The sequence below is a fragment of the Seriola dumerili genome, unplaced genomic scaffold (genome assembly GCF_002260705.1).
Source record: "Seriola dumerili isolate Sdu_G_001 unplaced genomic scaffold, Sdu_1.0 BDQW01000025.1, whole genome shotgun sequence".
In the NCBI taxonomy this organism is placed as follows: domain Eukaryota; kingdom Metazoa; phylum Chordata; class Actinopteri; order Carangiformes; family Carangidae; genus Seriola; species Seriola dumerili.
Window position 1 is genome coordinate 18,612,635 of NW_019174280.1, and position 71,212 is coordinate 18,683,846.

The following is a 71,212-nucleotide window of genomic DNA, read 5'->3' on the forward strand; positions in this document are numbered from 1 at the left end:
TAAGCACATTTTGCTGTTATTACTGAATTTCTTACTTAGGTATGATTTTGAATGCAGGACTTTTGCTTGTCATGCAGTATCTTTACAGTGGTGTTACTTTTCCTTATGTAAAGGATTTGGATACTTGTATGTGTCACATTTTGTGGTTCGCACTCCGTGTTCATTCAGTGACAGACTCATGTCGAGAAGATTACAATAATAAGTCTCAATCCTCATTGAGCCTACCCGTCTGTGTGTTCATGCGCTCCCCTCAGTAGCTACCTGACAGTTTTGAAGAGATTAGTGGCCGTGACCTTTACCTGATAAGCCAATAGGAATCATTCGAATTTCCAGTGACAGCGGTGATTGGATGGACGCTCCTGCCTGTCACTTCTGTGGGCGGGCTGTTTCCTGTCACCTGAACGTAGCTGAGAGAACAACAGAACAGTGACCTGCTGCTGCTGGTGCTGCTGCTGCTTGGTGGGATGCGACTGTGGCAAGTGAGTCAATGTTTAAAATCCATGTGCTTCTATTGTTCTTTCTTGCACGTGCCAAATTCTCCAAAGAATTTGCATATTCATTTTAAAAACATTGCTGATGATGTAAGAGATTTTTTTCGAGGCATTTGAAGAAGTTAGTAAAAACAAGCTTTGTGAACATTTGTGGATGGACTATGTTGTTCATCTGATCTGGACTTGCAGAACAGCTTTTCATGTGTTTCCAGTGAACTGATTATTCCATGAAATTACCTTTTTTGCATGTTATCCTTGCACAAACATGTTTGTGATGCAGTAGTGCAGGGCTGCAGCTGACAGTCATTTTCAAATAATCTCAGAAGGCTCAAGCTGATGTATTCAAAGTCTTGCTGTGTTTGAGCAAGAGTTCAAAACAAACACATTTAGTTTGACGTCACAGAGGACTAAGAAAAACAGCAAACATTTACACTGGCGGAGCTACAACCAGGGAATCTTTGGCATTATTTATTTCTTTTTTTTAATGACTTAAATAATCAGTGATTAATTTTGTATTAGTCCATTAATTGTTTCATCTCCGCATTAGTGCTTGGTGCCTAAAGTGTTGTCTTCAGATGTCTTGTTTTGTTTGATCAAGAGACTAAAAGATTCTCAGTTCATTATCACACAAGAAGAAGAAAAGCAGCCGGTATTCACATCTGAGAAGCTGGGACCATGTTGGGCTTTTTCTCCTTTTTGCTTGAAAAAGGAAACCTAAATTAGATTATCAAAATTATCCCAGATAATTTTTCTTTGGAATCACTAATACTCAGTACTTAGGTTTTTACTCTTATGCACCCGAGCAGTGTTTATGGTTTTTATACATTGTTTACTTAACTTACACCCTGAGAGAAATGACATCTTATTTTGCCTGATGTATGTTTTCTATGGTTGTAGTGAAAAATAAACTTAAGATTGAGCTATCTGCAAATGGATACAAGCACATATGCTCATTTAAAACAAGTTTTTTTTTTCTTTTCTGTGAGATTTCAGAGGTTTTAAACACTCCAAAGAATCCATTCATGCTGCAAAAGAACCATCATCTGCTTTATCTCTGGTAATCACATAAGATCATGGAGAGCACCCACACCACCTTATGCCTCTACACCACTATCAGCGAGAGGAGCTGTGTGAGTCCAGCCCTCTCTCTCTGCAGGGGCCCATCTTCCCCCTTTAAAGCCCCTCTCAGTTTCCAACTAACCTCTAACTGTGAGGAGGAGGGTCCAGCTGAAACAGTGAAGCGGGGTCAAGCAGACAAATTCGGCCTTACAGACTTTAAAGAAACCCTCAACGCGTTGGATGACTCCTCTGAGATCCGCTGGCTGACAGAGTTGTTACCGTTGTGTTTGGAGTGCCAGGCTTTCATGAGCATGGGAAACCAACAGGGCTCGAAACTTAAGGCGAACTTTCATAGTTATGCAGAGAGTCGGGATACTTTACCAAAATCCCCCAGAATCCCTCGGAAGAGAAGAAGAAGAGCAGATGGGCTAGTTTACTGCGGCACCCTTCACCATAACCTCAAGATGACTCCTGGGACTCCTCGGGTGCCTCCGAAAGCAAGGAGGCTGACAAAGCTTCAGATGACGAGCTCTCCTACTTTTGAAGAGTGGGACTTCGAGGAAGACAGGCTGATCATCTGCACCCCTGCAGCCAGGAGAAAGAGAATTACAGGGAAAGAAAGGGAGGATGAAAGTGCTTCAACACAGGAGTTGAAGCCTGTGTGGAGAGTGAAGCTGCCTGATGCTTCGTCTGAAAACGTTCCAGGATCTTACAGCAAAAGATTCCATTTCTCTCACGGAAAGGATTTTTCCGTAAAGGGTGAATATGCTTTTGCTGACTCAGACACTGACCTTTCCGAATATGACAATGAGATGTACTCAATGTATATCTCTCGGTCTAGTCTTGACCTGACCAGGGAGACGGAAGAGAGTACCAGGAATCCTGCAAAATCTCCGATCACCCAATCAGCAAGCCAGAAACATGAGGAAAAGGGAGCAGAAGTTGGGGAGGTGAGTTCCCCTCCGTGGTGGTTTGAAGAGTTGGGGAAGAGGGCGGCAGCACAGCGAGTAATGGGCAAAATTGAGGAAGTTGAAGGAATCATACGAAGGGTGAGTCTCACCAGTTCAGACTGGATCAAAGAAGGTAGTGAAGGCAGCGATGAACCTCAGTTTTTCCCAGATGGATATGTTGGTGAAGATCGGCTCCAAATCCTGCAAAAGAGATTTAGGCCTGAGTTCAGCACTGATTCCCTAATGGAGACCCGTAACAACGGAGACAAGCCTTTACTGGTTGAAGAACTTCGTGTCCTGGGTGAAGCTCTGAGCCAGAGCCTCCATCAGGCCCTGATGATGGAGGGAGCAAAAGCAGAGATTGAAGTCTTCGAAGAGGATAAACAGACTTTTTGTGAGCAGAGCCCAGTAGGATCAAAAAGGAGTCTACCATCACATCCTTACCACTTCATCTTTAACTCTTCAACGCTGTCAAACAATTCGTCACCCTCTCTCTCAGCTGGTGGAGACACCTCCTCCGTACCCTCGCCGTCTCTGTCTGCAATCCTGGATGCTTCTCCGAGAACATCTAGCAGCTTTGAAGGCATGTCCCCGATTCTGTCGCCTTTATTCACGTCCACGCTGTCCAGCCCCAGGCCCAGCCAGCACTCTCTGCCTCTGAACATGACTGATCAGTATGAAGAAGATGTCTCTGGGAGTCACAAAGAGTGGACAGGCTCAGCGGAAGACAGTTTATTCTCTTGGGGGGCCGGAGGCTGCGGGAGTGCCATCACAGTCACTGGTGTGACAGAAAAGGATCAGTGGAGTCCAAAAAGGAAGTTGGCGTGGGCGAACTCCGGGCTTAGTGAGCAGAATCAGATGCAGACGTACAGATGCACCAATGTGACAGAGGCTGGCCAAGATTATCTGCTCTCTTCAGGTAAAAAAACAAAACAATTATGTTGTTCCAAAAGCAGTTGCTAGCAAGTCATATAGGCTCAACTTTCAGTGATATCATATTGTGAATGTTTCTAATAAACCAAAGTTATTGAGATTTGTCTGAGTTAATGCATATCCATACGCATGTGATAGCAGGTATGTTTTCCACACATTTGCCATATTGTGGTAGATATTCTGTTGAAATAATATGACATAAAAATATGGCAATCATTTCAGTCTTGTAGCTCAGCCCTCTGTTATAAGTCAAGTTGATTTACAACTCCAAACAAGGGTTAGGTATTGTTTGAAATGTACAGATACTACAGTAGTGTCAATACAACGCTTGAATTTCAGTACCGGAAGCAAAATGGTACGCTTTATGATTTCCCTAAAGTGAAAAAATATTAACTTTATTCTGTACAAATCATGTTTTATTTCTAAATATTACATGTTGTCTAAGCACAAGAACTTTGCCTAAACAAAATAACTACAGAATTAACAGAATGATCACATACTGTCGATCAGGAACAGTTTGATCAAAGAATATGTAAAGAGTACAGAGTTTGTGAAAGTTGGCACAATGGACACATTTTGGTTAAAAGATATTGAGCTACTTGAAACCAGGTAGTGTCAACAGTTATGAAAAGGGTAAATAACAGTAAACATACAGAAAAAAGTTACAGCAATATTGTTATTATATCTTATACCAACAGGATGTTGCAAAAGATCTATTTATGTCCAGAATTCACTGTATCACTTCATGTCACATTCTGTCCACCGTCATGGAGGAGCATGTGAGATATTTTAAAGGATTTCGTAGCATAGCTGAGACACTGATCAGCAATCTCTCAGCATTGCTTTACAGATGCAGACATGCCTCCACCTTCTTCATCATGCAACACGTGCGTCATAGCCATTTAGCATATGGCGGATTGAAGATGGTGGCGTTAAAATGCCTGTAGAGTTCTCAGAGGAGCGGGGGGGAATGTATGTGTGTGTGCATAACAGCGTGACATTGACTTTTAGCGGTTGGTTAGTGAAGTGAGCAGAGGAGGACGAGCAGACGGCTTCAGAGCTGGTACTGGCTGAGTCCAGACTGTCAGACTGTAGTCTCCCCCGGGTCGATGAACACAGACACACGCTCTCTCTCTCTCTCTCTCTCTCTCTCTCTCTCTCTCTCTCTCTCTCACCCACAACAGCAGCTGAATCAGATGCGAAGGATGTGTGGTAGTCTGTAAATAATGGCCCCCTGCTGGTTTGACATACCACTATGTCTCTGTGTGTGTGTGTGTGTGTGTGCATGTGCGTGTGTGTGGGCGTGTGCGTGTGTTCGCTCAGGCATGAAGTACTAGGAGCACCTGATGTGGATACCCTTGTAGTCCTGGATTGGCACTCATCTGAGACAAACAGTTTCCCTTTAAGCAACAGAAAAAAAGGATGTGTGTGTGTGTGTGTGTGTGTGTGTGTGTGTGTGTGTGTGTGTGTGTGTGTGTGTGTGTGTGTGTGTGTGTGTATGTTTGTAGATGATTGCAAACATAAAACACCACTCTGGCTCAATTAATTCTGTAGTGTTAAAAAGAAAATAAAACGTCTCCTGTGTGTGCTGCAGTTGCACATAACTTGCTATGCCTCTTATTTAATGGTTATGTGAATGGCTTTATAGAGCCCAGCCAATAAATCCTCCAGGTTGATGTATTGGTCGATATCAGATCCTTTCAGATATATTGGTATCCATCTAAATGACAAAAAACTGAAATGCAGAAAAGATATGTTTTGAAACGGTGTCACCATTCTTCATTTATGCTGATGTAAAAAATGTTATGGAAGAAAATCTTTTTGCTTGGATTTACTTTTAGAAAAAACGTTTCCTGTAATCCTTCAGTGACCTGCCGGTGGTTCAGTCATTACAAACTCTTGCTGTGCAGCCAAACTTTGATGAAACCCACGGAATATTTTATTTATTAGAGATCACAGAATATTGAAACAATTATTTAACACTGGATTTATTTTTTATATTTTTTTTAAATTATACATAAGGTTGCACAACATTTCATAGAGTCTTGGGCTGGAATAGTTTGTTCTGTTCAAACATCATCTAGTTTATATCAAGAGCTGGAAGATGATATCCAATCTGCTGTATATGAGACTGTCAGACAGTGTAGAATAAGCAGCTGCGTCAGGGGAAATAAAAAGGGAAAACTATATATGAAATATTTCAACTATGGCTGTATTTCCTGATAAATCATTTTGAAGCAGCAGAATCTGGCTTTCACTTGGATCAGTAGTCTGATGACTCTTCCTGCCTCTCAGTCTGTGCAGCCGGACGCCCGGCTGTCCAAACCGGATAAATGCTCTGAGCTTTGTGATATACAACAAATCATTAGAGGATGATGATTAGGGTGAGAGGAAGAAAGACATTCAGAGCCTTCTGAGGGTTATTCTCAAAATCCAGTGCTCTGTTCAGTGTGGTCAAACTGAGGACAGATAACACATTTCCATAAGCTCTTTAATCTGGCTTTGAGAGCGGTTATGTGTCCACTGGAAGTTACACAACTGGCATCTCTGCTGGCGCCCCTATCTGAAATGATACTGACAGATTTACTGTAGAGCAGCTCACGAAAGCAGACACACACTTCTCCCCTCAAGGTTGAGCTGCCTTTTTCACCCCATCTGGTGTTAGCTAGATGTTTTTATTTATTTATTTATTTTAAGCAAAGTTTACCCACTTAATTATACATCCAGACACATTTTCAATCACATCTATTAGTTTTTCAATTAGCACATTTGGCAGTAGGTGTCACCGTTGCAACAGCGTGCATTAATCAATCACCCTTCATCACATATGGGTTGAACAATATATGTAATAAGCATGATAATGATTAAAAATATTATTTTGTTTTATGATTTACTATATGATCTTTGTGTTGTGTCCTTGATGAACTTCAGTAGCAGCATATCAATCACACCAGGACTCCGACCGAACGTTATCATGCATCAGTATCATGGCTAATAACAGCAGAACAGAGCATGTCGGTTACCCATAACCCTTCTGGGGCGCTCCTACTACAGGAGTCATGTAAGCCCAAAATACACAGCACTTTAGATTGTGATATGTATGTTTTTACTTTAGAGTTAATTGGAATATTTTAAAAAAAAATCAAATTATTGCAGGATCTCATTCCTGATCATTTGCTCAACCACACGTGATTGAGAATCATTTAGAAGTTGAATAATTTTGGATACTGGAAAACTAATGGCGGCTTGAGAAGGAGTATGATTAAAAGAAAAAGGAAGGCACATCCAAAAAACTGCTCAACGGGTGCTAGTAGCAGAATGCACTGTGTTTTATTTTGGCTTACATACGCATTAAAAACTCATCACAACAAGCAACAGGTGCCCATTTACTATGACCCAAGACAACTGAGTATTTGTATTCAGAGGACAGGGAAGTAATCATCACCCACAAGTGAAACAATATGACAAAACTAAAAAACGGTCAAATAAATCAACATATGACAAGCAGGATGCTGGAGGTTGTTTTTCTTTTCTTCTTGAACTGAAAAAGCTTAATGGAGAGCTTTAGCTTTTGTTTTTGTTTGTTTGTAGCTAATGTTGTGTCTTATATCCTCACAGCGGCCGTAAAGTGTAACACACAAGATTTACTATGGGGATAAACAGTCAGTCAGCCATTTAAAGAACTCTGTGTTGATTAATTTGGCACTCAGTCTGTTTAAAGGCAAGTTTACAGACACAGCTTTGAGCAGCTCCCTCAGAGGCAGCGTGCACCTGATGCTGCGACACTGCGACATTGAAATGCACTTGCATTTCGCAGTGTTTGATGCCATGGTGACGACGATTCTGCTCTAATTGTGTTTGGACTCTCCTTTTCTCCCAGATGAAGCTCTCCGGAGACAGGAGGAGATCTGGCAGCAGGAGGTCGAAGAGTCTCTCTCCTTCTGTGGGTCACTCTCTCATCCGTCCAGACCGAAGCACGTCGACTTCTTACGCATCACTGCTCTGGAGGATGACATCACTGATACGCCTCCGCTCACACCCCTCCCCCCGGAGTTTAGGGTGAGTAGCATGGAAGACTTGAAGTGAAGGAGAGTGTCTCACTGTCTCATACTGTCTAGACTAGTGGGTTTAAAATATTTACTACCATGGCCTTAAAAGTCTGTGGTTTTCATTTCATCTCCTGCTGAGCATGATACCTAACCTTTATCTGCCAAACACAGGGCCAACACTAGGAGGAGTGTCATGGCGGCATGATGGGTAGCACTGTCAAATCCAGATGAAAATCTGAATTTAAAAATTATATTTGCATCACAGAAACCTTATATTTTAACCATTCATTGATTTTTAGAATGACTTTTTTCTGAGGATCATTTGCCTTTCCAAAACTACATGCCATTATCTGAATGTCAACACAACTTTTAAAATCATTTAAAATGAACCTGGAATTTTTATGTGGTAAAATTAGCAACAAAAATAACAAGATGACATATCTTTGCATCTGTCCTTTAGTTATAACTTTTCTTTTGCATGTGTGATAATGGAAAAGTTTGAAAGCAGGAAATCGAATGCACTTTTCCTGTGGGAAGACAAACTTCTCCATGTTTCTAATGACAATAACAATACAACAATATTCTTTTAATGGCTGCTGTATATAATCAGCACTGGAAACCATATTGAAGTATCTGAACCTCCTCTGCATTTCCAATAATGCTGCATTATCATCATCATCATCATCATCATCATCACGTTGACTTTCATGTATTTTACATCACAGTGGAGTCTGGTCTCTCGGGACCTTTGCGCCACAGTCCTGTAGGAGCAGGTTCAAACAGTGGCCTCATGGCACCGGTGCTGGGCAACAAAGAGCGCTGTGTTCCCTGTGGTTACATAATGGAAAGGATTTAATGCAACTCTGTAGGTGCATTGTATGAGGAATGGTATCTGTATAAGCATGAATTAGTGCTTTATTACTGTTTTTTTATAGTCCTTTTCCCCTCTGTCTCTTTGTGCCTGCATGAATGTAGCTGCTCAAACAAATGACACAAATCAGAGCATTTTATGAGCGTTTTGTTTGACACCAAGGCAGCGCAATGCATGAATAATATAGGAGGATAATATAAATGGAAAGAAATAGTGTGATAATAATAATAAAATTATATTTAAAAAAAAAAAATCTTTCGTGCATCACACAACATGATTTAAAAAGGAAAGCAAAGCAGTGTTTCATAACGATAAGAAAACCCCTATGACCAGGACAGAGTTTAAAGTTTAGATATAACAAACAATAAAAAGAGGAAAGCTGAGGATTCATTATGAGCCCTAATTAAAAGATGAATAAAAAGATACTTTTCTTTTTTCTTTTTTAATTTCTTTAAAAGAAATACTAATTTAATTTTTAGGTCAATATTTTAGGGCCCTTAAAATAGAAAGTTGCTTCACCAGATTTCCAAGGTTCAGTTTCAGAGTTTAATCGTAATTTCAACAGAATTTATCAACTTTCACAGCTTAATATGATGGAGAATCAGTTCCAAATCAGTTCGATCAATACAAGTTAACATCTTATGGATAGATAAGATAGATACATTAAATACAGGCCATTTTTAATACAGTCACAGTGAATTATAGCCTTGTAATCTTTAAATTCAGCACATGTTGTATTTCTGCTGCCTGGTGCTGGATACAGTCCAGCGTGTTTGTTCAGGAGTGTGTGTGCGCTCTGAGTCTAATGCTATTTCATGGGATTATCTGGATTCATTCTTATTACATAAACACAGCTCGCATAAAGGCCACAGTGTCCCTCCCTGGGAATGCAAAAGCACTTTATTAGTATTCATAAGATTTAAGTGTCGCCAGTTAAGACGCAGCGACAGGGTGCAGGCATGTCTCAGAGGACAAGAATTATCAGAGAAAGTTACACAATGTAATGCCACACAGTAAAAAATGTTATCTGTCACTTACCTGCTGGCTGTGATAACGTTAGAGCAAACAAGGGTGGAACCTGAGAACTAAGAATAACACATATCTGAAGCAGTGAAGGAGGAAGTTTACGCTAGAGTATCATTTAGATGGTTTTTTTAATTTTTTTATTCTGAAATCCATAAAAAAACACAGTGAACAAAGCCTCTGATTCTGGGTCAGTAATACACTTTGAAGTTTGGAGCTGCTCCTCAGGCAGCAGCTTGAAACAGAGCAGAGGAGCTTTCAGTCCAAGCCTTTGTCTGTCTTCTGTCTTCTACCTCTGCATCAAGGAAATGATTTATTTTGCTTATGTTAGAACTTATTTTGTGTGTTTATTTTTATATAATTGTGTATTTCTGATTTTATACGTATTTTGATTCTGATTTTGTTTTTTTTAAGACAAAATTCTTCCTGTTTTCATGTTGATCAGTGTCACCAGCTTGACAATGATCCTATTGGTACCTTTTACTTTGAAAAAAACAATTTACTTAACAGATTTGTGTATTTATTTTGAAATTATTTTCACATTATTCATCAGATTTTATTGCCAGAATTTTCTTTCTTTTGGATTGATCTACATCTTGAACCTGGCTTTTTCTTGGCCAGTAGTTGTTATTTTTTTGTTTCACTGTTACCTTTTCTTACCTTTTTTTGTCCAGCATTTCGTACCATATTTTCCCTTCTTTTTTATTGATCTTTGTCACCAACTCAGATGTGATGTAATTTCGAACTTTATACTCAAAAGTTATTTATTTATTTATTCATTTGTTTGTTTGTTTGTTTATATTAAGCACAAAAACAAAGGAAAGCATGCCACGTTTATTTACAGAGCAGGTTTCACACACAAAGGCAATTCAAAGTGCTTTACATGTTACATTAAAAACATTAAAATACAAATTAATTAAGCTAATAACATTGTCACTAAACCAAGTACTTTTATTTTGACAACCCATGATCAGACAGAGCTTCTCTGTGTATCAGGAGTGTATGTTAGATTGAATGTGAGCTGGTCAACAGTGTGGTGTAGGTGGGGTTAGACCTAAGACGCCCAGATTAGCCGGGTGTTGCTCAGTACCTTCAGGGGAGCTGAGTCCTCTGTGTCACTGTGGATTTACAGGCCAAAACGTTTAACAAGTGATCCTTGGCAGGCCTATTTACCCTCCTTCAGCTCTGGGTGTGGTGCCCCTCCATCTGCTCTGGGTGGCTTCCTTTGCCTTATGGCTCACGGATCTGTCAGGGTGTTGTCACAAACAGTGGCTGAAGACACCATCTGCTTCCAATTACACTCTGGCAATCTGCAGGGACGACATCCAAGGTGTCGTTCCGTAAACTGTAACAGCAGGTTTAGCGGAGCTAGAAGGAAAAGGAGGCAGAATTTGGAAGCTGCAGCCTGGACTTGGATCTGACTTTACTGAGGTTGAGCTGAGTCACTGCAGCCAGCAGCGCCGTGGAGCCAGCCTTGGATTCCTCCACTTTTCCATTACTTTGTGGATTTCTCTCCTGTCATTGGCTGCTCGGAGTGCATAACAGCAGCTTCCAGTTTTAGGTTTGGAAAATTAGTTCTCTGGTAAGACATGAGGGAGCAGTTGAAACAGTGAAAGGACATTTATTTCTTTTCAACAAACTGGAGCGGAAACAGGTTGGATTTTCAGAAATAATGATATGACTTTTTTTTTTTTAACTTGCATGCATTTATCGATCGTAAGCAGAAGCTGCATTATCCAAATTAGTGCATGCCATACAGATGCCAAAACACCACTTACACCTTTTTACACTGCATTTTTCTGATGCAAGATAACACAATGTTGCACTGAAGTCTCAGATATGAGCAGTATAAACAGCAGCAACAATGCTGACGTTGTGGGAAAAGCCTCTCAAAAACTTTCTGCTCCCTCTAATCTGGATGATTTTACCACTTTCTTCATGAGCAACTGTGACTCGTGGAAAATGGAGGAGCAAAAAGCCATTCTAAGATTTTTCAGGACCTTGTCAGACGAGCAAAATGAGGATATGATGCAGGAAGAGCTGAGTTTTAATCTGAAGAAAAATGGGGATGTGAACTTTAAAGATGCTCTTGAGCATTCTACAGATTCCCTTTTTTATGTTATATTGCCTCATGAAGGTGAGAAGACGACCTCTAACTCCATGGCACTCGTAACTGTGAGAGAAGAAGGAAATGACTCAGAGAAAACAGAGCATGAGAGGAATAATTTTAGCCCAACAGAGCTGCAAAGCAAGGCTGTAAACACTGACGATGTCTCCGAGAAACAGACCTCCGCAACAAATCAAGACCAGAATAAGATGTCAGACAAAAACTGTGACAAAGATAATGGTTGTCACATACTAGAGAAGTCACTGGATGAATGTGCCTTGAACACATCTCTGCAATCAAAATGTCAACACATTTCAACTGACTGCACAAACACAGACTGTGACAGTGTCAAGCAGGATGACGATGAAGAAGCCAACCAGGATGTAAAAACAGCCCATGAAAATGGTCAAATTGCAGATTTCCAGGAAGATTTTGTCACGAACACCGACAATTCATACGTGCATTTCGGCCCTGAGGAGTCGGAAAAAAACGAACGTGAACTGATAACAGTGAGTCGGACAGAACCAGATGTTGAGGAAGAGGCTGAACCAACACTGGAGGAAGCTGAAGAGCAAACTGGTGAGCAATGCTCTAAAACTGATGATGATGAAGAGGAGGTTAAAGGTGCAGAGGAAGATGAAGGAGAAGAAGAGAAAGGAGATTTATTTCCTGACTTCTCCACTGAGCTTCACCAACACCCTCTAAGCCCAAAAAGTAAGTTTGGGCCAAACATTTCCATAACATCAGCAGCCCCAGCCAACAACCCTCCACCTGGATCCACCTTCACCAGAGCCACCTTCTCCCCGGGCTCCCCCGCGGACAAGCAGATCCAGCTGCCGGCCCTCTTCAGCGGCCTGAAGGTCCTGAGGAAGACGGTGGTCGGACCCGAGCATGACGCCGCGGCCCAGATCAAACCTCCCTCTCAGGGAGCAAAGAGGGACATTTTCCCAGAGAAGCACGGGGACGCTAAGGTTCATGGGGGTTTCCTGGACCAGCTCTCTCAGTTTCTGAGTCGGGAAAAGAAAGAAGATGAGAAAGAGGAGAAGAAGGAGATGGAGGGTGAAGGAGATCAAAATGAAACGGGGGGGATGAATGAAAACTATGAAAGTCAAGAGAGTCCTGAGAAGGAAGACGTTGAGGAGGATGTAGAAGCTTCAGGGTCATTTGACTCTACAAGACCTCCGGTGTCCAGTGCAGAGGCAGCGTTTGATGCCTTCAAGGCTTTTTTCACCCCAAAGCCTTTGAAGAAGGACCCCTCAGATAAGGTGGACCTGGAGGCAGTGAGGAAGAAGATAAGAAGTGAAAAAGATGTGTTGAGAGCCCTTTTTGAGAGAACTTCCAATAAGACGCCCGAGAAGAAAGACTCATCTGATGGCAAAGTATGCACCGTATGCAAGTTATACTGACTGCTGATCTGTGTGAAGCATTTTCGGAGAAAAGGCAAAACAACTTACATTTTGATAATGTTTGTGTCTCTGTGAGTTACTTTTTAAAGGAGATCTGGGTTACAACTGTAATCAAACGGGGTGAAGAACAGTTACCTTTTTATTTTGGGTAAATTACTTGGAGACTTGTGGACAATAATGTGGGTGTATAGAAAAAGGTTAAGTAAATCAAACAAAAGGTGTCTTTAGGTAAACAGTAATTATTGGTGTGATGTAAATATCTAGAAATGTACAAGCTGTATTTTGGAAGTCAAAAATCTCTGTTGTACACCTTCTCTCCCTCCAGTCTGAAGCTTCCACGCCAGGGGAGGGAGAGGAACGAACTCCTGGTCGTTTACAAGCCGTCTGGCCGCCACTCAAGGAGGAAAAAGTTGGGCTCAAGTATACAGAAGCAGGTACTGGTTCATTCATGCATGTTGATATTTTGTCAGAAGACATTGGCTTTTCTAACCTCGTAGTTTGGTGCCCCACAGACCCCGCCGCTACATGTGTAAAACAATACAAGTAATAATTGCAAAAATTAACCAGTTTTCCGCTTCAAATATGATTTTTATTTGCTTCTGATCTTATTGAAATCCAATGTCAGGACAGGAAAGTAAACAAAGACCAAAGTATTGAAGTTGTAACCATTTCCTTTGTTACAAACTCAAACTCCAGTGATGTTACTCACATTATTTGGGATTTGGGAGTGGAAATACTACTACATACTACAGATAAAAAATCATGTGAAAATCCATTGCATTTTACATCGTTTCAAAACGTCTTTGAGACCCAAACAGAAGTAACATTTCATTTACTGCAGCAGACTACTGACACATGTCATCAGGTAGTCTTAATAAGCTGCAGTGGGTTGATAAAGTGGGGCTGGGGTCTCCAGGATGAGAGGAAGTTGTTCTAAAATAAATGCAGTCTATGACTTACAGTAGATGTCACCACCCTACTCATTATGTCTGAATATTCATGTTAGACAGGAGGAGAGTTTGCTCTGTGATATCATGCGGTGGATGTTAAATAGAAGCTCCACTGCTAAAGCAAACACAACTCCACCCTGTGTGTGTCCACAGGCCGTAAGACTCCGCCTGCAGCGTGTTAAAGCATGTACTGCAGGCACACTCGTTTTACATGTGACACTGCCTCTTGTTCATCTGTTCTTTTGAGAAAGTGATTTTGAGACTTTTATGGTTGAAACCACTTTGTTTATGATTTAAAATCTTTCAGCTTTGGTGCCACCTAGTGGTAAAAAAAAGTAATGCAAGTGATACAAAAAAATCTGAACAGGATAGTGTATGTAAGTCAAGGTTATATGAAAACACAAGCATATTTAAGTCATTTTTTTACTTATATAGCCCAATATCATAAATCACAAATTTGCGTCAAGAGGCTTCAAAGCATACAACACAATCTATCTGCACGCCTTCAATTCGGAAAGGAAAAACTCCTCAAAGCACCAGTTATCCTGCTTCTAGCTACTTTTTCCTGCATTAGCAAGAAGGTCAGACAGATGCCGAAAAGGTTTAAAGGGCCAGTTTCTCAAAGACAGAATTTGACTGTGGCTTAGATCAAACTAAAAGTCAGTCTTCAGGTCTATGTCTAAATTAGTCTTTCCATTGCATGAGGCATGAGGTCTTGACTATCTTAACTAAGACTAATTTTCCATGAATTTTGGGGAAATTAAGAATTTTTGCAACCTGAAACACATGACTGACTGAGTCAACATCTTGAACCACTCAGTTTGTTGTAAACACTGCAGCAGAACATTTTTGTCATTTGGTGCTACTGCTCAGCATTTATTTATTCTTACCATATGTTTGTTACCATGACAACATCGGTCTCAGAACAGAGTTCATCTGAGAGTAGAGCGGCAAATGTTTTAGGCTTAAAATAAGTCTTTATATTTTGTGAAATTGCTTAATTAGTGTTAGACTAATCAAAGAGCAAAGTTGAGACAGATATAACACATTTTGAATTGTGGTCTGTGCTTATTCTGACTTGCATAAAACTACTTTTTAAAAAGAAACACATGGTCAAATACTCGGTGAGTCATAGCTAATAACACGTTGTTCATCGCACTTTACTCGTAACTTTTTAAAGCCATGAAAGTGGTTCTGCTTCCTTTGGCATTTAAATGGATGAGTGCTCAAAAATAAAAATAATTACGCCTCACTTGTAAAACATTTCCTGCTGTTCATCACCAGGATTGTCAAAGGTTGGACTGTTTGAACATGGATTAAAACTGTGCTCCATGTGTACACACCTACTTCCCTGACAACACAGCTCTTGTAAATACTGTCGAGAAGGTGACCGTAAATACACTTTGTGCTGGACCATTCAAAACATTCAGGCATCCATTAGTCATATATTTCTTTTTTTATTTCCATAGGACATTTCATACACAGGATGAAACAACGTGCTTTACATAAGAAATTAACATTAACATCAACAAGATGCAAAAGAAATACAAACAAGAAATCACATACACACAAATATATAAAATAAATACATAAAATGGACAAGATGTACAACACAAGCACTAAAACAACCCTACATAAATGTTTGCTTAAATAGTTTGTTCAAGATGGCACCTGCAGGCAGTGCGCTGTCAGTCAGGGTGTGTGTGTTTTTGGGACATGTGAGGCTCTACTGCCTTCACCTGATGGCGTTTTACACTGTTTTTGACCCAGTCTGTCCCACAACATATCCTCAAACACCCCTCACCCTCAGCCACAGTGGCAAAACATTTGATTTGTTCTGCAAAATTAGTTCCAGCTCTCACGTGTCTCACTGTTGTAATTTGTTTGTCTGCGGCTTGCACCCAGCCACATCATTAACGTGTCCATCGAGGTAAAAGAAAGCACTCCCTGGCACCACAGCTGTAGTAATGAACATCTGTTGTGGTGCAGGAAAGAACACAAAGCCATTGTTTTTTCTGCTCTGTTTCCTCTCAGAGCATCAGGCCGCGCTGCTGCAGCTGAAGAGAGAATGCAAAGAGGAGCTGGAGAAGTTACAGGTCAGTATGACGGATCGAGATGAAGTGTTGAACCAAGTGTTGTCAAATTCATATATGTATGATTATTTAAAAATTAGCATCTTTTAAGCAGGGCGTAATCCAAAAACGTGAACAGGCAAGCATACAATTCAGCACAGAGAATACATTTTCCAATAATACACTGTAAATTAATCATGACTGAACATTTACATATTTAATTTGAGCTTTTCTCCTGAGAACATGCCTATTTCCCTATAATTACTACCAATGTACATAATAACTCATCTGACATTAATCTAACATTACACACACACATTATATTACTTTTTTCCTGAATAACAGAAGAGCCCTCGAGGATTCTTGAAATATCTTAAAAACTGCTTATTAGTGATGTTAAATGATTTTCTGGGTTTTTGAAAGATGATCAAGGATGATTTTTTTTCAGATAAACAGATACTTTTTAGCTCTATGGTTTTAAAGTAAGGCATTATTTTCAGGAGGACTACTGTCAGCAACTCTCCAGACTGCGGGTGGAAAACGAGGACAATGTCGCCCGTCTGGAGTTCACTCTGACTGAGCTGCAGGCCAAACTCTCCCAGGTTGGGACCCACCGCCGAGGGGAACTCCGAGATGTCGCTGTATCCACCGGAGATGACTCTTTGCAAAAATATTTCCGCAATGTCTGCATCCAGACGGACAGAGAGACCTTTGTCAAATCTCCGGAGGATGGCGAGGGGACAGGGAGGACATGCATGAGTCCCCAGCAGCAGAGGGTGACCCCCAAAAAGCTGGACCTGGCTTCTATCAGCCTCAGCCTGGCCGGTCAGAGGGATGATACAGTGTCCTCCTCTTCATCGCTTGCCCCCCCATCCCAAACAACTCCTCTTGGAGCCTCACTACCTCTAACAGAACAACCACCAGCTCCTCTTCAGGCACTTCCAAGCAAAACAGACAATCTCCCTCCTCCACCACCACCTCCGCCCTGTTTGCCATTATCCACAAATCACATGCAGACATCAAATGGCCCTCCGCCACCTCCACCACCACCGCCTCCACCTCCCCCATCCATGCCAGGCTTAGCTCCCCCACCTCCCCCTCCTCCAGGTGGGGGTTTCTTGTTGGATAAACCTCCCAGGAAATCGGCAGTAGAACCTTCCCAACCCATGAAGCCTCTTTACTGGACCAGAATCCAGATCCAGGACAACAAGTAGGTTCACATCTAAAGGACAACTACTCACTAACTCACAACCTCAACAAGTAGATCTTTTTATGCAAAATCTAATATTGCTTTCGCACAGGATGATGCCATTTTCTTTTGAAGTTTCATTATCGAAAAATGTCTGTGACTATTAATTTTATGGATCGCCGAAATGGCCATTAAATCGTACATGTACTCACTTGAAAAAATGTTGAAAAAACAAGTTTATACAAGTCAAAATGTCATAAAATGTGAAACGTTTGAGGCATTGAATGAGAATGTCATTGAAGAGCCAAAAGCGTTTAAAAGTTTAAAATATAATTAATAATATTTCGATTACATTTACATTATGAAATGAATTATCATATATTTGTAAACAAAACAATTAGGAAATTGTTAGTTTATTGAAGCAAACACTTGAAAAAAGGAATTTAAAATGAAAAGTAAAATAATAATAAAAAGAAATGTTATAAAAATAAATTTGAATTAATTCCACTGAAACTCAATTATGTTACAAATATGAACAATATTTAATAATGAATAACATTGTAAAGTAATTAGCTGAGTTGAAATAATGTATTAAATGATTTTATTTATTAATTTCATAATCTTTTTTATCACTATATCAGTGAGGGTAGGCTGAATAACAGTAACACCTCTCTGTATAACACAACTGAACCGATGAGGGTAGAATTTATTATTATTTGATAAACTTGCAACTGTGTGTATCGATTCAAACAAACAGCAATTACATTGAAAGATGGTTCAATATCCAGTTTTTGTTCAGTTATATTAATCGGCCTCCTATCAAAATGATGCATATTTAAAACCCCTACTGTTACTGTTTTGAATTGTTCTGAATTGAAACAGAGGCTGAGACAAACTGATGCTTTTCTCTCCCTCAGCAACAACACACTGTGGAACATTTTAGAGGAACCAAATATAATAAATGCCTGCGAGTTTGAGGATCTCTTCGCCAAAACCACCACACAGACCAAGAGGAAGCCGCTGTCAGAGGCTTATGAGAAGAGAGCCAAAGTCAAGAGGGTAACATGGAAAATGAACTATAGCGTCAATCAAAACTCTCCTCAGACTTTGGGAATATTTTTCTGAAGCAGCAGATTATTATTTATTGAAGAGGATGGAGGTAGTGACAGTTTGTAGTGCAGGAGATTGCAATATGAGAGTTGTCCACTTGAGGGCGTGGAAGCCATTGCGTTTACAGATGCCAGGTCATTGCAGACCTGTTTCAGCTTATGTCTTCCTCTTCGTTTACAGTTCGGTTCATATGTCTTTGCCCTCCTATCTCTTTGAGTTAGAAGTATATTTTTCCTCTGTTCTGTTTCTGATCACTCATTTTCTCCCAAATCCAGAATTGCTGATGGACTCTAGTCCCTCACCTAGAATATGATTTATGTTTGCTGCTTTTTCCTGCAGTAAGAACACAAATGCCACAAGATTATTCCTTTAACATCTCTAAATCACAAAGGAAATTCTAAGTACAATACATAACACATTAGGATGCATTAAAACATTAAAGAGACACTGAGTAGAAACAGAAAATACAATGCAATGAAACAAAAAGACAAAGACAACCTTATTTATTCAAACATGAGTAGATCATTTACAGTAACTTAGTGTCTTTTCTCAGTAATGTGAGTGGTGTAGATAAATCAGTCCTTCATTCCTGACAACTCTGGTCACTAATGCATGAAGTCCTAATGCATCACGGTGAAGCCTATTATGACCTTGGTTTGTTTTGCTCCATCTTTGCACAATAGACTCTCTACTAATGACCCAGTAATGGTTTCCAGGGGCAAGGTGGCCATGGTAACTGTGTGTGTGTGTGTGTGTGTGTGTGTGTGTGTGTGTGTGTGTGTGTGTGTGTGTGTGTGTGTGTGTGTTTTAGATCATTAAACTACTGGACGGTAAGCGCTCCCAGGCCGTGGGCATCCTCATATCGAGCCTCCACCTGGAGATGAAAGATATACAGCAAGGTGAGTTTCATTCATTCAGCTGTGTTGCATAGAAACCACTTGGGTCAAAGTTCATTTCCTTTCAGCTACTGATATTAGGAATGACTGCAACTGGACCCAAACGTGGACTCACTCAAAATGTCCATGTACACGGACTATAGGATACAATACGATAATGCAGGACCTCAGATTTTATATATATATATATATATAGACTGTAATTGTCATTTGAACCAAAAAAAAACGTTGAATGAAATATGTTTTTCTCAGGTACATGGCATAAACAACCCAACACATGTAAAGTGTATGAGTACAGTTGTCAAAATAAAAGTCTTTTGTAGTCCAATGTTTTGGAGCACAATAGCCTTCAAATATAGGTAACCCGTTTCCATCCTCAAAATATACAAAACTTATAACTTATAACCTATAACTATAATTTTCTTAATTAATTGATTAATCATTTGGTCAAATAGTGAAAAATGCCCCTTACAATTCCCTAAAGCCCAAGGTGCAGTCTTCAGATTCAGAAGTAGCAGTGCAATATATTTAGTTTACTTTCACCATTTACTGTCTGACATAAAATTTAAGGATGGCAGCTGCTCAAGCTATTGCTAGACATGAAGCTATATTCATTTTTTCCATTTCAAACCCCACTTTTTTTCCCCCATATTTACTTTCAACACTTGGACTATCATGAGAATGACCGTTGAAACCTCAGTGTGTTTGTAATCAAACATACATCATCTAAACTAGCTGTATCCCCAGCCAGTCTGGGGGTTTGAACCTGCAGCCTTCATCTGTAAACGTTCAGGTAACCGCGGCTCCCTGAACATCACCCTTGTTTAACCTTAACCCCGACACCACACTGAACTTACCCTGTATTTCACTCTGAATATGAGCTGCTGGTGAATTTAAAGTAGGATTAAAGGCTAAAACACTCACCACAATGTCAGCAAGACCGTTACAGAGAGGCAATCTGCATTGCTAATCCCAAACACAGAAATCTTTGTAGCTAACGGTGGACCGTGATCCCCAGTGAGAGGACTGCGTTGGTGCTCTATGGTCATGCTTCTCTGGGACCTGCAGTTTTCTGTTTGGCCTCTTTACTTTTTATTTGTTTTTTGCCATTAAACCAGAACCAGGAACATCAGAGAGCCGTTACAGGCCTTCTCCCCCTGTTAGCGTGGTCCCACAAATTCCCATTAAATCCCATTGTTCATTGCTTTGGTTCCATTTATCTGTCTGCTCATAAGAGTACAATGTGACATTATTCTAAAACTGTAATGTAGCTATAGCAATCATATTTTAATGGGCCTGTGGATAGAAGCATGTACATTTGATAAACTACAGCCCGACCAGACTGTTTTTTCCAGGAGAAAGCCAACAAACATTCATATTTAGAACCAGTTGAAAGGTTCTGGTGAACATGTAGCATGTAGGCTAAATCGCTCCTGTGTTGTGTTGTTTAGAGCACACAATAAAATAGAAACTTACAGTATCTAAAAAAATCTTGTGGATTAGTGCCTGGAGGCCTAATGTGTGATCTGTTTCCATCCCACTTCAAGCTGTACTGACTGTGGACCACACCGTGGTGGACCTGGAGACCATTGAGGCACTGTATGAAAACGTACGTATTACAGCACACTTTATTGCGCTTTAACACACAACTTTCTTTTGTGAACGAACCCCTTATTGACATTTTGTCGTCAATGTGTCAGAGAGCGCAGCCCGAGGAGCTGGAGAGGATTAAGAAACACTACGAGACGTCAGAGGAGGAGGAAGTTAAACTCCTGGACAAACCCGAACAGTCAGTATCTCCTCTGCTAATGGAAAAGAGAGTGCATCCTTTCTAGACTTGTGTGCTTGTGTGTGTAGACTTCGCCTCTGTTAGCAGCTCTAAGAGATGATGTATGCTTACTGTTTATGTGGTTGCGCTCCAGGTTTCTGTATGAACTGTCTCAGATCCCGGACTTCGCAGGAAGAGCCCACTGCATCATCTTCCAGTCAGCGTTCATCGATGGCATCGCGTCCATCCAACGCAAGCTCAACACGGTCTCTTCTGTCTGTAAGGTAGGAAGAGCAGCTGACAGCTAACCCACTCATTACCTCATTAACGCCCTTTATATAGGATGATATCAGGGCGATATTAGATTTGAGAAGTTGAATATGAAGCATGTTGGAGTGAGCAACCAGCTGTCTGTTTGCAACCTGAAAAAAGCAGATTACCCTGCATTTGTGTTCTGTTCTGAGGCTCTGCTGGAGAGCGACGGTGTGAGGGAGGTGATGGGACTGGTGTTGGCTCTGGGGAACCACATGAACGGAGGCAACAGGACCAGAGGTCAGGCCGACGGCTTTGGCCTGGAGATTCTCCCTAAACTCAAGGACGTCAAGAGCAGGGTAAGGACTCGATCACTGTGGTAGCTCACTGAGAAGTTCTTTTTTCTTTTCCCTGCCTTTCATCATGCTTTAGTTCTGCAAAGTTGACTTTTCTTAGGGACTGCCCATGAGTCTAATGTGATGGTTGACTGGTTAAGATGTGCAAAGGAGAAAGCCGTGCCAGGTAAATAAAAAAACTTACAGTAGTTGGAGGCAGAGGAGAAAGGTCTGGTTTGAATATCCAGAAAGGAAGGATGCGTTCATGTGGGAAAAGCGATTTAGCAGCTCTCTCTCTCTCCATGAGTAAAGAAGAGTAGAAGACTGTGTTTGTACCAGTCAGCTCTCAGGCGGGAATCTGTGACACAGTTCAGTCGTGCGAGCACTCACCGGTCTGAGTGCTCTCGTACTTATTTGTGAATGCAGCGGTGTCTTTGATTGGGGCTGATTGCACCTTAAATAAGTTCAGAAAATGTACTACAAAGGCAGGTAGCAGCTCTCGTTCCTTACTTTGTTAAAAAAAGGTGATTTAATTTACACTGTGCATATAATCTGTGTCTTTTTTTTCAGGACAATCGTATCAGCCTGGTGGACTATGTGGTGTCATATTACCTGCACAATGTGGACAAGGTATTGAAAAAAAAAAATGTGAAAGCTCATTGTTGACTTTGGAAATAGCAGTTTAACAAAAATGATCTTAATTCAAGATTCACTTACTAGCTTTTTAACTGCATTTCATGGTCTCAAACAGCAGATGGAGTTTGCTCAGTTATACTGATGAAGACCGAGAGACGCAGTTGAAATCTGCGGGAAAAGCAAGAAAGTCCTGTTACTGACATAATACTCTTATTGTTTGCTTCATGTACAGGAAGTTGATCCGTTATATTGTTTTCTCATGAATTTAAAAGACAGGTTTTTCAAGTCTTAACTTGACTTAAAATAGTAGTCAAAACAACATCAACACACAAAACATTTTATTTGAGTCTAATATGAAGTTTCAGCAATCTGAGTTAGACAAATAAAATGAGTATCATCCAAAGTTACAGTGTTTTTAATTTTCCCTTGTAGTGTTACCGCAGTCCAACAGGGAAACACTGTCCGAGGAAACACAAAACAAGCACTGTGTAGGAATGGATCCCAGTATAAAGAAGAGGAATGATTATGGATTTAAAGTCCATATGTGAACCTGACCACAAAATTAGGACAGACTTGAAAATTTGCTATCTATCTTTTAATATTGGAAAGCGCTCTAGTTAACTCTATAATAGTTGCAACATAAAATGAGTTTTAATCTTTCTTCACTCTACCTGCGTCCAAAGACACAGTACGTATCTTAGTGATTGCTTATCTCCCTGGTTTAACTGTGATGTTTTGTTGTTGTGCCGCGACTGTATCCCACCAGGACGCCGGCACAGAGAAGAGTATGTTCCCCCTTCCTGAACCTCAGGACGTCTTCCTGGCAGCGCAGGTCAAGTTTGATGACCTCAGCAGAGACCTGAGACAGCTGGGACGAGATCTAACAAGTACGTGACGTCTACACTGAAACCTTTATCTATTCCGGCTCTCTGAAGCCTCGCAAAAAAAAAAAACCCTCCAGAGAAATTAATACCAATACCCTGGGCCCACTGTTGCTGCAGATGGTTACACACACATTCCCCAAACCATTAGCTGCGCTCTGAGCAGACCGACATCCATGTGACTGGGTGACCGGAATAGCCTCGCCTTGTGGTCAGTTTGTTGTGTGTTTCTGTTTGAAAACCTCAGCCATGCCTGTGTAACTCTAGCACTGTGATTTTGTGTTGCTCTCGAGAGGCACCCACAGACCAGACCAAAACCCCGGCCCAGTCTGGCATCGTTTTTCCTCAGACACCCCTCCAACCCCTCCCCCAGCAGCTCACCACCCCGGTTTCCCATCACTGGCCCCAGCCATTGAGAAACTGTTTATACTTAGGGGCTAAAGGCCTGCTTCTTTGACCAGACTCGAGTTAGCTAAAGCCCCAGAACAAAAGATTTCCTCTCGTCTTTCTTATTCTTCTTGACTGCACTCTTCTCTCCCTAAGTGTGCCCATATGACGCCATTCAGCATGCCAGCCAGTTAAACCAGACAAGTCAGACTGAGGACAATGCTGACATGTATATGATTGTGACCGAGTACATTGTCGTATCCTTATGTACACATGTGTTTTTGCCTGCCTTGTGCACTGTATGTGCGTGTGCTCAGAGACTAGCAGGAGTCTTGCAGCTGATACTGGCCTGGCGCCTCTCAGATCCAGCTTCTAATCCTCATGCCCATCAGATCTCCCATCGTTGTGCCTTTGTGCCCATGTCGCCAGCACAGGGAGACCATAGCTTCCCACTTATGTAATCTCCAGACCTGCGGTATCTGCGGTATCTCTGCATGGACCTCTGCAGAGATGCATGGATCCTTAACCTGCTTGGCTGTATCACCTGGGCTCCAGTGTGGCCCCCAGATGTGTGCCACAGATAGCTTTCTTTACCTCTCAACACAGCTTCGTCTTATCAGGCTGTCTACCCAAACCACCGTGCAATCTGGATCGCCCGTCGCAGGTTCCTTTTGTTCTGCCTGTTTGAACCGCCCTCATGCCTGGTTTGAAGCTCTGCTGCTGTCGTTCTTCACTCTCCCTGTGTTTTCTGTTTGGTCGGTATGAAACGTCTCCCAACACAGTTAAAGGGAGATAAGTTTCTCTTAAGTCATCCATGTTGGCTGTTCAGGGAAATGACATCCAAAGACCGTATCACATTAAAAAACACTGGAAATTAGCTTATTCACTGTAGAGACTTTAAAGTTAATATTCTCCACAGAATGAACTGTAGTGACCTCAGTGCTCCTTTAACTTCTAGAGCATTTAGCCTAAAGCACCGATGACTTCTTCTTGACTTTATTGGTTAGCCCTCAAGTTAGATTCTTTTATTTCTCTGATATTTTATATGATTCATATTCAGAACCTCTGCCTATAAAATATTTCTTTATTTCCATGACCATATATGAACTAAATAATCTGGAGCAGGTTTTCAATTAGCTTAAATGAGGAGCTTTCATTATTTTCTTAGCATGTTTATGTTATTCTAACATGAAATGTGTTTTATAAAGACATAGTGTTTCCACTCGGTATATCAACGTGGATTCTGACTGGAGTAATGCTGTGATTTATGATGTGCCCGATTCCAAACACATCATCACAAAATCCTTTAAGAATCTCTTGAAGAAAAGCAATGATCCATCGCCGTGAGAGTCTTGTGTAATTTCAGCACCACACTCCTCATCAGCCGGCTCTGTTTATGTGCCGCTCGAAAACCCTCTTCAGTCTGAAGTAAGCAAACTTTCGTCAGGCACAAAAGGCAGACAAAAGAAAGAGAGGCTGGCCACACAATGCAGAGAGAGAGAGAGAGAGAGAGAGAGAGAGAGAGAGATGCCCGCCTCCACAGTTTACACAAATCCCGAATGAAAACAGTATTCTTTTGTAATCTTATCTGGGAGATGTTGATCGAGCGTCGGGGGGTAGGGGGTGGGGGTCAGAGGGGGGCCTCTATTATGACTGGCTCCGCAGACTGGCTCCTCTGATCCACTGATTGGACGCAGAGCAACGTGGAGCCGAAGACTGGCAGAGGAAGAGAGAGAGAGAGAGAGAGGGAGAGGGAGAGGGAGAGGGAGAGGGAGCAGGGTTAGTAGTCGCCATCTCTGGGTGAATCTCAATAAGTGATATCTGAAGAGGAAGTTGTGCTGATAACCTTCTGCTCAGGCACAGGTGGAGATAGTTTAATCCAGAACTCTCTCGTCATGGGTTGAATTTCTAAAATTCATGGTAAAAAAAAAACAAAAAAAACAAGCAACTAATGAATTAAAATCTCAAATATTGTCTGCAAGATAGAAAAGAGGTTCATTCCCAAACTTAACAGTTTCTGGTTTTCTTTGTACACAGAAGTGATGAATAAAAAATATAGGATAGAAATCATAAAGTGTGGATGCAGAGAACAAGCAGTTCAGATTCAAAGTTGTGAGTTTAAAATTGTCGAATCCTTTGAGAGAGCGCAGTGGTTTTCTTTAAGAGGCACTAACGCATCCATACATGGCTCTCATCCAGAGATTCTGTCCCTGAAAGTCTGCTTTTATTCTGTGTGGATTTATAATGACTCAGAATGAGACAGGATCATGCAGGTTGTGTTGTTTTGTTTCATTTTTTTTTTTTTTGTTCTTTGAGACTTTCAGTTTTTGTTGCTGTGGTGCCTCTGCACTGCATTTCCCAGGTATCACTTGTCCAGTACTGTAATAATATCTTCCTTCCTGGGATTTCTAGTTGTTCACTGTTTAGCTCTTTGTCTCTGCAAACGGTTCATAATGTCATGCTTCACATTCTGGCCAGAGACTGAGTCCTAACGCTGAATATTAAAACATTTCTCATGATCAAAGCAGTTGAATAGTCGATCATTGCGTCGCCTCTGTCTTTCAGGATGTGAGAAAGATGTACAGAGGGTTTGCTCGGAGTCTCCTGAAGAACACCTGCAGCCGTTCAAAGACAAGATGGAGGCTTTTGTTCTCAGTGGTGAGTTTGACAGTCACGTACTGTCGTGTCACTAAACCTCTGTGTGACTTTTAGCATGTCGGTAGTTTGGGAAGATTAGTGTTTTGTGTTGCCAACACAGGAGCGAGTTGTGTGTTCTCTTATTAACATGTATTCTCTCCCTGAAAAGCAAAATAAACAGAATCAGGTGTGTCGATAATTCACACTTGGATCCCAGGTCCTGTTCAGAATGACTTTTTCTCCGGGTTACATTTAAGATTGTGACGTTTCTTTTGGCGATCTATTTCAAGTAAAGAGATAAAATTATTATTTATTATCTTTTTGTAACATGACAGAAGAGCATGACGACAGTTCTGGCGTCAGAGTTTACTTCAGTTCAATTATGAAAAACTCTTCTGGAAAAAAAAACACTAAATTTTAAGACTTTTTAAGAGTTTTTAGTGGCTGAACTGAAGATTTTTAAGATCTTTTAAACACCCTTCTGAAAACGTAGTTCACTTGTGCTCTCCTTCACTTTTACTTTCTCCTCTATAGTCCCTCTAAATTATTCCATAGTCTGATAAATGTGCTCGTCATCCTCTTACTGGCCTGAAAATGCCCCTTTTCCTTTCTCATGCTGTGTCTTTGGTATCTCTCTCTCTCTCTCTCTCTCTCTCTCTCTGTGTGTGTGTGTGTGTGTGTGTGTGTGTGTGTGTACACAAGAGAGATAGGGTGGATTCGGAGTAAAGGCTAGACACTCAGATAAGGATCAGACAGATTTGGCAGTGACTGAGCCTCCTGCCTGAGACACACAGGCACTGGGACTTCTCAGAGACTCTTTCCTTGCAAAATATATTCTTTCAACCAACTCAGGCACATCATGCTGTAAGATTTTTATATTTACGACCCATCTCAACGTAACTCACAACACATCCTGCAGCAGAGGAGAGCCTCATACGCCCAGCCTTTGAAATGATGAAGATTCGTTTGTAATTCAAAAACCCCAAAATGTCTCTTAAAGAGCAGTGAGACTACAGTCCGTCCAGATGACCCTGGATCTATTAAAGTCAGAGCTTTTGTCTCTTGTATCCCATTTGTTCCATTTGGTATAAAAACATTAAAGACATACAGACGTTTTTTCAAGCCTTTATGCATCATTGGGAACATGTGAAGTTAGTCTGATTTGAGTTCTTCCTCTTAAAATGCAGAAGGTACAAAATAAAACATTTTTCAAGATTTTTCTTTTTTTTTTAAGACAAGCATCACAATTGTAGCAAAAATAAATATCACAGTTTTATAAAAGAATAAAAATAGTGAGATAAATGGGTCCAAGATGCACTGGAACAAAGTAAAATGATCTTTCAAATAGAAAACTTAAATAATTTGCTGTTGTGTGTGTGTGTGTGTGTGTGTGTGTGTGGGGGGGGGGTCTTAAAGGAGAATCCCACAACATTACAGGGAGACAGACACAGGTGGTAATGTACCTGTTATTTTGTCGTAATGGCATTGCAATTTGAAAGTGGCAGCAAGAATGGCTCCATTGTTGAATAACTGACTGTGTAATTGCCGCCCTGAAGAAGCCTGATGGTTGTCTGGCTCCATCTGACAAGGTCATCATCACATAAGAGGTTCTCATTGTGTCCCTACTAGTATTTACATCCACAGACTCTACATAGGGATTATGACTCTTTAAAGTAATAAATCTTGTCTATTTATTTATTTTTTTGGTGGGGGTGGGGTGGGGGTGGGGGGGGCTCTGGCTACAACTGAACTAATTTCTTTGTTTTGTTTCTTTGCAGCACGAAAAGAACACGCAGAAGCTTCCTATCGCTGATGACTGTGCAGAAAAGGTCGGAGACTCGCATCATGTTGACACTTTGAGGGCAACACACCTGGCCTTTCTTCTGAAATTTAAAGATATAATTTCTGATATTAAAGCTTCAGCAGAAATCACTTGATAGATGGAAATATCTTGTAAACTCACTTTAACAAAAGCAAGGAAGCAGCGGCCACGAACGCGTAGTAACAGCTACTGTGATGTGGAGAAGTTTTCAGTCTTGGTTCAGGCTGTTGTAATAATATTGTTTTTTTTAAATGAGCCACTGATTCTTCTCGTCCTGAAACGTCATCACATCCTGCCTAACAAGACATCAAGATAGCATCTAATGGTTCTAGATGAAAGTCAGATTTAACTGAAATAAATGAACATCTCCATCTTGGTTAATGGTGTTTTTTATTCTCTCTTTTTTTTATACTTGCTGTTCAGTTTTCACGACTTGGTTCTGTACTTTGGACTGAAGCCCAAGACGGGAGAGAAGGAGGTGACTGCTGGTCATTTCTTCATGCTCTGGTTCGAGTTTTGTGCCGACTTCAAAGCCAGGTGGAAGAAGGAGAACAAGAACATCTCCAAAGAGAGGTAAATGTTGTCTGTGTACACTCAGCGGGCACTTTATTAGGAACACCTGTACATCTGCTCGGTCATGCAGTTATCAGATCAGATCGTGTAGCAGCAGTGCAGTTTACGAAATCCTGCAGATACAGGTCGGGAGAAAATGTGGTCTCACTGACTTTAACTGTGGCGTGACGGTTGGTGCTGGTTCGACGATTTCTGATCTCTAGAGTTTTTACTCAGAATTGGAGTCAAAAGCAAAAAGCATCCATGAGCAGCAGTTCTGCAGGTGGAAACGTCGTGTGGACGAGAGGTCACAGGAGAACCTTGAGGTGGATGAGCTACAGCAGAAAAAGTGGTGGTGTAATGGTGTCGAGAATGCTTTCTTTGTACATCTTGGGGCCCTTAATACCAATCACTCATGGTTTGAATGCCACAGCCTATCTGAGTATTGTTGCTGACCATGTGCTTCCCTTTATGGCCACAGTTTACCATCTTCTAATGGCTACTTCCAGCACAATAAAGCACCATGTCACAAAAGTCGTCTCAAACTGGTTTCATGACCATGACAGTGAGATCAATGAACTTCAGTGGCCTCCCCAGTCTCCAGATCTGAATCCAGTGGAACATCTTTGGGATGTGGTAGAACAGGAGGTTGGCAGCATAAACGTGCTGCGGATAAATCTGCAGAAATGATGCGATGCAATCATGTCAACATGGAGCAGAGTCTCAAATAAATCTTGTGGAATCCATGAAAAAGGGAGGCTCTACCCAGTGTTAGTATGGTGTTCCTAATAAATTGCTCAGTGAGTCTTGAGTCACCACTGTTTGTGAAATGTAGTTACAAAAAAACTCATTTGTCATGAATTCATAAGTGAACTCACAAGGCAGGATTGATCAGCTGATCCTCTGACGTAATAAAGAGTGTAAAGACTTAGTTTGAATGCACATGTCAGAAGCTGCAGCATTAATAACCCGAGTCTTTGCTGTTGCAGGTTGAAGGAGGCTCAGCTGTCAGTGAAGAGAATCACAGGGGAGAAGAAAGTGGAAACGAGAAAGATCAACCCCAACAGCCTGGTGAGACGGGATTTATAGTAACACAGAAACACATCGGCAGATAAAACGCCTTAAAGAAGCAATCAGTGTGTTCAAAGGGTCTAAATCAGCGCCTCAACATCCTAATCCAAGGTGGTGCCAAGTCCAGTGTATCAGGAGAAAAGATTCCTTTATACTGACAGCATAAACTGAACAGCTATTTTCTGTCGCCGTGGTTTAGAAGAATTTGTAAAAAGAAAAAACAAAGAAATTCTGCGGCAATCTTATCTAATTCTGATCATGTTTTGCTCCCAACAGAAAGAGCGACTGCGTCAGAAAGAAGCCAACATGTCTGCAATTTAACAAATTTACGAGAGGAAGAATAAAATCTCTAACTTCTTGGTCATTTCAGCCACACAACCACCTTCTCCTGCGTCGCTCTCTGTTCGGATCAGTTTGGAACCTGATACCAAACCAACATTTCCTTGGTAAACTTTTTACCATTTTTTTAACAAGTTTATTTGCCTGTTGTTCTTTCATTTCCATGAAATACTCATACTTCAACCGACAGCTTTACGTCATATAATTTACTTCCTTAAATGTATTTAAATTTAAAAGATTGAAAGAATCTTATGTGTAGACATCAGAGATAGCTTCAGCTGTGTAGAAATTCTTACATTGCTCTTACATTTTGCATTGATTCTGATGTATAGTCGATAATCTTTTACCATATTTTTCCACAAATAAAAATCACTGATCGGAAAAAAAAGGTGATGTAAAAGCTTGAAAAATGTTTTATTTACAAGCATCATTACAATACATGATACACATATTATACACAGTCGTAAAATGAAGTGGCATTCAGCAGTGCAGGTCGTAGAAAAAAAAGAAAAAAGAAAATCTTTTATATCATGAAAGACCTCGACTTTTACATCCCACACAGTGGAAACAATCAAAGCATCCAAGTCCTTTGAAGATGTGTCCTCTTACATTTCCTGCTAAGTCTTGCACGTCCACCAGCCTGTATGTCTACAAGAAATAAGACACGATGAAGAATTTAGCTTAAACCCAAGCGCTTTGGCGCTTAAGGTCATGAGAAACTTTGGCAAAGTCCCTGCATCTAAAACCCACTGCCAACAAAACCTCTAACTAACACACACACACACACACACACACACACACACACACACACACACACACACACACACACACACACACACACACACACACAAAGACTGTGAAGTAATGACTGAGAAGTGACTAGATATTTTTTCAGTGTGATAAATTAATAGTTGCAGGTCAAAATATCACCTTAAAGGGAACCTGACACCTCAATCAACCACCTATGTTTATTATCTATCAGCAAATGTAGTGGTGTATTGCTGAATATCCTCTTTCCGTAACAACCATAACAAAGGCTCAGGTATGTTCCTCACCACTTTATTCTCATGTGTCCAAGCAACTTCTCCCTTTTTTTTTTCTATTTTTGCAAAGCTGCATTTTTCCTCCCGCGGAAGAGAATACTATCTGCCAGCATGTGTGTTTCCGTCTAGTCCGTATCTATGGTTGTGCAGCGGCACTGCTTTACGCGCTGCACCCGTTTCTTCCTGGTGCTTGGCGTTTGTCCCGGGCAGAAGAGGGTGTACGTGACGGTGCTGAAGGTCTTGGGTTTGCAGGCAGAGCAGGACTCAAAGGCGTTTCCGTCCTGGTAAATGTGCCGCGGGATGTAGAAGGAGTTGCACTGTCCATAGCAAAACCGGTTGATGATGGTGCGGCTCAGGCAGCCCTCCTCGCGGATGGTTTGCTTGAGCGGCTGCGTCTTGCACCAGTCCAGCCGCAGGTACCGACGCTCCGTGACGTGCAGCGCCTCCTGACTGGACTCCAGCACTTCGTCGGTTGAGGTTACAGGCCCAGACCCGCGGGAAATTAATCCGCCGATGGGGGGTTGTAGACATCTCTCCGATTCATTTGGATTGTATTTGTTTGGATGTGGCAAAGCGCTTTGAAAGGTCGCAGCATCTGTTCTCCTCAGCGGGCTGAGCAGCAGCACCAGAACCACTGCACAGATCAGCACTGATGATGTCCTCATCGTTGAAGCTGAAAGGAAAACAAAATACAAATCAAGTCATTGATGGACAGCTTTTACGCACAGCTTTTACGCATGAATTACGCACCAGCATTTCCACCCAAAACACCATCTGAACACGATGGATTGTTGATTAAATCGAAAAAACAAGATCAGTAAAACTAAGTTGAGTTACCTGTTGTTTATTTGAGCTCTTCACAAGAAAACTGTATCCAGTCAGACAGTTAACAGCATGTGTTTCTTCTTCAGCTCCTGCGTCCTCTCTAGTGGCCTCAAGAATGACACACAGGGCTTTTGTAAACTGTCTTGAGTTTCAGAGCTTCAGCAGAACACGCCCCCAAACCCTGATCCTCACTTAATCTGTCTGAAGAGGGGGGAAAATAAATCCTCCTCCAAACTTTTTCAATGCAGATAAATCGTTTATTTGACTTTACAGAACAAAAACAGAACACAAACATATTTGGCAAGATGAAGTGAACCGAGAGAGATTCCTGCGCCTGTGGAGACTCATGTTTACTGCAGTACAGTGAAGTGAACAGATACAAGTCAGAGTAATCTCTAAAATATTTCCCATGCTACAGTGAAGTCACTGACAATTCTCCCTTACGTGACAAAAGCAAAGCTACTCTTATTTATTTATAATTAAGGTTTAAGAATATGATCTGTATTGAATCTTCGCTTCAAGACACAGAGGTGATTAACTGCTCATATCAAGACATAAAAAAATTAAACATCAGTGAGTAAACTGATCTTTTTACAGTCATGAATAATAACTTTCTGATTCAACATTCCTCCAAAGTAACATATCTTTATACAACTCCTCCTTATAATACAGCTGTAGATATACTGTCAGGGAAGAATTTAACACCATATATTCTTGTATTTTGGGTTGAATGGTTGAATCTAAGTCAAAGTGACAATTTTACATTCCTGAAAAATCAGAAAAAGTAAAATATATTTGCCTCAATCTTGGGTTATTCTAATCAGATACCTACAGGAGAACTGAAGTTAGCACTCTACTGTACAGCTGCTCTTCTATCAGAGTGATCACAGTTTCCTTTTTGCGCTTCAAGGTTCGTTCTTGACCCTCATAAGAGCAGCTATCGAACGAAATCTAAACACAAAGTCCAACCTACTTGTTGTTTGCAAAGCTTTGATCTTCAGAAAGAACAAGATGAGAGAGATAATTACCTGGCAGCAATGTTGATAACCGATTAATTGTTTATGTTATTTTTTAAGCAAAAATGCCAAAAACTCACTGACAGCAGCTTCTCAAATATTAATATTTGATAGTTTCCCAGTTTTCTATGATAGTAAACTTGACATTTTGGCCATTTGGGAAATAATTATCATTTTTCACAATTTTTGTCATTTTTGACTGAACAATCAGAAAAAAAAGGTAAATTCCACTAATAGTGAAGTTATATGTTGGTTGCTCCCATCTTTGAATAATACGACTTTACTCAAGGTTTTTCTGTGTATTAATTACTTAACACAGGAAAAACTAACTAGATGACAGCTTTACAAGAAATGGATACAACAGAACCTAAAACAATTTAGGCCTTAAAACTGGATTTGTACACAGAGTCTCTCTTTAAGACTTAAGACTTAAGAAGATGGAGGACTGTCACAGTGGCTGATGTTGAACTTCAGTAGTGCAAAGTTTGATCTGGCCAGGGGCTCTTGGGGCTCTTGGGGCTCTTGGGGCACACAGGGCAGTTGTCCACTTTGCCTGGTTGGTAATCGAGCTTTGCAAGATGACAGCTGGGTGTCACTGTTTCAACAAAACCCACAAATTTTGTTTCCATGGGTCTTGCATTGTAATGCCTATTTGTTAAAAATTAAGGACAGCGATACAATATGTTGTGCAAATTAGTGAATAAGATCTGGGTTAATTAATATCTTAGCAATATCATAAAAACATTTCATATTGCCCACCTTTTCTCTACTTTACCATTTCTTATTTCACAGTACCTGTGGTGAAGTCTCTTTTCCATTGCTTGTCAACCAAAAATGCTCAAATATGTGGTGTTAAAAACTTTTATCTGAGAGTATAGTTTAATATTACAGTGAGTGTTGCAGGTGCAGGAGTTCAGGTTGTGGATTTGGTGGCAGCAGAGACGGTCGGTGCTTCTTCCTCCTCCTCTTCCTCAGAGAAGTGAGGAACAGATTTCTTGGCGACCACATTGTCCAGCCTCTGGCCCATTAAATATGGGTTGACACTCTGCAGACGGGTGGAGACAGAAATATGAGTGTAAACATGAAGACAAACAGAACAAAATCTGAGGGAAAACAGTGAGAGAGAAACGTCTTAACTGAAGAAATCCTCAGTGAGATTCTTAGCTTGTTCAGAAAATATCACTTCACATCTAGATCAGTGAGTTTAAGAGGACATCAGTCTCTTCAGGGGGTAAACATCAGTGCTGGTGATGTGGTTTCTAAGACTTAATCCTACACAGCAAAAATGAAAAAGACAACCATGAAACACTATACCCTTTTTCTTCTCTTCGGTCCTCCCTTCAGTTTTTGGTACAAAAGCTCCTTGTTCTGAGAGGAAATACAGAAAAACAAAAGTTTACAGACATAAAATCGTGTATCTGTTTTACAGCCACTCTCTTTGTTCCTAAATTATATTCAAATTGCTTGAAATTGCCTCTTAAAGGAATAAAAATTCTCAAAGGGGTGACTTCGGGCCAAAGTTTCCAAGATGCAAGTTTGTCTTAATTTCATCTTTAAGCAAGTAAGTTGCTTTAGACAAAAACATCCGCCAAATGAAGTGATATTGATGCTGTAGGAGTCTTGCTGTACGTGTTTTAACTGGTACATGTGCGCCTGAAATGGTGTCTCAGGTATTCCAGAGAGTAAAAGCAAGCGTACTTAATTTGCAGGTGAAGGAAAACTGGACAACTCTGTGTTAATGAGGTATTTGTGCATTTGATAATCAGTCAACCATTTAAACATTTGCAAGTTCCAACTTTTAAAATATGAGGATGTGCTGCTTTTTGAGGCAGTCCTACTCTGTACTCACCCACTTCGCCAGGGCTGGGTAGTCATGCTCTGGGTCAAAGAGGTGCTGGTGTTTCTGAAACTCTCTGCTGAACTCGGCCGTGTCCGGAGCGTTTTCCAAACACCCGTCTGCTACTGTAAAACGTGAGAAGGCACAGACGGAACGCATAGAGGATCCATCATCTTAAATGTTCATAGTGTAAATAAATACAATAAAAAAAGCAAACAGACAGAAATGCAACTGTGCCAGCATTAATAGCAACATTTGCCCCTATTTCAGTTTCAAAGTAGCAGGTATGCTGGAAGTAATTCACTTTATCCTGCTGGTTTTACAGATGCTAGTATGTTAAAATAAAAAAGACTTTCCACCTGTCTTTCCCAGGGGACAGGGGTTTGGAGGGTCTGGGTATCCGTGGTCATCACTGAAGTCTTTGGGAACATTATCGCCCGTCAACTCAGCCACAATGTTTGGGATGTTTCCATAAGGGCCGAGGTGCTGCAGCCCCTCATGAGCACCACCTTGTGGAAGAAAACAAACTCTACAATCACCACAAATACAACTGCACCATCAGCTACATTAGCAGGCATCATGTAGCCTACCTATTTTCCAAAAGCATTTCACATATATACCATTTTATGAGTTGGTTCAGCACAGGATTAAACTTGATCTAAAGAAGATGTAGAGCAGTATCTCTATAATGATTGATAAGTAATTATATTGATATTACTTGAAATCAACATTTTAATTTGTGTTGAAAAACGTTAACTCAGGTAGGATGTGGGGGGTCTAGAAAATATAAGAACACTGTGCTGAAATGTAATTAAAAGAGCCACATACTGCACATTTTAAACCCATTTTAGGTTCAACACAACATGACGTAATAGAAAAAAGCACAAAACAACTAATAAATAATAAATCAGCAGCAATAAATAAAAGACATGGAATAGGCACATCCCTAATAACAATAAGCTCATTACTTACTTCCCTATCATATCAGTGTTTCAGAGCGTCATAGAGTCAGAGAGTTCAAAGGAGGGAAAAAGGCATAAAATAAGAAGAAGAATTTCTGTTGCTTTGAAAATATACTTTACTAGACTCTATACTTCATTATAAATCCATCCCAACTCACCCTGTATGCTCTGAGGCCCGACGATGTTGGTGGCCTGATGTGCGGGATACTCCACCCTGGGCCGAGCGATGCCCAGCTGTTCCATCACACCGTGTAGGAGACGCTGGATGTCGGCCTCGGACACCTGGTCCGCCGTGCGGGGGCTGCGGGCCGGAGCTCTGCCGAGCTGCAGCCACAAGAGGAGGCCGAGCAACGATAACCGCACCGACGAAGCCATTTGTGTCATCTGCGGGGAGAAAAACACACATCAGACCGTACCGTGCAGAAGATGGACAGGCGTGTGATCATGTGCAAACACAGCTGCATTTTTACTGTTAGACACATGACAGGATAATTAGACAATATAAATGGAAAGGGTGGTTCTTATACTATCTGTCATTATGGTTAATAGAAACCATAAACGGCAGCCTATTGTCTGTAAACTGAATAAAGCCTTGGTGCGACACTTGCTCTGTAAACAGAGCCATTAATGCTGATGGAAACAGTCTATAAATAGCCTACATGGTCTATCTATCAAACAGTGAAAACACCATAGTTCACTATAAAAGCTGCGTTTAAAGACATTTATTTGATGATATACTTGATTTCATTCCTCGTAAACTTCACAAGTGATCAAAATAGAGATTTGTTTATTTGTTCTTACCGTGATGATGGAGGGACCTGCCGTTTGCACGAGACCCTATCAAGACCCTATCAAGCTGGACATACGGCCCATTTCCGGTTTCCAAAATAAAAATGTAGATAAATAAAAACTTCACAAACAATGAAAAACGACTTAAAACTTAATTTCACTCCACTTCACAACCAAATTAAACCCGACCCACCTTAATTCAGCATTATTATTCAAATTGTCATCAATGTATTTTCTTGTTTAAAAAATATTTGCTTCTATGAGACATTTTTATGACTTTATTTTGAAGGATATTACTGAGTTTCCGGTGTTATTGATGTCATTATGCAACCTTGTTAGAAAACGCTATTAGTCTTGCTTCACGGTTCAGATGCAGTTGCTAGGAAACCTCCTATCATTGGCTCCAGTGTCAGTTGCTTGTTCAGCCCACACAGCAGCACTGCACGACTAGGAGGAAGTCCCAGCATCAGACACCATCAAAACACTTTGTTTTTGTTATAAATCTGTTTCAGACAAGAACAACTTCTCTGTGATTATCTTCAACTACCTTCAAGGGCATCTCGGTGTTTAGCTACTCATTATGCAAAGAAGCCGTTGGCTGTTTGTTCTTAATTCTCCATATGCATTTTAAAAAGTAGGCTACTAATATATAATCTATTCCTGGCATTTTGAGTTTGGATCTTTGGTTTCCATTAAAGATAAACTGATGAGAGACACGGCACAGTTTACCTACTGACCTACAGTATGTTTAACATGCACAGGTAAGAGATACGCTTGAGAAAAAGTTGAAGTATTTATTCACTTGATATAAAACTATGGCGCATCTTTAGCCAAACAATGGCATGTTGTGAAATAAATAGTCAAATATAGTAAAATGTAGAATGCTAAAATACAACTTTGGTGATCCGATCGAAGACGAAACACTCTAAGCCACCGTCTGAATATAAAACTTGTCCATTAGAGATCATAACCTAAAATACTGAATGAATGTGAAGCCGCTGACATGGCTACTTCTTAATACTTTATATGTCAGAGTAAAGATCGTCTTCTCCAGGGCGTGAGCTGCAGTTTCCCCACACCAGTGAGCACAGGCGAGCTGTCTGCATCTTGCCCCCTGGTCAGTCTGGGGAAAAATCCCAAATGCAGATCTCTGCAAACAAAAAAGGATGGATCAGATGGTGTGTGTTAATTTATTGCCATAGGCCTACCACAAAGTAATCTGAAATTGATTCCATAAGCTTATAATTTACCTTCTTTGTCTTTCTTGTGGTGTCTTGCATGCCTCTTTGCCAAGGGGACTGGAGCCATCCAAGTAATCTGTTTCAGGTTTGAAGTCTTGTTCTGTAAATTATATGAATTTAATATCAATATTTGGAACCATGTTTCATGTAAAATGTCCTGCCCGTTACAAACCGTTTCTTTCTTCGTATTAGATTCACCTGCACAAGGCGCACACGTCCTAAACAGCAGGACACTGGGGAAAGTCTCCAAACCGAGGCTTCTCCTGAGGGTTGGTCTGCGTCCTGATGTGGACTCCTGGCTCTGCTCAGAGACACCAGGCGTGACCTTTGACCTCCCCTGAATCCAGGGCACCGTCTTCACAGGCCGAATCACTGCATGTGTGAGAAAATAAAGAGCACACATGAGGTGGACACAGTTCCATTTTGAATTTTAGTGATTACAGAAGCAGTCCACTTTGACCAAGTGCGATGAATTACCTTTGAAACTGTGTCTTTTTCTGTGTCCCTTTTTCTGAAAATTGAAGTTCATCAGAAACTCCATACTGTCCATTACAGCCTTGGGAATCACACCTGGTAAATACAGTGAAGGTCATAACAGATATCCTGTTCACACAAATACATTTAATTAGAGTACAGGGTCAACACAGAATGACTGGCTTATTACCGAATAAATTAGGATTTTCAATGAAGGTGCGCAGGACGAGAACTCGGAGTTCAAGTCTGCCCTCAGACATCTCAGTCTTGTTAGGAGGAGGTAAAAGACACGGAGCAAAGACTGTAGCGAGGTTGGAGCTGGTCATCAGGTTTTCTGAACATCTGACAGCGGTACATCGAATGAGGAGAAGAACACGTGAAATCATTGGTATCTACTCATGTCTGGAAAATCTGTAGAACCCTGGCTGAAGAAGATCCAACACTTTAACAGAGAAAGAGAAATGAAAAATAGTGGAAATAGCCCATAATTTCAAGGCAAACTTGCTATTGTAGACCAGCGGTACCCAGTGTGGGGTCATGACCCCCCATGAAGGGGTGTCAAGAGAAATCTGAGGAGTCCAAAAATGATTTAAGGGATATTTCAGATTATTTTTCAGATTTTTTTCAATTTTTGCTTTTTATTTTTCTTGCAAAAATACTAGATACTTTAATCTCTTTCCGTATTAGGCTTTAATGATCCCATGTTCATACCTCTGGGAAATTTTGGAGAGGAAGTTGAACAGGTAGTGCAGACAGGAGGAGTTTCTGGCAGGTAACAGACAGGACAGCAGCTGCAGGGCTGATGTCCTGTCCTGCACGTTGGACAGTGCCTGGGCCTTGAGCAGAGCTGCATGGAGCTCAGAGGGAAACAACGGCTCCGGCAGCTCCCTGCAAAACTGTTTGATGAGAGTGGCCACATCGTAGGGGAGGGCTATGGACAGACAACCCTCTCCACTGTTCAGCTTGGCCTGAAACAGACACACAGTAATTCATAGATGGCCAGATTGTATTTGAAATAAAGGAGGTTGACAAAACACCTTTCTAAAACAGTTTCAACAAAAACTGAACATTATAATCTCAGGATTTATTGCAGGAATGTTGTATTTGGCTGCAGCTGTTTTAGCAAGATGTACCTAATAAACTGACAGCTGAGTGTATTTGTTCAAACCCTGAGTAGAGATTATATTAGAATAACTTAACAAAAAAGGTCAAGTTACCCTCAGGGTCTTAATGCGAGGAAGAGAGCCTGGTTTTCTGAACAGGCCCACAGTCCCAGCACGCTCCAGAAGAAATGAGCAAGCATCCACCAAGAAACTGAGACAAAAACAAAATTCAAAACAACGGTTTATCTCTGACTTTTTGTCCTAAATCATTTTAAAAGTTTTCCAGACTTGTTGGTTCCACTCACCAGGGTACAAGTCCAAACTCAGGGATGTATTGCCTGGCTAAATTTTCCAGAGGCACACCAAAGATCTTGGCACCACCGATGAACAGTCTCTCCTTTTTCTTCTCTAAGCTCTTTGCAGTTATCCCATAAAGGACTTGAAGGTGAAACCGAATCACATTACTGTCTGTGGCCTTCATGATTTAAAAACGACGTAGTTCAACAGCCTTTCACTGACAACATAATCTGTTAGACTCCCTGATGAATGAAGGAGGCGGACTTCATTATGCTCATCCGTATCACCTGAGGCACAGGAAGTGAGTTCTGAGGGAAAAGTGGTGCATTCAGGTGACACGGGGAAGGTGGTAGATAACGAGCTTTCAGCTCGCCTCAGGTGGCATAACATCAATATCTCCGATTTTGCTAATTACTGGCATCACTCTGTTTGACCTTTGCAAAAAAGCCTGTTAATAGCTGCCACTTACTGTGAGATCATGTCCACTATATCCATCCTAAAAACTATAAGCACACCATTTTCTTTTCAATTTAGCCTTTAATCCACACCAAAAACACACCAAACAGCAAAACTCCAGCAACACACGTCGTATTAGGAACAAGGTCAAATTGTTCTTAATACTCTAAGTGCTTCTGAAGATTTTGACCCTTTAATTAAGATTTAATTCCATCACCTGATTTCATGATACTATCATTTAGAATTGCTGGCAAAACATGCACTATTGTTTGGTAGAAATATATTTTTCTATTTCTTAATCTCTGGTATTAGGGAGAGATTAAACCTTATATAGCAGTTCTATATTTGGGGAAATATGCTTATTGGTTTTCTTGCTGGGCATTCGATGAGAAGATTGATACCACTTTCATATGTGTGTGGTTGATACAGTATAAAGCTTAACTGAGCACAAAGACTGGAAACAGTGCATGTATATGCATCTCTTAAGTCTACATTATATCTTTTGTTTTGTCGTTTGTTTAATCCACACAAAAGAAAGGAGAAGGTGAATGATTTGTGTTCAGCAGATGACTCAGTTTTGTATAAAGTGCATTCAAACAGTTTGGTTCAGATTTCATATTGGATGTAGAAGTATGACCACCCTTTTACTTATAGTGCAGCCATGGCCTAATAACATGCTGAGCCTATGAGGGCATGCTCATTCAGTGCTTGCTACCTGTACACTGACACAGACTCCAACACTCCAGATTACTGTTAAAAGCAACTATTTTTATTACAACAGTACATGTATATACAGCAAAAGGTACAGTAGAAATAGAGATATGGAGGGAGAGCTGGTGTGGTTGTTGTGTGGGTTTGTGTTGCGGGTTGGAGATTTAGAAGCACTTCCTGTGGACGATGGAGGGGCCAGCCTCGTCGTACTCCTGCTTGCTGATCCACATCTGCTGGAAGGTGGACAGAGAGGCCAGGATGGAGCCGCCGATCCAGACGGAGTATTTCCTCTCGGGGGGAGCGATGATCTGGAGAAAAGGGAGAGGAGGAGCAGAGGCACAGGTTGGTACGAGAACATTTTACAACATATTTAAATGGATTTAACCGGTCAGTGCTGGTGAGTGAGGGCTCACCTTGATCTTCATGGTGCTGGGGGCCAGGGCGGTGATCTCCTTCTGCATACGGTCAGCAATACCAGGGTACATGGTGGTACCGCCGGACAGCACGTTGTTAGCGTACAGGTCCTTACGGATATCAATGTCGCACTTCATGATGCTGTTGTAGGCAGTCTCATGGATACCAGCAGACTCCATACCTGGGCAGGTAAGATAAGAAGAGGTGAGTGGTTATACTTCTGACAGTAGATATGTGCTAATATGAAAATAATTACTGAAATAATGATACTAATAATTATAATAATAACTATATTTATAAGTGCACATTTATGATCGCAACTGTGTTTTAATATATTATCCTTCTTCATCTGTTTATTTTTCAGCGCACAGGGGTAGTTAAAGTTGCTCACACTTAAAACTACATTATATTGTGTACTATGTACAGTGCATTTATTAGATGTTTATTAGATGTTAGAAGTGTTGCTGTTAAACTTACTTTTAAGTATAAGGTTTTATAGAAGAAGACAACAATGATGTGCTTTTTCCCAAAAATACAATAAAATAAGAGAAAAATATCAAGAAATATAATATAAATAAATTATTTTACTCCTTATGCGTTATTTTGATTAACACTTTTCAGACGATTGGCTCTTTGTTTGAGCTTTAACCACTAGGTGGAGTAAATGCACACGGTCTCTATTCTCTGTATAAATGAAACTTAATCACCTATAAATATGACTTGCAGGATGAGTGGTGTTTACATTGAGTAACCCTGTCTGCTAAGCGTCGGGTCAGCTGTCATGACTCACCGATGAAAGAGGGCTGGAACAGGGTCTCGGGGCAGCGGAAACGCTCGTTGCCGATGGTGATGACCTGACCGTCGGGCAGCTCGTAGCTCTTCTCCAGGGAGGAGGAGGAGGCGGCGGTGGCCATCTCGTTCTCAAAGTCCAGAGCAACATAGCACAGCTTCTCCTTAATGTCGCGCACGATCTCACGCTCAGCTGCAGGGAGGAAATTTCACAGTTCAGTCGACCAGTGTCACATGACCTAAGTGACTGATACACAATATACAATGCCTATGGGCCACACTGTTTCCTGTCTGGAAGTAAATGTGGCTCAGCACTTTAACATGTTTCATATTTAAAATCAGACTATGTGAGTTTTGTTTTGCACTTTTTTGTTTCCAGCTAGTTGTTGGGGACTTTCTTTCTTACCAGTGGTGACGAAGGAGTAGCCACGCTCAGTCAGGATCTTCATCAGGTAGTCAGTCAGGTCGCGACCGGCCAGATCCAGACGCATGATGGCGTGGGGGAGAGCGTAACCCTCATAGATGGGCACGTTGTGGGTCACACCATCACCAGAGTCCAGCACAATACCTGTCCAGGAAAAACACAGCAGCTTGTTAGAAGTCAACACATATACAGTAAACTGCTTTTTCTTTAAATCGGCTTGCAGTGTTGCACGGTGAAGGAGTTGAAGGCCTCGGTGGAGACTCACCAGTGGTACGACCGGAGGCATACAGGGACAGCACAGCCTGAATGGCCACATACATGGCAGGGACGTTGAAGGTCTCAAACATGATCTGGGTCATCTTCTCCCTGTTTGCCTTGGGGTTGAGGGGGGCCTCAGTCAGCAGGGTGGGGTGCTCCTCTGGGGCCACGCGGAGCTCGTTGTAGAAGGTGTGGTGCCAGATCTGTAAAGGATGAGGAATTTTACTGAGTGGACGTAACACTTCACAGCACAAGGCTCTCTCATTATTTGTTTTCATTTCACAGTATATACAGTATATGTATATGCACAGTATCTCCAGTTCTCACCTTCTCCATGTCGTCCCAGTTGGTGATGATGCCGTGCTCGATGGGGTACTTCAGAGTAAGGATACCCCTCTTGCTCTGGGCCTCGTCTCCCACGTAGCTGTCCTTCTGACCCATACCCACCATCACACCCTGAGAACAAAACGAGCGCATGTCAGAATCTCATAAAACAAGACAGACGGCCTGTGATAAAGCTTCAAAAATTAGAATCTTTTATAAAACTCATGAAACTTTCAATATTCCTACCTGGTGACGGGGGCGTCCAACAATGGATGGGAAGACGGCACGGGGAGCGTCATCACCGGCAAACCCAGCCTTGACCAGGCCGGAGCCGTTGTCGCACACGAGGGCGGTGGTCTCGTCGTCGTCGCACATGTTTGGTCTTTTCTGGGCTGGCCTTCTACACGAGACAAGAAATGCAAAAGTTTAGTCTGTGATGTTGTTTTATTCAGTCCGGATCAGGAGCTTCTATTCAACAGTGTTCACATCAAAACACTGAGAATTGAACGCTCTCTTCAAGGTTCTTAACAAGGTGTCAGTTATACCTTGTAAGATTAAGCTGATTATTTGAAAGGATATAAGATCCTTAACGCGTTTAAATGTGTATATTTTCATTTAATTGAAGTCAACATGGAGGATCATTTCACCTGAAAAAACAAAGCCATGTAATGCTGAGAAACAATCTAGCACTATGTTCAGTATGGAGACACCTCTGAGTGCTCTAATCTCCTCTCTGAGTGTCACAGCTGCCCGAAAAGCCAAAACGGGACATGGCTCGACGCCCCCCTACACACACACTCACATGTCTATTTTCAGCCTCGGGACCCTTGTCAACCCCCTCTGCCCCCACAACCCCTCCTCTGCATCTCGTCGTTAAGCTGGAGCCGGTTAACAGCTGAGGTGGTGTGTCTTTTGACAAGTGGTCTGGGTCTCTCCTCAGCTGTCGCCACATAGAGGAGTCCTCTGTTTGGAGCCAGACCATGTGCTCGGATCCTTCCAGGATCTCTGGCCACAGCCTGCATCCCAGGTGGCAGCATCCCCCCCCCCCCCCCCCAGCCCTCCCTTCAAACAGGCTTCCCCATTCAAATCATCATCTGTAAGTACAACTTAAATGGCTGCTGTGGCATTCAGTATCGGCTACTGTTTTCATGGCGATCAGCGTCATTACTGCGGATGAGATTTATGAAACAGTAAAATATGACTCTTACAAATTGCATCATTGCAATCAGAGTTATCTGAGAGCTTTATCAAAACTCTAAATGACCCAGCTGTGATTTTACTGGAAAGGTTGAGCCAATATGAGGGAAGTTCTACTGTGACCAGAGCTCAAGTATAAGAAACATGTATTTAAAAATGACTTTCTAGGCATATCTTATTATTCATTAACTTCAAGTCAACTTGTCATTCTGGCATTGTCCAACAAGCTTAAAAACAATTCTTTAAAAAAGGTTTTAAATAAATTACTATGGGCAGTCCATCTGTATCCTAGGCTTTCCATCCTGCATTTTAATAGCTGCTTCTGATGCAGAAAAATGACTCTAATTATTCTTTAAATTTATATCCAACCTTTATTTAATCAGGAAAAGCTCAATGAGATTAAAAATCTTCTTTCTCAAGAGTCTCCTGACCAAGATCGGCTTTCATTAGTTTCAGCATCTTGGCTTTCCTCAGTGCTATAAATGCTTCTGCAGAGGGTTTTCATCCCTGCCAAGCAAATCATCTTGTCAAGTGTTTGTTCTTGGTATTTAAATTGTCAAATGTATCTATCTGTATTGGTATTGGCCTTTAATTTACATAAGCTTCCTCAGGTTGTATCTAACCTGGTTTAGAGCTACGTTGCTGCCATTCCACAGTAAGCATCCTCGCACCCCCAAAGACTATGTCCTAATCTGTGTAGTATAGGTCACTGTTAATGGACCCAGATGACATATCCATATAATGCAATAGTCTGAACAGTTCAACACCACCAAGTACCACTTTTCTCCCTCTCTTACGCTCAGATTTCATCCTTCTCACAACAACATATCACCTACTCTGATCACAGAAACACAACCAACTCCAAACTGTGAAGAAAATAAATCCACGTTGCAGCAGTGATATGTCCTACAGCAGCAGCAGCAGCAGCATCTACTCATCCTCCCTATTCCCTGAGCACCACAAACCAATGGCCGAAACGCAGACAAGCACAAGCACTGCAGAGGAACTCACCAAGTTGTAACCGCAAGACTGGAATTTCCACTGGGACAAAGGGCGAGGGTGCGAGGGGGTTCTTAAATATGTCCCGGTGTCCTGAGGCTGGGGGCTGGTGGGCGGGCCCAGGAGTTCACACAAGCCCAAATTAAGTGCTGCTCAGCAAAATGGTTCAGTAAAGTGGATCCTGTGTCAGGGGACACCACCAAACTGGAGAAAAGTTGCCTTGGAGATGAAAGGTAACAGACAGAAATGGGAAGTTTTATGAAGACTTTTGCTTGGATGAATGAAAAAAGGATTGTGAAATGTGTTATAAGTGACAAACATGTTTACAGTTTGATGTTAATTTAATTGATCCAGGAGCTTAATAATATCTTCAAGTTGCAATATTGACTTTAGACACACATACATGGTTTGTGCTTTAAAATGCTTCATCTTAATTGTATTTTACATGCCAAATCACTAGACTACAGTATGTTAATGGTATATTAGTTGTCAAATGATTCATGTGAATCAACAACAATAAACTTATGACCTTTAAAGCAACTTATGCCCTTTGAATTCAAAGCTACAGAGAGTTTGGGACAGTTATGGAAACCCTATACTGCAATATCATCAATTATAAGTTTAGATTCCTGCTTCATACATAGCAGCATCTTTCTTCCACTCATACTTCGTGGAGCTGCCCTTCAAGTCCCTAAGGATGAGTTAATATGACTAAGCTCAAACAGGGCACTGGGGATGTGGGTGATCACACGGTAGGATGGTAATCTGAGATCTTGTCTGAGCAATCTGATTAAGGAGCCGTCTAAGGGGAACCTGCCAGTGTCGTGGCATGAGACAGCTGAGACGCAACGTTGTAAAAAGGGGGTGGGAGGGAGCTAAGGCCAGTGCCCAGACCTCCAGCAGACGACAGATCCCCGGGACAGCCTGTGCAGGGAGCGACGAGCGACCGTTCTCAGCTCTGATTGGCTCCAGTGTCTCCTTTTAGGGAAATGGAGTGTAACAGGTGCCAGTGGCTGCGTGTCGCTGCAGACTGAGGGTAGGATGACGAGAGCTCAGGCTCCTTATTCGTCACCTTGCACTGCCCCCACAGCACCTACATCCCCATGCTGGAGCCCTATCAGGTCACTGTGAGTGCAGTGAGAATGTAAATACCCCCCAACACCATCAACACTTTGAAATATTCCATTTGTAGCCATGTGCTGTAATGTACCTCAGAGAGAGACGCTACTAACCTACTTGTCTGTTTCTATTCCAAGCCTTTACATAACAGAGACCTGAGTTACCTTCAAATCATGTCTCTTAGTCATTTTATAATCTTTCATAGCATTATTGTTTCCAATGTTTCCTTGCTGACCTAATGAAGAGGAATAGTAATCTGATACAAACTGGAAATTTCATGCTAAAAAGATTGTAATCTTTCTAACTCAGACAGCTAAAGATTGCCTAAACTTTCTGAGGCTTTTGCACAGAAAAGGGACTGAATCTCTTTCAGCATTGCCAGAAGGAACCATTTTCAAATCTAATTTCTATCTAATCTATCCTTTAAGGGTTTTAGATATTAAAAAGAGGGTAAAATATATGTCCAGTGATCTCTGCCAAACAGAAGTCTGTATGATCAACCCAGTGAGAGCAAGAAAAATGGGCATGTGACAAACCTGTGCTGATGTTAGGCGGTCTGAACTCACTGTTGTTCTTCTGACCACAGTAGAGCTTCTATATACTTTTGTAAAGCAGCAGTAGAGATAGTGAGTGAACACAGTCCTTCAGGTTTCCTCTGGCCTTGGACGCTCTGCAGCAACAGTCCATACAGGCCACAGACACATAATCATCATCCTCACTTCCTTGTCATTACAGCTTGAATTATTGATTTTTACCTTACTTGGTGATGCTTTGAATCCTAAAATTTTCACACCATTCACCTACCAAGTTTGGTGGGATTTACACCATTGAACTAATTAACTCGATAAGTGTTGAAATTGTGGCCACGTTCAGTAAAAGTACAACCTCTGCACATTGTGGAGCATAAAGTATGAGGCAGGGACATCCCGTTAGTTTTTGGGTGAAGCTGGTGCTGTGTTTTGTCAACAGCTCCCTTCAAGCCAAAGAATCACTTTTTGGCAGAGTGCTATCTTTATCACCAGGTCTTTATCAGGATAAAGCAGATTGGTCTTAAATGGGTCATGGTTTTGAGGGACATTCATCCTTATAAGGGCATGTAGGAAGCACACGGTTTGTCTGTCTTGACAGCTGCCCCCTCTCCATCCCCCCTCGCCCCCTCCAACACACACACATGCACACACTTCAGCAGCTGTTAGCAACAACTGCTTCTTTACAGTCAGTCCACCTTAGACAGAGTCTTGTTTACCATTTGCAGGACATGTTTTTGCAGAAGCATAAGGTTGAAGTTGCATGAAAGAAAGAAGTGCACAAGAAAAACAAGCTGGTGCATCTTCTGCCACAATTTCTATAAAGAAGGTACATAACATCTGTGCCTGAATGACCCTTGTTTCCAACTTTGTGCAAAAGCTGAAGAAATTAAATTTCAAATAAAATTGGATTATTTGTATTTAAACCAAAGCAAATAATATATCCAGGGGTGTAAGTGCTATTTGTTTAAGTACTGCAGCGCACCTGTTCAAGTTTATAATTTTCTATGGTAATTTAACCACTATTCCTACAGTGGCAGGTGTACATACAATATTCAATCATAACTGACCACATGCTCAAATATTAATCTGACTTCATGTATAGAACAGAAAGTCATCATGTTGCAAATAATTTATGTAGATAAAGAACAGGTCACAGTTATACTGCCATAGTGGATTATGTTTGTATGTTTTTAACAGCTAGCAGCTACATTGTAATTTTGTAAATTAAGAAAATGAAATGAGTCCAAAAATGACAACAGTGGATGATAACTGATACCAAAACTTTGGCACTGCAGAGGAGTGAATTAAGGAAAACAGCCCCTGACAATGAACAATATCCTATTCTTGGTTCCGCAACACTGCCCTGGCACCAACAGCCGTTATCATAATGTGCCACATGCCAGCTGTAAACAGCTGATGGCTCTGCAGTGTTCGAGGAACTACATGTTGGAAGACATGTTAATCAGGGCAATCACATCAGGAGCTATTTTCTTAACGTTTACGCATGAGGTTGAGAGAGAAGATAGGATGTGACAGCAGAGATATGAAGTTCCATGACAAATTCAAATGTTACCATCACCTAAGAATGTTATTATTATAAGAACATGACTAATACTGACTTTTTGAGACCAGATATTGAAAACGTAACAAACATAGCAAAAATGCAAAACAAAAGAAATATGTTTGATAAGGATCCTTTAAATTAGGTAATTAAAGAATTGTGACCCAGAAATGTATTAAGTGGGACATTCTGGCTGACATACTATATGTGACAATACAGTAAATCTCTGATAAATTAACATGGGTGATGTCGGCAAATTTATTAGCCAGGCTCAATTTGAGAATTTTTTAATTCACACATATTCCCTGACTTTTTTGAGAAGACTGGTCAAATACCTTAACTTTCTTAGTTTGGAACAGACCTCTCACTATTCCATGATATTTCAGGAATTGCAAGAGTTGCAACAGTTGGCTGAATGAAGCACACTGATTGAAAAACAACAGGTTAATTTAAATTTAGGGGTTTACTATACATGGCAAGAACCAAACAATCATCCATGGAGCAGCTCTCTGGTATCACTCTGCTGTGAATATCAGGGTGTGTTTCACTGATTGCTGGGACCTGTGTGAAGCAGACAATGTCAAGTACTGCGAGCAGTTTCTCAGATAATGTCAGCTCTATAAATATATGGGGCGCTTTGAAAGTTTCCATGTCAGTGCTCCATTGTTCTGTGTCATGAGGGGTTCTACAGACCCATAGGTGTGTGTGGTTTGTATGAGTTATCCCTGTGTAAGAGGACATTACATTATAATTGCAGTAGTATTAGAGGAATCTTATTGTAACACCATATACAAAAAAAGTACAAGAGATATAGGCCTATATCGCTTAAGCCTCTACATCATGGGAATATTGATTTAGAAGGTATTAGATGGTAGGCTGGAAGTAGTGTGTTGGCGGTTTTGGGAACATCACATCATAGACCCTAATGTTTCAGCAGAAAAATTTACATAAAGTGTTCCTGTACTTAACTGTGTAACTGAACCATGGCTACATATATAATTTATGAAAGCTCAAACTAATCCAACTATTGTTTACAGCAGTGCAACCAATATGAACGGAAGACGTAACGGAACGTTTCAAAGCATTCTATTGGCTGAGCCATAGCAACCGAGTGAGTCCACAGCAACGGGCAAGTTCTTTTTGTCAACAATGCAGCTAGACTACTAGTAAAAACGCTAACATACATCTTTAACTAATAAAGTTAACCTTGTTAGCACTACAAGAGCGCATAGCATTTTTAAAATGGGGGACATAAAGCAACGGACTCGTCCCAAACGTATTTTTATCAGTGACGTCGACAGGTATTCCTCCAAGCACATCGCTAAGGTATAGTAAAATAAGTTTGTGCTATATGTAGATGACCTCTCATTAGCCAGTTTACAGTAATTTGTCTGACCTGCTTCAACAGTTTTTATCGACATGCGTAGCCGGGGAGACCTCAGAGGATGACGAGGCAGAGGGCACTCGAGGTGAACCTGCTTTCCAGATAGTGGGAACTGTATCTTCGCCCAACGATGAGACGGCAGCCTTTCTACTGGAACAATATACAGTGAGTCATTAAGTAAAAGGTATAAAACACTGCAATTCTTCTGTTTGTATACACACATTTGGTGCTTCAAGCCAGTGGCCAGTAACTCAAGTCCAGTACTTGAGTTACTGTTACCATTTGATGTTTCTTTATACTTATACTCCACCTCATTTAAAAACCAAACATTGTATATTTCACAATTTATTTCTTCATACAAAGCATATGATCAGGTTGTACAGTATGATTTTATTACTATAGATTGAATTATCCAGCAGTATACTGTATAATGTAGTTAAACTGGATCCAAACACACTATTAAAATGCTGCTTTAGTTAGGCATTAGTAATCTAATCCTAAAATATGTAACATACAGTAAGATTGTTTAAAGACCATTCTACAGAGTGAGTACTTTTACTTTTGAATTCTTGACTATATTTTACTTTAGTAAATTTGAATGCAGGACTTTAACTTGAAATGTATTATGCCTATTTTTTTTTTTATACTGTCACAATATTATCTTTTCTGAAGTATGGGATCTGAATACTTGTACATATACTACAACTGCAAACAGGAACTTTAACAGCTCAAAATTATGTTAATTTCGGGATGATACAATTAAAAGACATCTTCTTTGGTAGTCACCCACTCGAGATGAGCTCCTTGAGCGCCTGCTGGAGTGTGATGTGGTGGTGTACAACATCTCAGAAAATGCAACACAACAGCTGGTTGAAGAGGCAACATGGGCAATCACAGGTAAAGGACTAAGGTAGTCTTATTATTTGGTGGAATGGCTCTATTATAACTTGGTCTCTTACAGTTAAAAGAAATTGTATAACCCCATATAATCCAATAATGTGGCTAAAATGTAGGATTGATTCGGTTTGCTTTGTTATGCCTGTAACCCCCCCCCCCCCCCCTGTTTTTTACAAACAGCTCTTCATGCTGAGTTGGAAAACTTCAAGTCTCGGAAAATGTTCATCTTAGTCTCGACAGTGATGACCTGGGCCATGTCCAAGCCACAGAGTTTGGTGAGCCTGAAGAAAATTAAAGCAAGCTTTTGTCTTGTTCTGTCTGTAAAAACAACCAGTGTATGAATAATTTCTCTCTGTTCAGGAGGAAACAGATGTTCTGCTAACAGAAGATGAGTTCAGAAGAAGAAGGCCTCATCCCACTTTCAAAAACCACAACAATCTGGAGAAACTTGTGCTCAAATTGGGTAGAGGGGTAAGTCAATTATGGTGCTGAAAATGTCAGTGTCCTCCAAAAAGATATTTCAACACAATAGTAGCGATTTATGGCATCATAGAGAAACTAAGACTGCACTAAAATTAGTGCAGTCTTAGTTTCATAATTATCTATATTTAACTGTTGAGCGCCATGAATATTTAAAGTTTAAAAGTTTACCTGTAAATAGACAAAGACTGGAAAATGTTTGTGACCCACATTGATTCAACTGTTGACTCTGATTTCACTATTTTACAGAAAAAGTCCAAATTTACTGGTTATGTTGTTGCTAGTGGTCTTCAGTATGGAAAGGGAGAGAACCTCTTTCACTACTTTTTCAAGGTAGATATGAACATAATAATAATAATAATAATAATAATAATAATGATAATATGTTACACAATATACTATATGTTTCTGTTTGTACTGCACAATTTACAATGTCATTATTTTTAACAGGTGTCTTGGTTGATGCAGTTTCCAAAAGTTCCTGTATTTGGACAGGGCACAAATAGCATCCCCATGATTCATGTATATGACCTTGCAGGGTAATTTTTTATTAACTGTTTTTCAGAAAGTATTCAGACTGCTTCACTTTTTTCACATTTTGTTATGTTGCAGTCTTATGCTAAAATCGTTTAAATTCATTCTCCCCCTCACCAAGCTACACTCAATACCCTATAATGACAAAATGCAAACATATATATATATATACAGTATATATATATATATATATAGCTTAACTGGCTGTTCCTTTTTCAGAGTGATCCAAAACATCACTGAACTCAGGCCAAAGTCTAAGTACATCCTTGCTGTTGATGATTCCAAGAACACTTTGGAGGATATTGTGAAGGTAACCTTTCTATAAACAAGAGTGTGGCATGTACATCATGTACAGTAAGTGGGTTTTGGTGACCCACTGCTTCGAGACTAATTTGAATCCTGCTTTGGACCCGACAAGAAAAGATAAAAAGGTTCAAAAATGATACAAAAATCTCTCTCTTGACTCTTAACTAGATGATAAGTGATACACTGGGGCCAGGAAAAATCGACAAAGTACCAGAGCAGGAAGCCATCACCATGAGGGCTTTTAAGGTAAAGCATGTCATTTTTTTCTTTTGTTAAGAAAGTTATATTCTAGTCTGGATTATTGCTGTTCATTATCTCCTTCATCTCCATTCACAAGTTTGTTTTTTACATGCCCAGTTAATATTTGTGACTGTGATAGCTAATTATTCAGTTAAATATGGAACAAATGCTCCATGGAAAATGGCTGGAAGGCCACTTTTGCACACTCTTTTTTTCAATTGAAATACTTGACCATGTTTTAGCAATAAGTATATCTAGAATTATTATCAGTTAAAGATTAAAACTGTTGCTTTACGCCTTAAAAATGTTTACTATCTGACACAGTTAAAGCAGGATCAGATTTATGTCCACAGTTATGACACAGGCTCAATAGTCAGTTTTTCTCTAACTTCTGTCTCTGGGTGAGAGTTGGTTATGGTCACTAATATAAATCTAAAACTGGGTAAAGAAACAGATTTGAATTAGTATCTGAGTGTTTTCTACAGTAGTTGCAGTGGTTATTGATACAGGCTCAAATAAACTACCAGCTGTGGTTTATGCATGTCATGAAAATCTGCTCAATCCTTTCCCTTTGCTCGACAATTTTTTTATATTTGCAAATATTGTTTGTGACTATTCAGTATAAAAGAAAATTGTGCTCTTAGTACTTGAAGCTTGTGTTTGTCATTTCAGCCAGAGGAGCTGGAGTACCTAAGTATCAACCTCCAACTGGACGCTTTAACTATAAAAGACTCCTTCAGCCTCCGATGGACGTCTGAATCTGGGATGATTGAGAACATGGAAAGCATTGTGGAGGAATACAAAGACACCAGGCAGTTACTTGTGAGTGTTCAAGTCATTCAGATGAGGGGAACTATATTTGTTTTTGACTCTTATTAGTACTAGATATACACAAGGCTTAAAAGGCTGCCACTTGATACACTGGAAAATGTGTTCAGCAACACTGAAGGGCAAGAGTGTTCAAGAGATCTCATTGTTTTGTTATGTACAGATAGCAGGAAATATTTTTAGTATATATTTAAAGAATCTCTGTTACTCTGATCTACAGTATGCCTGGACTCAATGTTCCAGTAAAATCAGCGACAACATTAAACCCTGGTGGGGTATTTCGGGTGTAAAGGGCAATTTTGATACCAGATGATAACCAGCTGCCATGATTCATTCGTGAACCAGATTTTCCTTTTTTTCCATTTTTGTAGCCCATCAGAATCTGCCTGGTTGGACCTCCATCTGTGGGTAAAACCACTGTTTCAGAGAAGCTCTGCAATCATTACCGGACACACCACATCAAGATCAAAGAGGTCATTGAGGAAAAGATTACACAGTTGGTCAGTAGAAGCTAAGAACTGAGTTTGTCAACCAGACAGACATGCAACTAAAGGAAATATATTGCCCTCTTGTGGAAGTTCTTCTTTGAAGATGCAATTTGAAGGGTGTATAGAAAATGTCATGTTTCTTTCTGCATGTTACAGAAGGAGATCGTGAACGGAGGTGACCTTGAATATGTCAGTGAAGAGGTAGCAGCTGCTGCGCACACACAACTGGACAATATTAACAAAAGCATGGAAATGAATACAGGTTAGTAATAACAGCACAGAGTAGCGCTACCAGCCTCTCTCAGTGTCTGTTAGTGGAGCAACAAAATACCACATTGTTGTTTCATTTTGGTTTATTAACATCATTTAGATACTTTGGATTGCACAGTGTCATACGATGTAAAAGTGAGAGAGACATGTTGTTACACCAGAACGCAACCTGAAACAAGTCTAATCAGAGGGAACACCAGATATGTTCATTAGGAGCTATATTTAATTGTGACAGTGCAAAAGTTTTGTTCTTTTAAGTTTAACAGAAATTATTCTCTTCTTTTGCACATTTGTCACATCATACTGTAAGAAAGTAAATTTCACATTCCAATCTACACCACATAATCTGTTAAACTGTGGTCAAAGGCCATTTTGCTGAGATTATGTGGGACTTGATAAAGCTGTTTTTTGGACAGTTTATAGATTGATATTGGTTATAATAGGTGTCTGAGTGCCTGTTAGTTTCTTACTTTTTAATCCAGTCTCCTGATCCATCAGGTCGACTGGCTGACCATCTGGTTTTTGACATTTTGCAAGAAAAGCTGAATTCAAAGCCGTGTAGGAACCAAGGATTTGTTCTGGATGGCTTTCCTAAGACCTACGAGCAAGCAAAGATGATTTTTATGGGTAAGTTTCAGCCATTGATTTTGATACTGTTTTACTATTAATAGTATTTATTGCTCACATGTGTATGGTGTGCTTTTATTGTTCAGATGAGGACACAGAGAACCAGGATACGATGGTTAAAACACCTGTGTACAACACAAAGATCACTCCAGGTCAGTAAAACACTCCACTACAAACTAATAATAAGAATTGGATCTTAGTTTCAGAACCAACTTGCTAAACTGACTAAAGCACTGTATTATCCCACATGTTTAATGTTTTGCAGAGCATGTTATTGCCTTAGAAGCATCTGATGATTTCCTGACGAAAAGAGTTCAAGGACTTCCAGAACGCGTTGCAGAGAAAATGCGTTGCACCCAGGATGAATTCCTCCCTCGCCTGATGAGATACAGACAACTCAGCACTGCTGAGGAAACCCTGCTGGACTACTTTGATGAGCTGGAGATTCACCCAGAATACATCGGTACTGTCCTCAAAGCAGCATGGTGTATGTCAGGGGATGCCGGGATTTAGACCACAGACAAGAAAGACAGATTATTGCAGAATTCATAAATGACAAGCCATGAAGAATATTTAAAAATACCTCAGATGTAGAAAATGAAAATGTTGAAAAGATGAGGGTTTTGGGTGTGTGAACCACCATGGTTCTGTTTCTTTACACTAAGTGTGTCTTGTTCCTCTCCAGAGGTTACTACAGATGATCCAGACTACACAGATGTTATGAAGAAAATCACTGAGATGGTTGGGATTCCCAAAAACTATGGCCTGAGCCCAGAGGAGCAGGAGGAGGAGGACAGAAAGAAAGAAGAAGAGAGGAAGCAGAAACTGGCTGCAGACGCTGCTGAGAAGAAACGCAGGAATGAGGCTGCGCTGGCTGAGATGGCTGCTCAGTATGAGGAGTGGGTAAGATGAGAGAAGCTGTGTTGTTCACAGATGACAATGATGAGCTCTGATTGTCATGCTACACTGGGCTAAGCAAGGTGTAACGGTACAGTAGTACAAGTTTTAGAGTAAATAAAACCAGTGCATACTTAAAGCTGCTGGCTGGCAATTCCCTTAATCACAAATCAGCCAAGTAGTCTTTTAGAAGATGCAAGAAATATTCATTAATTATTCATTTATTATTGGAAACTTTACTATCTACTGCACATATACTGAATTGTTTCCCTGGCTTAAGATACATACATGCAGACACACTAGGTAGCACGAGCATTTAATTGAAACTGGAAGTGTGCCAATTGAACACTGTCTCTATTCTCACTGATTAGTACCAAATTTCATGGTTCTTTCCAGGAAACAACCAAAATTCAATCCAATATGTTGATTTTTATGGGAGCAAATAGGTATAAATGATGTAACCATCAATTCAATTAGTTCATCATTTATTAGCAGAAGAATTTGTCCGAGGTGAAGAGACAGGAGCACGAGCTGCTGGAAGCTCACTGTCTTCCTCTGAGGAACTACCTGATGAAGTATGTGATGCCCTCGCTCACTGAGGCCATGATCGAGTGCAGCAAGATCAAACCGGAGGACCCCGTCGACTTCTTGGTACTCCTCAGTATTTATATTGAACAGAACTGTCTTTATTGAACATCAGTGAATTAATACAGAAGGTGTCACTTCCTGTATCTTGTGTTTTGTTTTTGCAGGCTGAACATCTTCAGCGGAGCAACCAACAAGAATAAGAATCTGTTTCACAAGGAGATATATTCATTTCTAACATCTGAGGCTATGTTTATTCTACAGTAATTAACGTGATCAAATGATAGTGGTACCAGACATTGTGATGTAAATTAATTGAGTGAAGCATCGATGTTACAGGCTTAAAATAAATATGACGATGTTTGATTAGAAAAATTTCCAATTTTTTTGTCAACCTATCATTCAAGCAATTGATCTGTCTGATAATTCCCTACAGTAATTACCGGAAAGTCATAGATTTCATTCATAAAACCACCAACATGTTCATGCTTGGTTGTGCCTTTGTTGTCAAATACTTTGTCATGTAAGGTCTTTCTTTACTAAACAACAACAAAATACTAAGATTTTTCCGCAGTGTCTCATTTCAGTTATTTATGTGCTAAAGCACTGAGATGTATAATAATCCCTGGTCGGCACCTTTTTCTCATACAATGAGTTACCATTTATAAAGGCTGGGTTTAGCAATGTTCTTTTCTTTATCATCTATAAGCCATTAATGAGAGCAACCTTTGGGTTGTCATGTTGTAGAAAAAAATCTATTGTGAAATTAATAGTCAAATAACTGAAAATGCTCATGAACTTCTCACCTCTTAGCCATCAGATCTGCAGGTATAAATGTAAATAAGTCACTAATAAAGGGTCATAATTTTCTCACTTTCTAATAAGCATCAGTAAAAATTAGTAAGTCATTTGCATGCAATTATAAATGACAATTACAAATACTTTTTGTTTAATGATCTATAAAATTTGCAGCTGTAAGTATCAGTAAATACATGGGTTGTTGTCTTGATGGCCTCCAGCCCTTTTCAGAGGGTCAGAGGTTAAATGCGCCATTGGAGGCTCCAAAATAAACTACAGAGCTAAAAAGGACAAAGTGTCCTGCTGGAGGATGAAGACTGGCTACAGTGACTTGTTAAAACTTTGCAACCCAAACTTAGTTCTCAACAATGGATTAAAATCATGAAACAGCAGTAAAACATTTAGTAACTATTAAGGAGGAGGCTGGAGTGCAAGGGTCACAACTATAAAAGCCAAAGTAGAAGATAAATCTTTTTATTGGCCCTTTTGCCAAGTCAGGAAAGTCTGCTGCAAAGTGAAGCAAAACTATGAATACTTTCATCCAGTTAAATGGCTGCATTTCTCTTTCGAAATACATTATTATTATTCCGTTTGAATTAACTAAATGAACTACATTTACAGCACATTAAATGTCCAACACATTTCAAAACCTAAGTACTACATTTTCAGTTTAAAAACTACTTAGTTTAGGACTTGGCTCAGTGTTTGTGAGCTATGTCTATAGTTTAGCCAGGTTTCCACTCATTACAGATCAGAGCCTCCATCTGGTCTGTGACTCAGCTTCCACTGTGCTGTACAGTCAGCGCTTACTGGAAGTAGCATGCTGACAATGGTCCTAATCCAGTAAAGATGTAAACACTGCGATCTTCAGAAAGACTTTTTGGTTGCAGGTGATAGAGAGGGTTTGAAAACAGTATGTCTTTCATGGATTAGATGAAAATTTACTGTATTCTATTTCCATTTTTTACTCAAACGTAGATCACAAAAAGAGAAGCTGATATCTTGTGCTATTTATATTTATGAGATTTACCACTAAAAAGACATTCAACAATTGTTTCACTCACAAAAAAGTCCCATAATGAAAACAAAACTTAGTATTTTTATTGAAGTTCTGACTCTTGGATGGTAATTGTGCAAAGGTTAAATTAGGTAACAAGAGTTCATTGTACATGCAGTTATACAGAATGTGCAGCCTCAGGTGTTTCAACACTAGGTGGCGCAGGAATTCTTTCTAGAAGCTTCACAGAGATATAATAGAGACAAGGGCTTGGACTGAAGGCTTTCAGTGTCTGTTTAAATTAGCACATTTTTTCTTAATTTCAGCCGAAGACGAGAGAGTGCTCATGATATTTAATGCACTGAAATGCATCTGTACAAAGCAAATTAGTCTGGCTGTGGTGAGAGCCTTTGTTCTAATATGATTGTAAAATGCATTGTAAAAGAAGAATGTGTCGCTACCGTTTGTTGTGGATTATTAAAGTTATTCAAGTCAAAACTGGTGTCTGGAGTTTGCTTTGAAGTTTGTTTGTGACTGAAGAACTGTTGAATCCACCACCTGAACAGGAGCTGTCTGCAGACTCGCTTACAGTATGTGGAAACGCCTGCTTTTTCTATGTACTATTCTGTACCACAATATAAAGTTGTTATAATAGCAAATTAACATTACAGCTGCACTGCAAGACTTTATAATAGCCCCTAAAGTTTTAGTAATTCACACTGTGAAACCACATCTATACAAACCTTTAATTAAATCTTAACAGATTCACGTCTTTTTTTTTCTTTAAGAATGACACCGGACTGTAAAAGAGAAGTGTCATTATCTTTTCCTATGTTGAGTTATTTCTAGAATACCTGCGCAAATCAAGCAGAGTAGCAACTACAAACCATCAAAAACCCCACATGGCTCACCCACACAGGTGTTTTCAATTATTCTCACAATATGTTCGCTCTGCTCACAAATGAGTGAAAACACCTGTGTAGGTGTGCAGGGCCCTTGAATTTACTCAGTGAGGAAGCTGAACACTGACAGTTACAGGATTATTTTAATTTATGCTTCATATTATTTATGTTAGAGCAGTTTACATAGTAAGCATGGTTGGATTAACCTCCAAGGGGCCCTGGGGCAGGGGTTTGTTGTTGGGCCCCTATTGACCTTTGCACATGTCAGTTTTAGTATTTCCTCAGGGACCCACAAACCAACCAGTAAGCTACGCTGGACCAGAAATTACAAGTTCATTACTTGACCGAAAATTAATTGGCAACAATTTAAATAATTAATTAATCAAAAAATACCAAAAATGTATCTGTTCCATCTTCTCAAATGTGAAAAGTTTTCTATGATAGTAAACTCAACATCTTTGGGGAATTTGAAAACACAAGGGCTACAAGATGGAGGATGGAGGGCCTGTCACAGCTGATATTCAGTGGTGCAAATTTCTCACAAAATTGCAATCAAGTAACTCATATAGCCCTGAATGATATGGAGTGAATTTATCTTTCTGGACTCCTGGGCTTTGCCCAGTTGGTAATCCAGCCTTAACAGTAACAGTTTTATTGTAGAGAAAATTATTGCCAGAGAAAATAGTCACAGCATTTACTGTGTTGTAAAAACACAATTTATACCAGAAACCCTTACTTGAACTCCTTCATGAGTGTACAACTTGGATTGCTGTTAATTTTATCGTTCATTAGTTGGATTTTGGCCACTTGGAAGCAGTGCAACAAACTGTAACCATAACATTATACATATTAACAGCTCATATTGCTTGTGATGGCAAAGATTTGATGATTATCCAGCAGGCACAGAGCAACTTCAGCATTTATTTCACCTGGCATATAATATCTGCTTTCCTTTTTAATCTGCTCTGGTTTCCACCAGCTGATAAATGCTCCACTGTGTTCACCAGCGTCTTGTAAACAATGGGAAACTATGTGTTACACTTCTGGTAGAACATTTTTAATGTAAGAAATATTGATAAGAGCAGCTTTAAGTTTACTTACTTTGTTGAAAGATGTGGAAACTCATTAAAATCCCTCAGTAAAACAGGCAGTGGACTCATCCACAACTCATAGACAAACTGTCATTGTTCAAAGCAGGGATCAGCAACAAAAACCAAAAGGACCAAACAGGCAAGCAAGAAATCCAAAAAGGCAGGCGGAAACAAGACGACAAAAGGATGGAGTGTTGCAGCTGGGTTGGCACAATAGACGAAACTTCAGAGAATAATTGCTAAAGACTATAGGTACAGTATATATACTGGGAATCTAATGAGGGAACTGGGAGCAGGGGTGCACACTCACAGAGGGAACGCAGGTTGTGATATGACAACTGGCTGTCACTCACTACTATTTGTATTTGAGGTAAATTATTTATATGTTTGTTGTTTGTCTATCTATCATTATGTTTTTGTGTGGTCCAAAGTGTACGGTGAAAGAAGTACTGTCAATATACTTTCCTGAAATGTGGGTGATCGTGTTGGGGGAGTAAAACATTGGCATGGGTCACTGTAATTTGCAGGAGGTCAAAAGGTCGCCCCAATCAACCACAATAAAAGTGTTGGCAGTGACTGTGAGAGCCACAGTGGTCTGGCAGAACAAGTAACTTCCCCTGCAGGGAGCGGGTCCAGCTCTGTCACTGACATTTAATTTCATATTTATGGGGGGAGAAATGACGAGATGTTCTGGCCAAACACCCACGGTTCCCCTAATTCATATATCCTCAATGTATGTATGTGTCAATTTTGTTTTTTACTGGCCCCCAAAGTCAGCCAGCCCCTTCCTCGTTTCCAGTATTTTACTGCTGTGAGAGGAGGATATTATTCTGCCTATTAAGAGTTATTTTTCACACTACGCACTGGTGCAGCTTAGACGTTAGAAAACTCTAGAAGAAGCACTGATGTAGCCGATGGTCTATATTTCAGTAGCTGTAGAAGATTATTGTTATTGCAAACTGATCATTCATATCAGCACATTTATTTCTTTACTTGTTTATGACTGAAAGGCACCAATTTGAACCGTTGTATCCTGAAGCGGAAACTAATATAAGTAAACTCCATCCAGCTGGCACCACAAAAAGGTTGCTGCGGTTTTGTTGTAAATAGCTGGCCCTGTATTTGTATCTGTTTGGAAAGCGTGAGTCATCATCCCAAATGGTTCAGCTGCTTCCTCTGTACTGAAACTTCTCACCTGGCTCAAAGTTTGCTGAAAAAAAAGACAACTTTTCAGGTGTAAGGCTGTAAACGTCCCAGAGGGTGCTCCTCTTGCAGCCACTGAACCACAGATTTACATTACAGAAAGGCAATTGATCAGCTAATGAATTTCATCCATCGTCTATTTGACAACACAGTTTCTTCTCATCCCATTATGACCTCAGCAACCTTCCCCTCCAAAATAAATTAAACAGTAAATAATAAATTAAAAAAAAAAACTTCAATAATGGTCTCTAAATCCCTCATTGGTGACAGCCAGAGGTCACTGTCTGGTCTAGCATAGTGGCTGCTGTCCAATGGAAAACCTCTAATCCAGGATGCCAGAAATAGTAAAGTAGTGAAGACTTTCACCTGAACAAGCGAAGAAGAAAGGTCTCATTCTGTGGTGCAGGGCGTCGTCTCGACCTGAAATACAGAACATTTATGGTAGAAATAAGGTCCTCTGTCCTTGACCCTTCTTTAACTGCCTGTTTTAAATAATTCATCTTTATATTCAGCACTTTTTCCTCTGTGTGCGTCATGATGTTACCCCCTCTTATGTTCAGTTTTGCTTTTTTCATTCTCATTGATGTGTTTCTCTGTATAGGAAACATGCTGTCACCCTCTCAATACTGCAGTCCATCCTCCACCTACAACAAACAGAGAGGACTTATGCAAAAGAAATGGGAAGCATTAAAACAGTAAAATTACCCATGGTGCCAAATAGTCTGCACACAGCTTGTGTGTGTGTGTGAGTGTGTGTGTGTGTGTGTGTGTGTGTGTGTGCGTGTGTGTGTGTGTGTGTGTGTGTGTGTGTGAGAGAGAGAGAGAGAAAGAGAGAGAGTAGTCAGTGTGAGGTCTGTGGTGGTCTCAGTTAGCCATTTGTTGTTTTATTCACAATAACCTCTACCACCCTTGCAGTGGTCTCTCTCTCACACACACACACACACACACACACGATGGAAATAGCATGCACTGGTGGTAACCCTAACATCTGCTGGTGGTTGCAAATGTTAGAGGAGGACCACACACACATCTACATGCCCTTCATGGCCCTAAGTGGACAGGTATGTGCAATGAACCATGCCAGTGTTTCTCATTGTGATAACCCACACACACACCCACACACACACACACACACACACACACACACACACACACACACACACACACACACAAATGCCATGGATGCCTGGAGTAGCTCTGCATATCTTGTCTTCACACTTTAAGGAGGAAATTATTCATTCTCCATGTGTTGGCCAGATTGAACTGACTAACACACACACACACAAACACACACACACACACACACTTTACCAGCCTGTGTTTGACAGCAGCGTTTGCTTTTGTTGGATCATGAAACGTACATGGCAGCCTAAAGTGTGTATGTTTGTGTGTGTGACATGCTTCATTGTGCGTGCAAACCAGTCACACATCTGGAGCCCAAAAGGTCAACCCTCATTTGTTTCAACCAACATGTTGTATCTATGTGTTTCTACAGAAGGTTTCTTCTTTTTTTTTCTCCAAGTGATGTTGTTCACATCGAGTCAGATTAAAGGTCTGACAACAATTACAGTAATACCTCGTAAACAGCCCAGGAGGAGACACTGTGTCATGGAATATATATTATATATAAATATATATAGTCTGCTTGAGGCTAGCAGCTCATTGCTACATTAGCCGCTACTAGCATAACACAGCTGAATCTCCGACCCAACTGTCAGTAATTGAAATGCGTTATGGGTAATGCAGGTGCCAGGTTTTGACAAGGAAGAAGAGAAATTTGATCCTTTCCTTTTCCATTGTAAGTCAGACGGTGGTATAGATGTGCAGTGTTAAATCGGCGGAGCACTTCCTTTAAGGCTTGACAGCCAGAAACGACTATGACAACTAAAGTCATGTCATCAAGCAACACATGTCATCAAGCAACGCTCGATATTCAACGAGAGCACAAACTCTTGCCTGTTCCCTGCACTAAAGCTGAAAACCAAAGCAGTTCAGCTGAGATGTGGCCCTGCAACAAAACCTGATGAACTGGGCAGTAAAATACTGAACCCTTCTTTTTTTAACCTTTTAGCTTGTTGTTCTTGGTCTAGTTTTTAAACATGATTATAGTGCAGTCCAGTCAAAAATCACATTTTTAAAATACTCTTACACTGAATGGTGGGCAGTGGCTGGGTCAGAAGACATGCAGAATCAGTAAACACCTCTGATTTTATCTCCCTGCTGCACAAACTGACCCAGAAGTGAAGATTAGTCCAAAGAGTTTTTAGTAAGTGTAACAGCCTTAAAGAGGATATAAAAATAAAACAGATCTGGTGAGTTGAATGGTTGAGGTTCATCCTTGGTTCAAATCTTTGTTGCATGTCATATCTACAATATCAAGTGTTTGAATGACAAAAATGTCGAAATAAAATAAACAGTAATACAGGCATGAGATTCTTTTTAGTTTGGCAATAATAGAGAAATAAATCTCATCTTCGTCGTGTAGAAAACACATGCAATATTCTGGATATAATCTCAGCCCCTCCCATTCTATATCAATCAATACTGTTTTATTACAATAAAGCTACTTTAAGGAATTATTATTTCCTCCAGCATCTTGGTGTTGAGTTGAGTGAGAATGACTTGAAACAAAAACAAAAACCGTCCTCTATGTTTCCATTAAAATTTCATAAACGGCACATTTCTGTTTATTCTGCAATTAGAAGTTAATCAGTTCACTGCGGTGGCTCTGCCTGGCCACTGGCATGTCCCAGTTTATCTCAAATTTATGATGAGACGACAGAGTAATTAAGAATGCACAGCTAACACATACCAGGTGATGTGCAGCCACGAAGCTCTTTGAGATAATTTGTCTTTCCAGCATGTGCACTCCTGCTGTTCAGTCTGGCAGGCGCTTGTGTATTTGTGTGTGTTGGTCTGGATTTGTGACTTTTGCATAACATATCTATGAATTTACCGTAAGAGTGGTGGAGGATGTTGTGCATAAAACGGCTCTGACCTTCTGACCTTCCCGGCAGCCTAATAAAACCTATCTGGGCCAGGCAGGGGATGAAAAATGTGGCCAATATTTGCTTTAATCCTCTCAGAGCATCAGTGCGAGTAGAGGAAGTGTCAGCAGTTTAACTCGCGACTTCTCCAGGGTAAACAGACCCTTTCAATCAATCACAGATACAAATATCTGAACGGTTTCCAAATGCTAATGGGAGCCAGGTCCTGCGAGTCTCGAGTCTGTACGAGGAATGTTTAGACAGCAAGGACGAAGTTCAAATATGAAGGAAAATGTGATGTGTGACGCAGAACAGAAAGAATTTCCTGTAGAAAAAGGTGCAGTTTGGCTTTTTATCTGTCATTCTGCGCAGTACACCTTCAGTGGATATCCATCATCCCGAGGAATCAGGGTCTTCTGGATAAGAATACTTTGAGCTCTTAAGATTCAACACGACTTAGGCCTAAATACCCTCCAAAACCATTTCCCAAATAAGAGGGATCTGACTGCATCCAGAGGACGACCGCGTGTCTTTAACTGTGTTTACATGAGTGTGTGTGTATGAATGTGTTGTGTTGGTGGGTGGCTGCGTGAGCGTGCATGTTTGTGACATTATGAACATCCCATAATTATCTCTGATTGCCTTGGGGACCCCTGACTCTTACACGCCCACAGTCATAGAGCTGCTATCACGACACACACGGCACTGTTTCATTTGCAACTTCACCATAATCTGCTCCCCATGGAAATAATTATCTATGTCGGAATGGATTTGTTTACACTGAAAGACTCTTGTTTGTCTCAATTCATGGTGTCTTTTTTCTTTCTCACCCAAAAATAAATTTACCCTGTGTTGTAGTCCACATAGCAAACATCACATCTGGTTCTACTATAGATTATATAGGTCACTGCACACAAATAAACACACATTTATGAAAATACAGCATCTTTCAAGAGCAAAAGACCAGAGGCGGAAAACACCAGCGCAAAAATTCTCAATTCCTGGTTCATATTAGTGACAGAGGGGAAAACTGGTTTGATCAGCCAACATGAGGAAGACAAACTGCCACAAAATCACCACTAACACAATTAAAAAGATGTTCCAAGAGGACATTAGTGTGACAGTACATTAAAAACACCACAATCAATTCTGAATCATTCTGTGGAGCATGTTGGACACACACACACACACACACACACACACACACACACACACACACACACACACACACACACACACACACTTTTTAGACACTAAAAACACCAAACCAAGGATGACCTTCAAAGTTGAGTTGAGTTCTCCCCTTCAGACCCAACTCCAATGAACCAGAAGTCAAGCCAACTCTAGAGACTCATGACTCAGTTTTAACAGGTTCATATTGGTATGAAAGTGTTTGGCTAGTTTGTTTTTGTTAGTCTTTCAGCAAGAATTTGTGATTAACAACATAGTACATGTTGGTGGTTAGGTAGCCATCATTAGATGTATCCATTGATGTTTGCTATCCTGAACAGTGAGTCCACTGTCTGACTCTGGTACACGAACAAATCTGGTGAGCCCTGAAGCTACAAGTAAGTCTCTTTGACATTCTGCAGGATACAAGCTGCAGTTCTGCATGTACAGGAAGCGTGAAGGGCAGCCAGTCTGTTCGAGTCTCTGTCTGGTGTCAGCAGCAGCCAAGTGGAGTCTGTCGTGCTGAACGGCCTCGGCAGTGAGCGTACACAGGCATCGGGAAGCCTTGAAGAGTAAGATCGATACTTTCGGTCACTACCCCACTGCTAAAAGCAAACTAAACTTTGTCACACAGCACTCAAGTCAGTTTGTAACACAATTTAAGGTAGCAATGCTTTCAGTCACATGGCAGTTTGGTAACATGTAAGAGCAGAGAGAGGTGATGAAAGTATTTGATCATTTTGTTACTTATGTGCATAAAGTGTCCTGAACCCATGTCTGGTTCAGAGCTGCTGCTTGATAAGTTATGCTGAACTCATTACATCACATTATAAATTCAGTTTTTATATTCCCTGCTTGTGCAAATGAAACCAAGGGAAGTATTACAGCATGGAGGAACAGGGATGTAAGGCAGGGTATACACTTGATGTAAAACAGAGAGCAGAGAGAAAGCAGACTGAGAGCAGAGTGAACTGTCTGAAAGCAGCAGTTTCCACTTGGAGCAGCTGGACGTCTGTTATTCTAAACACAGGGAGGGAAATGAAGAGAGGATTTTATACTGCAGCTCCTCCCAAAAACATTGAGTGAGGGTTAACCAAGGGTCTGACTCTCTGTCTGTGCAGGCTCATGTGCTGAATGCAAGATTTTAAAAGAAAAATACCACGTTTTAAGTCGATGAAGCTGCATATTCAGTCAGTGAGTGATATCAGAAATGTAAGATTCGTTCGGTGTCCATGTTTCAGTCTGGTCAGTCGCCCATGTAACATTTATTATGTTTTGTCAGCATTGAATGATGGCTGGTCCCTTTTTATCAGTTTCTTTTTGTGACACATGGGGAAACATAACAAGCTTGTTTCAAGTCCAATATTCAGCAACAAGTCCTCCAACCTAAATGATGCAACCCCCTGACACGACCCGTAGGTGCACCAGACCTTCATCACCATGGCTGCAATACTGAACACATAGTTGAAGGGGATTATGGTGTCAGTGGATAATTATCTGTAGGTTTGTCACACATGATCAACTGTTAACATCAACATATTAATTAGTGAAGCTTTAAAGACAAAATCTCTGTTGGGAACTCATGACTCACTATTGATTTGCTGCCTTTGCTTCAGATATTGAAATGATTATTTTCTGTGGTGACAATGGACGCATTGACAGGACTTGGATACACAAGCTTGAAGACAAACATCGCACACCATAAAGAACATTTTTATTGCTAGAAAGTGTAATGAGATGATGAAATATACTGGTATTGTTGCATAATCTCAATAAGACCAGAAATCCCTGATTTGTGGTAAATCTTCGCCAAACTGCTTTTGACTGTGCGTTAATGTGCAGTGGAGTTTGCAGTCTGTCAAAATTTTATGGCTAAAATTTACAGATGATGGCAAAGTTGAAGAGAAATATATTTAACCTCAATAACCGAATTACTGGTTTTTAATGTTGAGAAACCGTCGTGACTCATCCTCTAAGTTACCACAGCTGTCTTCCATGTGGGTCCTGCATGACTCGTACACAATTTGGCCTGTCTTACCAAACAGGAAAAAGCAATAAGAGAAAACCCACCAACCCACAACAAGACCACCATCATGTTGCTGCTTAATTGCAATGATGATATCCAGGACCCGGACTTTTAGCTATTTGATTCATATTGGGTTGTTTGGAAGGAGAAAGACAAATGGCAAATGTGGTTCATAAACAAAAACATCTCCAATTGCAAAAGAGGGGATCAGAAGACCGACTTCCACCTTTAGGACAAAATCCCAAGAGTATACAGAAAAGCAGCCCTTCCACAGATAAACCAAACACTATGTGGGAAATTTGATCCACCCCTAAACCTATTTATGGGGTTGTTGATCCAGAATTGGACATGAGTTTTGCAAAATGAAGCTTTGGATTGTTGGACTTCTTATTTTGCTGTTTGTGAAATAACTGCAAAACTAAAATAACAAAGTTAATTGCAATTTATTACAATATTCTGTCTAGAATTTCTGTAATTTCTCTGTTGTTTATATGAGAAACATTTTTATTTGTATCCATAAGAAAACCATACAGTTGTTGTGTAAAGTTCTGATTTATGCTTCTGAGTCATTGCTCATTAAGTTTTCTCGCCAGGCTTCAGAACTAGGAAGAAGCATTTATTGGAATTAACTAAAACAAAATAGTCATTTAACTGAACCATTTTATATGAGCCAATACGTGACGTGTTGGATCAATGTGCCAGAAATAAAATGAAGGAAAACAAATCAGCCAATGTTCTGCAACGGGTGACTGCAGACTAATCTTCCTCCTTTGGCTGCAGATTCACTCCAAACTCCAAACACGTGGTTGTGATGATATAAGACCTCATTATTTCCCTCCTTCTGCTGCCGTGCAAAGCAAACAAACATTTAATACTTTAATTTGGTCTCTGTGTTAAATGTTAGGTTACTTATTGAAGTGACTTGACTTCAGAGCAGCGTCTGGAGGAAGCTGTTCTGCAGGTGAGTCATTTTCCTCTGGTGGAGCAAAACAGTCCTAGAGAGAGGATTAGGAACTGGGCTGGTGGTCAAAGTAAACAGGTGTGTGATGTGAAAACTGCAAGTCTTTATATTCATGTGTATTATGCATGATGTTTATTGCGCATTTATGTCATTTTTTCTTTGAACACCTCTCCATCATATCAATCTTTCCACACAGATGTGTACATACGGTATACTGTATATTCTGTTATATATGGAGGCTTCAGTCAAACAGACACTCAGCCTGTGAAATCTGGCAAAAGTAAACAGGCCTGACCAAAGCAGCAGCTCTCAAGCAGGAAGGCGTCCCACCACACAGGTTTCAATGTGGTGTGGAGTGTGGCAGCAGGCCAGGTAACACTGGTCCTCCTTGCTGTTGCTGCACTTTCACAATTCATTGAGACATTAAAGTGATAGTTCAGGACAGCAGGAATACGTATTTTAGCCTCTTAAAAACATGCCCATGGAAAAAAAAGCTAATATCAGTTTGAGTTTACGGTTTATTTCGAATTTTTTCACTGCTTTATCTTGTCATCAAACAGCCCTTTCCTTTGAAACTGCATTTTTTCAGCCACTGACCGTAATACACTGACTATATAGTAGTAGTACCTATCACAACCCCACGTTAAAAATAACCCAAACTATCACTGGAAGTGACAGTGAAAATTTTCTGGTTCAAACACAACTAGTCCAACAGTTTTGGACATACACATAATTGCTTTCTTTCTAAAAGTTAGATTGAGGCTGCTCTCATGTCTGTGCGGAGCTAGCGCACGGAGGCAATTAGCTTAGCATAAATACTGGAAATGGTGGGAAACCGCTAGCCTGGCTCTCTTCAAAGCTTGCCTACCTGCACCTCTAAGACTCACTAGTAAACATGTATCTCAAATTCATACGCAGAAATGTTAACTCAAGGGTTAACATTACTAAGTTAGGCTAATTGCTAACTGAGCTCTATAGCTAATGCACAGACATGAGAGTCATATCAATCTAACTCAAAGCGACTAAGCATATTTCCAAAAATGTGGGACTTTTCCTTTAAAACAACCCGCTGATATGCCTTCTTGTGATGTCATGCATAGCTCATTCATTTGTATTGCGCTAACATGATAATAACATGATGATAAATTGATGACCAGACCCACTCCATTTTCCCCAACTTTGAGGAGAAACCTGTAGAGTACCTCAGCAGACACGATGGCAGGGTTCAGGCTGCTCCTCCCTCGTCTGTCGTGATTCTGCAGAAGCTCTCGTGCCTTGAGCGAGCCTGCAGCTCTCCCACCCTCCTCGCTGCAGTCGCTGCCAAAAGAAATAGTGCCTCCAGCTGGATGACTCAGGAGGTTCGAAAGGTCTGTGCAGGGCTTTCTTCAAGTTCAGGGCAGAACTTCTTGTAGCCTTAGACAGTACAGACCCTCATAACACGACAATGCACAAAAGGCCAGTGTGCATTGAGCCTGCATTCCACTCTTCTAACTTTGGACGACTGTATCTCGAGCACCGCACGCACCTAAATGGCTGTGGAGAGAGATCAAAAGCATGATTTATATAAATCTGTGAGATGATTTTTGAGTAAATGAATACGAAATACAACCCAATCCACACGTCAGGTGATTAACAATCTGTAACTAAATGCAAAAAGACGTATAACAATCTGTTTATTTTCAGAGTTCCTTGCTGACTCACCACGCACCGTGCAGCAGGTGTGATCCCTGTCCTCACACATACAGAATAATAGTTACCTGAGCCAGAGTGAAAGGCCAAGTGTGTTTTTACAGCTGTCTACGTAATGAGCTCTTTGGGGGCCTGTCAAGTCAACGGTTAGCTAACGTCTCAAATTGTGTGTGTGTATATATGTGCATGTATGTATGCGTGTGTGGGTGGGTGTTGGCGCAGGTTAGGTAATGTCTCCCTGTGCCACCTTCCACTCCAGGCAGATTTAATGTCATTATGACTGAAATTACACAACCTGACCTGAGAATTAAAGAGACAGAGTGTCGAGAGAAAGCATGACATTTAAAAGAGGAATATATAAATAAATCATCTATTTTTTTCTTCACTGAATCTGGTTTTCCTCCCGAGGTCAGTAAATTTTAAAAAGGGAGAAGCTGTAAAAGACAACGATCTCTATTACAAAGTAGTTATAGTAATTAGTGGCACAGACATTTCAAAGATAAAGGGTTCAACTATTAAGACTGGGTATATCCATCAAAAAGCATTGCTAAGGTTGTATGTCTTTGTAAAATATATCATTAAAGGCTGTGAGATGGAGGAAATAAGTCTTTAAAGTGACACTGTTGTTCGCTTTCTGTTGAACAGGTAACCAAGCAACATAATCATTTCACAAGTCATTGCAGCAATACGTAAGTGTCGCAGAGAAAATTCATTCATTTTGTTATTTTCATTGGCTTGGAAGAACCTGTCGGGAAAATGTTCCTTTAAGGTGATGCACTCAATTCATCTACATAGAGTGTTAAGAGTGATGACATTGTGGTAATGTTACTTCAGTTAATTTTAATCTTGACAAGGTCCACTTCCTGTTTCTGGACTTGTTTTTGGCGTGTAGATTGGAACCACTGTCCCTGTTCAGTGATTGTTTTAGACGTTGCAGTTGTGCATATATGAGGATGTAAAAGCTATTTTCATTCTGGCAAAATTCTGCATGAAAAATACTTGACTTTTCTTGGCCTGCATCCAAAAGTTGTCAAGTTATATCACTCAAAACTGCAAATATCCACCTCGGAGTCTGGTTATGTTTGAAACGGAACTAGTTTGTGTGACGTCTAAATGGCCACAGTCAGAGTAGAGGCAGTAAAAAGAGAGAGTAAAAAGCTGGCTGTCATAGAGACGAGGGAGATGCGATAATTGTTTAATCGTTAAAATATGCGGATAATGATGCACATCTTCTCTCCTGGAAGGTTTTCATAGTGTTACACTTGTTTGTACACACAACAAGTGACTGAAAAAGTTGCGCAAAGAATGAAAAAACAGCCCAGCAGTCGGGTGACCATAATTCAATATCAGGAAAACAACGTCAAGTTGATGTAGAAAACAGACGACAGCCAATACAATAGTCATGAGCAAAACCCAACATTTGCTAAACATCTGCTAAATGTATTCTAAACGTCACATTGTCACTTAGCCAACGCTTGGTTTTGACGTCAACCTGACTTTCATTTCCAAACAAAATTTAACGTCTGTGCGATGTTACGAGTCGTTAGAGTCTAGCGGCTTTCTGATGTTACATATGTCCGGCGTCAGCTGGGTGATATGAGACAGAGAAAGTCCGAACACCATTTACTTTCTCACCTCCGCACAGCTGGACAATCACATTAAGTGGGTGTGATTTTCGGTTTGCAAAAAGTTACAAA

General features: G+C 40.5%; 5 protein-coding genes across 6 annotated transcripts; 2 read left to right on the forward strand and 3 right to left on the reverse strand.

The window, feature by feature from the left end:
* Positions 1-1,564: 1,564 nt before the first annotated feature.
* Positions 1,565-30,141, forward strand: fmn1 (formin 1). Its single transcript, XM_022766037.1, is given in 19 exon segments — positions 1,565-3,419; positions 7,314-7,492; positions 13,215-13,323; positions 15,874-15,935; positions 16,412-17,121; positions 18,018-18,159; positions 19,022-19,109; positions 20,654-20,715; positions 20,807-20,895; positions 21,029-21,158; positions 21,339-21,485; positions 22,032-22,091; positions 22,864-22,984; positions 25,931-26,023; positions 27,781-27,809; positions 27,812-27,831; positions 28,248-28,397; positions 29,366-29,447; positions 29,724-30,141. Coding segments are annotated over 19 exon segments (4,173 nt in total). The 3' UTR covers positions 29,769-30,141.
* Positions 30,142-30,571: 430 nt separating this feature from the next.
* Positions 30,572-31,748, reverse strand: grem1 (gremlin 1, DAN family BMP antagonist). The gene is made up of 2 exons (XM_022737845.1): positions 31,667-31,748; positions 30,572-31,502 (listed from the first exon to the last, which is right to left on the reverse strand). Exon 2 carries the CDS (start codon positions 31,492-31,494, stop codon positions 30,955-30,957), a length of 540 nt encoding a protein of 179 aa, XP_022593566.1. The 5' UTR covers positions 31,495-31,502; positions 31,667-31,748; the 3' UTR covers positions 30,572-30,954.
* Positions 31,749-31,903: 155 nt separating this feature from the next.
* On the reverse strand, positions 31,904-36,331 carry scg5 (secretogranin V). Its single transcript, XM_022768924.1, has 6 exons — positions 36,271-36,331; positions 35,628-35,853; positions 34,867-35,016; positions 34,520-34,632; positions 33,985-34,038; positions 31,904-33,715 (listed from the first exon to the last, which is right to left on the reverse strand). The coding sequence occupies exons 2-6, from the start codon at positions 35,851-35,853 to the stop codon at positions 33,584-33,586; spliced, it is 675 nt and encodes a 224-aa protein (XP_022624645.1). The 5' UTR covers positions 36,271-36,331; the 3' UTR covers positions 31,904-33,583.
* A 4,245-nt stretch (positions 36,332-40,576) lies between these two features.
* LOC111216472 (actin, alpha cardiac) lies at positions 40,577-45,029 on the reverse strand. The gene is made up of 8 exons (XM_022738016.1): positions 44,958-45,029; positions 42,996-43,149; positions 42,753-42,881; positions 42,433-42,628; positions 42,150-42,311; positions 41,745-41,936; positions 40,954-41,135; positions 40,577-40,848 (listed from the first exon to the last, which is right to left on the reverse strand). Exons 2-8 carry the CDS (start codon positions 43,122-43,124, stop codon positions 40,705-40,707), a joined length of 1,134 nt encoding a protein of 377 aa, XP_022593737.1. The 5' UTR covers positions 43,125-43,149; positions 44,958-45,029; the 3' UTR covers positions 40,577-40,704.
* A 4,292-nt stretch (positions 45,030-49,321) lies between these two features.
* Positions 49,322-56,192, forward strand: LOC111240334 (adenylate kinase 7-like). 2 transcript variants are annotated; one of them, XM_022770306.1, is made up of 18 exons: positions 49,322-49,481; positions 49,564-49,704; positions 50,322-50,436; positions 50,617-50,711; positions 50,797-50,907; positions 51,166-51,249; positions 51,367-51,455; positions 51,670-51,760; positions 51,925-52,002; positions 52,669-52,818; positions 53,196-53,324; positions 53,469-53,574; positions 54,081-54,209; positions 54,296-54,361; positions 54,475-54,672; positions 54,895-55,112; positions 55,599-55,757; positions 55,859-56,192. In XM_022770306.1, exons 1-18 carry the CDS (start codon positions 49,398-49,400, stop codon positions 55,892-55,894), a joined length of 2,079 nt encoding a protein of 692 aa, XP_022626027.1. In that variant the 5' UTR covers positions 49,322-49,397; the 3' UTR covers positions 55,895-56,192. The 2 variants fall into 2 exon arrangements, with proteins under 2 accessions (XP_022626027.1, XP_022626028.1); XM_022770307.1 differs by having other exon boundaries at positions 55,602-55,757.
* The last annotated feature ends 15,020 nt before the right edge of the window (positions 56,193-71,212 follow it).

What these genes read in the sequence shown, in the direction of transcription:
- grem1 (XM_022737845.1), bottom strand. Translation starts at nt 31,494, where the DNA reads ATGAGGACATCATCAGTGCTGATCTGTGCAGTGGTTCTGGTGCTGCTG.
- scg5 (XM_022768924.1), bottom strand. Translation starts at nt 35,853, where the DNA reads ATGACACAAATGGCTTCGTCGGTGCGGTTATCGTTGCTCGGCCTCCTC. An exon ending in CTGTCCCCTGGGAAAGACAG is followed by an intron (nt 34,633 to 34,866) that starts GTGGAAAGTCTT and finishes CACGTTTTACAG; the next exon opens with TAGCAGACGGGTGTTTGGAA. An exon ending in ACCCAGCCCTGGCGAAGTGG is followed by an intron (nt 34,039 to 34,519) that starts GTGAGTACAGAG and finishes ATTTCCTCTCAG; the next exon opens with AACAAGGAGCTTTTGTACCA.
- LOC111216472 (XM_022738016.1), bottom strand. Translation starts at nt 43,124, where the DNA reads ATGTGCGACGACGACGAGACCACCGCCCTCGTGTGCGACAACGGCTCC. An exon ending in GTTCCAGCCCTCTTTCATCG is followed by an intron (nt 41,136 to 41,744) that starts GTGAGTCATGAC and finishes TTACCTGCCCAG; the next exon opens with GTATGGAGTCTGCTGGTATC. An exon ending in CCAGCACCATGAAGATCAAG is followed by an intron (nt 40,849 to 40,953) that starts GTGAGCCCTCAC and finishes CCTTTTCTCCAG; the next exon opens with ATCATCGCTCCCCCCGAGAG.
- LOC111240334 (XM_022770306.1), top strand. Translation starts at nt 49,398, where the DNA reads ATGGGGGACATAAAGCAACGGACTCGTCCCAAACGTATTTTTATCAGT. An exon ending in TCACCATGAGGGCTTTTAAG is followed by an intron (nt 52,003 to 52,668) that starts GTAAAGCATGTC and finishes TTGTCATTTCAG; the next exon opens with CCAGAGGAGCTGGAGTACCT. An exon ending in CAACACAAAGATCACTCCAG is followed by an intron (nt 54,362 to 54,474) that starts GTCAGTAAAACA and finishes AATGTTTTGCAG; the next exon opens with AGCATGTTATTGCCTTAGAA.